The 62,586-nt window shown below is 36.5% G+C and overlaps 4 protein-coding genes and 1 non-coding gene across 6 annotated transcripts; 4 read left to right on the forward strand and 1 right to left on the reverse strand.

Annotated features, from left to right (window-relative positions):
• Positions 1-16,800: 16,800 nt before the first annotated feature.
• On the forward strand, positions 16,801-16,907 carry LOC141694578 (small nucleolar RNA R71). The gene has a single exon (XR_012563868.1). It is a non-coding gene; the product is annotated as a small nucleolar RNA R71 (small nucleolar RNA).
• Positions 16,908-23,946: 7,039 nt separating this feature from the next.
• LOC141693660 (G2/mitotic-specific cyclin S13-7-like) lies at positions 23,947-26,532 on the forward strand. 2 transcript variants are annotated; one of them, XM_074498810.1, is made up of 8 exons: positions 23,947-24,082; positions 24,574-24,733; positions 24,829-24,889; positions 24,972-25,160; positions 25,256-25,384; positions 25,467-25,877; positions 25,974-26,152; positions 26,243-26,532. In XM_074498810.1, exons 1-8 carry the CDS (start codon positions 24,049-24,051, stop codon positions 26,394-26,396), a joined length of 1,317 nt encoding a protein of 438 aa, XP_074354911.1. In that variant the 5' UTR covers positions 23,947-24,048; the 3' UTR covers positions 26,397-26,532. The 2 variants fall into 2 exon arrangements, with proteins under 2 accessions (XP_074354911.1, XP_074354912.1); XM_074498811.1 differs by having other exon boundaries at positions 23,948-24,082; positions 24,577-24,733.
• Positions 26,533-26,674: 142 nt separating this feature from the next.
• LOC141693661 (uncharacterized) lies at positions 26,675-27,242 on the reverse strand. The gene has a single exon (XM_074498812.1). The coding sequence runs from the start codon at positions 26,965-26,967 to the stop codon at positions 26,755-26,757; it is 213 nt and encodes a 70-aa protein (XP_074354913.1). The 5' UTR covers positions 26,968-27,242; the 3' UTR covers positions 26,675-26,754.
• Positions 27,243-47,350: 20,108 nt separating this feature from the next.
• Positions 47,351-50,754, forward strand: LOC141689892 (tubulin beta-4 chain). The gene is made up of 4 exons (XM_074494398.1): positions 47,351-47,507; positions 48,462-48,860; positions 49,290-49,559; positions 49,759-50,754. The coding sequence occupies exons 2-4, from the start codon at positions 48,467-48,469 to the stop codon at positions 50,439-50,441; spliced, it is 1,347 nt and encodes a 448-aa protein (XP_074350499.1). The 5' UTR covers positions 47,351-47,507; positions 48,462-48,466; the 3' UTR covers positions 50,442-50,754.
• Positions 50,755-54,822: 4,068 nt separating this feature from the next.
• On the forward strand, positions 54,823-56,053 carry LOC141691844 (uncharacterized). The gene is made up of 2 exons (XM_074496596.1): positions 54,823-55,396; positions 55,644-56,053. Exons 1-2 carry the CDS (start codon positions 54,823-54,825, stop codon positions 56,051-56,053), a joined length of 984 nt encoding a protein of 327 aa, XP_074352697.1.
• Positions 56,054-62,586: the final 6,533 nt, after the last annotated feature.

The following is a 62,586-nucleotide window of genomic DNA, read 5'->3' on the forward strand; positions in this document are numbered from 1 at the left end:
TGGACAGAGCTTTTGCAGGATATTCTTGGTGGCAGAAATTCCCTCTTTGTAATCTCTCTACTTGGCATGTAACTTATTCAGATCATGACCCGATTATGGTGGACTTATATAATGTGCCTCGTTCTATTAGAAAGTTCAGGTTCAAGTTTGAGAATGTTTGGTTGGAGGAGGCTAGTTTCCGGAAAGAGGTGACTCACTATTGGCTTGATTTACCTCCTATGCATATCCTTCCAAAGTTAATATCGGTGTCTTCGTTTATGGCCAAATGGGGAAAGAACTTTTTTCACAAGTTCCGTGATAAAGTTAGAAAACAGAAAGAGGAGCTTGCAGATCTGGTGGATCGTACTGATGAAATGGGTGTGAGACAGTATTTTTTGGCAAGAGATAGGTTGAATGAGCTTCTGTTGAATGAGGAGGTCTACTGGAAACAACGAGCTAAGTCGTTCTGGCTGGCTGAAGATGACGACAATACAAAATTTTTCCACGCAACTGCTAATGCGCGAAAGAAAACAAACCGTATTACTCATCTGGATACTGAGGATGGGCAAAGAGTTGAAAACCAGGAGGATATGTGTAAGATTGTGCATGAGTATTTTACCAGGATTTTTACTGGTTCTCAAAGTGATGACACGGGTCAGAATATAGTAGAAGAAAGGAGTGTGACAGCAGAGCAAAATAGAAGGCTGGTGGCAGATGTTTCGTTTGCAGAATTCAGTCTTGCTATTAAACAGATGCACCCTGACAAGGCGTCTGGACCAGACGGGCTCAACCCAGCGTTCTTTCAACAATTCTGGGCAATCTTGGGAAGAGAGGTGTACAACTGTTGTAAAGATTGGTTGAACACAAGTTCTTTTCCAGCTTACCTAAATGAGACTAATGTGGTGTTGATACCTAAAAAAGAAAATGCTTGCTGTATGAAGGATTTACGTCTGATTGCTCTTTGTAATGTTATTTATAAGATTCTGGCTAAGGTTCTGGAGAATCGTTTAAAAGCAGTGTTGCCGGGTTTGATTTCGGAGAATCAATCAGCTTTTGTTTTTGGGAGGAGTATATCTGATAATGTTCTAGTGGCGTTTGAAATTATTCATCATATGAATATGAAAAGAAGGGGTAGTGACGGGGAGGTGGCTCTAAAACTAGACATTAGTAAGGCGTACGACAGAGTGGATTGGGCGTTCTTAAAGAGGAGGTTACATCAGTTGGGCTTCTGTCAGAAATGGATTCAATGGATAATGATGTGTGTTACGACAGTTTCTTACAATTTTTGTCTAAATGGGGATGTCATTGGTCCAGTTTTTCCATCTAGAGGGTTACGTCAAGGGGATCCCTTGTCCCCGTATCTATTCATTCTATGTGTGGAAGGTTTGTCTAATTCTCTTAGTAATGCTGCAGCAACTGGTGCTATTCATGGCATAAAAGTCACTCTAACTGCTCCTACTGTTACTCACTTGTTATTCGCGGATGATAGTTTTTTGTTTTTTCGTGTTGATATTGAGGAAGTTTGTATTGTTAAAAGGCTGTTGAATGAATATGCGGAGGTCTCGGGGCAGTCTATTAATTATCAAAAATCTGGGATATTTTTTAGTGCCAATGTTAGCAGTGAAACTCGAGGTGAGATTTCTGAGGTATTGGAGGTGCATAATGACCTCAGAGAAGGGAAGTATCTGGGCTTGCCTTCATTGGTGGGTCGCTCAAAGAAACGTGTGTTTGGTTTTGTAAAGGACAAGGTTTGGAGGAGAATTCAAGGTTGGCAAGCTAAGCCGATTTCGCGTGCTGGAAAGGTGGTGTTGATAAAGAACGTAGCACAATCTACTCCTTCCTACTGTATGTCATGTTTCCTCTTGCCCAAGTCTTTTTGTCAGGAATTGGAGAGGATGTTGAATAAGTATTGGTGGAACTCGGGGTCTGGGGACAGGAAGGGGCTTAATTGGGTGTCTTGGGAAGGTATGAGTATGTCTAAGAGCAAAGGTGGGTTAGGTTTTCGGAGCCTTTATGGTTATAACATTGCTTTGATTGGAAAGTTGTGCTGGAATTTTTTGACTAATCCAAATTCACTGGTTGCTAGAGTCTTTAAGGCTCGGTACTATCCAAATTCAAGTTTGCTCAATGCAGGTGGAGTTTCTGGGGCGAGTTTTATCTGGTCAGGCATTCTGACAGCTAAAGATGAGCTTAAAGAGGGTTTCAGGTGGATTCTGGGGGATGGTAAATCGATTCAAACAAACTCGGATCCTTGGCTTAAGCAAAAACCAAGTTTCTGTGTTGATTCTAATATCGTGAACAATATGGGAAATGCTACAGTTTCGACTCTTTTTGTTCCGGGAACAAAGACTTGGGATAGTTTGAAGATTCGAGCAAGTTTTAGTAATGAAGATGCTGAACATATCCTGGCATTGCAGATTCCTCAATTAGATGTTGGTGACAGGTTGGCATGGTGTAAAACGTCTAATGGTAAATATAATGTCAAAACAGGATATCACCTCTGGCATAGTAAGAATGTTGGTGTGCAACGAGTTACTCAGTCCACAGGGTGGTGTAAGTTATGGAGAATTTCGTTACCACATAAGGTTAAGGTTTTTCCGTGGAGGTTTTGTCGCAATAACGTCCCAGTTCGAAATCGTTTAAGGTTAAAAGGGGTTGCTGTCCCTATTATCTGCCCGATGTGTGATATTGATATAGAGCGCCTGGGTCATGTATTTTTTGATTACGTGTTTGCTCGTCAATGTTGGCATTATACTGGTATGGTGTACGATATGTCTAATGTGGAAGATGTTTCAGATTGGCTGCTTCAAAAAATTAATACTGCTGCTATTGATGAGGTGGTGAGGATTGCTAAAGTCCTGTGGGGTGTGTGGTTTTTCCGTAATAAAAAGGTCTGGGAGCAGAAGGTCGTTGGGCATGCTTTGGCTATGGATTGGAGCAATAATTTTTTTACAGAATGGAGTACCGTTATGAACAATAGGAGGGGTAGACAGGAGATGGGGTCTGCTAGTGACTGTCACTATCCACAGAAGTGGAAACCTCCAGATGTGGGTCACCTGAAACTTAATGTCGATGCTTCTGTTCATGTCAATGCTGCAGATTTTTCGATTGGGCTTATATTACGTGATCATATGGGTCAGTTTGTTGCAGGAAAGGTTAAGTGTATTGCTCGTTCTGGGAATGTCCTGGAGGCAGAGGCAACTGCTATTTTAGAAGGGCTTAAGTGGATTGTGGATATGAATTACAGGAACGTTGAGGTAGAATCTGATTCTCTTGTCTCTGTGAAGGCTATTCAGAATGGTAGCGAGAATTTTCTTGAAGTGGGTCATTTGTTTGAGGATTGTCGAGCTTACTTTAAATCTAGGGGCGATCTTTCAATCTCTTTTGTTAAAAGACAGGCAAATAAAGTAGCGCATTTAGCAGCTAGGTTCCCTTGTTTTCCAGATTGTCAAAACATATTCTTGTCTCCTCCTTCTATCTTGTTGGAGACCTTGATGTATGATGTTTCTTCTTAATGTAAGTTTGTTTCTTTGTTTCAAAAAAAAAAAAACAACATAGTATTTAATAAAAATACGATTTACCTTTTTAAATTTCAAAAAATACGATTCTTAAGGAATTATGTTTAAAAAATATTACATGCGCACCTCCAGTTTCGACTTTTCAACTCGTAATCTAGTTTCAAACTTTTCTTAAATTGATTTTTTTAATTATTTTTTTTTTGCAGAAAAATTGATTTTTAAGTTGACTCTGGTTGTACTTCGAGTTTATTTGCATAACTTAATCAACCCAATACAGACTTAAAAATAATCAAATCAACTAATTGCGATTTCATATTTCTTTGTGATAAAATTTCGAGCAATTTGATACAAAATTCTAAAAGTTTAAAACAATCACAATACAGTAAAACCTCGATAAATTAATATCTTTGGGATCATAAAAAATTATTAATTAATTGAAATATTAATATATCGATAAATTAATAATTTATTAATTTATCGATATATTAATAACTTATTAATTTATCGAGATATATTATTTAAAATATTATAACGTATACAATTCTCGGAATAATAATTTATTTTCATCTATTGAATACTTAAAATAATATTAAGAAATATTTGTGAATTCAAGTAAATTGAAAGGATTCACTTATTTAATTAGATTACGTAATATCCTCAAGTTCTCAAAATGGTTCAAGTCAGGGCCCTATCTTTTTTAGACCAGCCTTGGTCCTATTTACCACAACAATAAAAGGGACCTTATTTAACTAAGTACGGAGACACTCTCACAAAAAGATGTCCTTAAAACAACAATTACATTACATAATTTCCTGTACGCTAGAGCTCCATAATGCATTAAGAAAGATTTAAGATTAAGTACAAGGTGACATCAATTTTAAAAAGAAGTAGGTTATAATTGAGGCTTATTTGCATCTTAGAAATCTATACTTTTAATGTAATATGTAATTATAAATTTATATATTATATGGGACTTATATGTATCAATAAAAAATACTATCTTATAAATTTAGCGAATTATTAATTTAGCATAAAGGACCGGCTCGAGGTTATAAGAAATTTTACCGAGGTTATTAATTTATCGAGGTTTAATTGTTAAAAAAAATTACCATGATCAATAAATTACAACATCGGTCAACTGAAATATGCATGGAGAATTTCATATTTTGACTTTGCATAGATTGCATCAAACCTCTTTATTCTCATTACCATTTTACTCTCTTATATATTATATACACATGTATAATTGGTTTAAGAATAATGATAATTAGAGCATATGACGGAAAGTAGATGCGTAAAAAATTAAGAGGGATCGAAAAAAAGGTCATCATATATACTTAATAAAAAACTGAAAAAACATAAAAGTGAAAATAAAGAGAAACGTGTTTTTCTTTTATAAATGTTACGTATACAGAGGGCCATGACTTACTTAAGGACAAAGTAAATGACATCACAGTGAGTTAGCCAGCTAAGCAGCAACTCAGCAAATTCCGTTACAGCTTGTACATATAGATTAGATGAGTAGATTGAAGAATACAGAAGTATATATTAGAGATCTGTAATTGTCTCATTTACAATAACAAATAATATACTTTCATTTCAGTTTTATCTTCTTTCTCTCTGCACTTTAATGGTAACAATTCTGACATGGTATAAGAGCAAGGTTGCTCTTGATCCATAAGATACACATTAATAGATACTCTACACATTTATGTACACTTACGCCTCCGCGGTTCGTTCATCCTCATCGCAAAGTCAAGCTTCCAGGACGCCATTAATGGCGGCCACGACCTCAACATCTACAATTATTGATATCAATTATCCTTACTACTTAAGCTCTTCTGATCATCCAGGTCTATCTTTAACAAAACTGTTAAACAATCAGAACTATCAACATTGGAGCAGATCTGTAAAAATCACACTTTCTGCGGAGCTTAAACTAGGTTTTATTGATGGAACACAAGTTAAACCTGCTGCTGATTCTCCTCATTTAGCCTTATAGATGCATAGTAATGATCTTGTTATTTCATGGCTACTCGATTCTATTTCGTCAGAGATTCGTAAAAGCATTGTGTATCTGTCCACTGCTAAGCAGATCTTGGATGATCTTTCCACTCGTTACTCTCAGAGCAATGTTCCTCGTTTATTTTATCTCAAAAAGGATCTCTCATCACTTACTCAAGGTACAAACTCTGTAACTACCTACTTTACACTGTTTCGAAGCCTGATAGATGAACTTGAAAATATGTCCCTAATTCCAAAGTGTGTATGTGCTAACAATAGTTGTGCCTGTGGTAATCGTCAAAAATTAGAGCAATATGAAAAGTTAAATATGCTTAGTCAATTTTTGATGGGATTGAATGATCAATGTACTGGTATAAGAGGTCAAATACTGCTCATGAATCATCTTCCTGATGTGAGTCAAGTCAAAAAGAACATCAACGTGATTTTGCTAATCGCAACTCTATAGATCTGAGAACATTGCTATGAATGTTAAATATACACAAACATCTACTGGTAACAAAGCAAATGTTGTTAGAAAAGTAAATGATTCAACTCTGCATTGTGATTACTGCAATTTATCTGGACATATTCGAGACAAATGTTTTGCTCTCCATGGATATCCGGATTGGCATCGACTCCATGGACAACCTAAACCAAAGCCTAAACAGTTTCATAAGAAATCAACAACAAATTCAGTCAGTTCTGCCCCTACTCTTGATACTGCTACTCAGGATATTAAATCTGGAAATTCTACACCTGTATCTCCATTTACTGATGCTCAGTATCAACAACTTATTACACTTCTACAACAAACACACTATGCAACAAACTCAGGATCTTCTTCTGGATTCAATGCTCCATGAATCAATGCATCTATTAACTCTCTGCAGTTCACCATCTCAATGTGCAAGTGTTAGGACAAAAACACGCGCTAATATTTACGCAAGTATACTCGATCGAAAGTAATATAGAATTATTTCTAGTTCGTTCCTACAGAGACTGGTTTAGGTTAATTTCAATAAATGTATTTATGCAACAATGGTATGGTTATTATCCAATGCTAAGATGATTAACAAATTGAGATTGTTTATAACTATGATTAACTAAGAGATTATACTAAAGAACATTAACTAAAAGATTAAAAGGATTGATTACTATATGACACAAACAAGGGATTCTAGTTTCATTACTACTTCATTCAATAGCCTCTTTGTTCTTAACCTTAGCATGCAATGATGATGACACTAATCAGATAACACGAAACTGATAAACGCCAACTTTCGTTGTACGAATACAATACTACCAGACATCCACAAAAAAATAGAAGCTGAATAGATTCCAATTATATTGAGACCCTATATTTCTATAGAATTTGACAACATAACGGTTTAATGCATAAGTTATCTATCATGATTACATAGGGCAAGTAAGATGGTTAAAATTACCTACGAATCATGCATATAAAATACATGAACCTATGCTAGCATGACAAGTTCTAAACCTCTAAGTTCACTTTCGCTTCATTAGAGATTAACATACTATCTTATAAGTTCGCGATACTCATAAGATGAATAAGCACAACCAATACTAGGATATCATACAATCACCACACTCTAAGGTATCGAAACAATTTAACTAAAGAAATCCATAAGTAAATCCGCTAGAACCCCATGATAACGATTAGCCCATAATCGGACTTATCATCAACGTGGGTTCCGATGAAAGCATGGTATAAGAAATGTAGTCATTATACTGAATAAATAATAAAACCAAGTACGTTACACAAGAGTATAGGTTCACAAATAATAAAACTAGCATCCAAGGTTACAACTTAAAACAAAAAAATCACAAGAATAAACTAGATCCTCTTCGCCTTGGTTGAATTGTGTTATACGGTCTTCTTACGCCTTCTCTTTAAGTTCTGGTACGTCTTGTTATGAAAAGTGATCATAAGTTATGTTTATATAGCAGCCCATGAAAATTAGAAGTTCGTTGATCAAAATTAGAGTGGAATCAGGATTCTGTGATCCCGACCTGGCGCGGGCGCGCTGCAAATCTGCATCCCGGCGCGGTCCCGCGCTACTACAGTGTGGGCGCGCTGACCTTTTGGAAAAACTTCTTTTTCTTATTTTCTTGGTTGGTTTGAGTTGACGATCTACGAGTTTTTATTCAAGACACCATCCTAACACCAATTTAGCATCAAAATAATGTCAAATCACATGAATCCCTAATATAAGCCTGAAATGCAAAAACACTATAAAACACATCAAAAATACAAATAACTTAAGTAAAAAACATCAATTCAAGCCTTTATAGAGCATTCCAAGTGGACATAAATGCCACTTAACACACCCCCAAACTTGAACCGATGCTTGTCCTCAAGCATAAACAGACTCAAAGAACAAGAAATAAAAAATGTATGAATGCAAACTATATGAATGCAATGATCCCCTTAGATTAACTAAACCAACTGATGAGCAACATCTCAACAAATACAGTTATTCGCACAAAGATCAATCAAATCCTACAAATTAACTTAGAAGCCAAAAACGTGCGTGTGCGCAAATGCTTACAGATATACTATCGCAACTAGATCAATAATCGTGACTCACTACTCATCAAGGCAATCACAAGTTTATAAATAGAATAAAAAGCTAAACTCAAAATGACTTATAACACTTCAATTCTTATATCAGAGTTATACATGGATTCATGCTTTTATTCACAACACAAATATGCTTATTTGACCATGCAATGAATAAGGTCCATAAAAGACTTATACAATAATACCCATGTAGCGAGCGTTAGGTTAGTGGATCCCATACTATAAAAGCCATTGGTCACTAGGCACAAAGTCTCCTAAGAACTTAATAACTCGAGTATTAAAGATCCCACTCTCGATCAATTATTGAAGGGCATATGGCATAGCCTATTTGTATATTCGAGGATTTAACTCAACTCAAATAAGAATGTAATAAGTAAATAATGGATCTATCGTCAGAGAGATCTCACAAAGTAACATCTGTCAAAGGGTTAAGAAACATTATTCATCTACAGACTTGAAGACTTAATTCACTGGAAGAAGCTCAAGAAATTGATCAAGCCTCAGTGATATAAATCAAGATTGTGGATTTAATCAAGTGACAGAGATCTCGTTAGGGTATCAATTAATTACAAGGATTTAGTCTGAAGAAAATCAAAGTCAAGACATGAAGAAACGTCACGGAAGTTAGTCACTCATGAACCAGACAGTACATCGAGTGTCAACGTTGAAGTGGTGGAATTGATTCATATATTCCAGTGATTTTCAGAAGATATTCAGAAGAATGGATGCTGCTCAAGATTAGTATTAATTCTCTATTAATTAATTAAGTCATATAATTTAATTAAGAAAATAATTTATATCTGCAAAGATTAATTTATTGATTAATTGAATTAATTGATCAATTAATTCAGAATTAATATTAAGGTTTTTCAGGATTTTAATTGATTTAAAATCTGTTATTAATTCTTAAAGACAACCGATTGTATTAGTATGACAATCAGTATGACAATCAATAGTCATACCGAAAGTCATGCTAATTCAAAAGGATTGTCTTATCAGATTTTTTATTACATTAAAATCTATTATTAATTCAGTAAGACAATCTGATTTTGAACTACTATGACAATCGGTATGACAATTGATTGTCATACCGAAAGTCTTGCTAGTTCATTCTGATTGTCTTGCCAGTTCAAAGAGATTGTCATGCCAGTACATTCTACTCGACTGTTGGATTAAAAGAAGCAGCAGAAGACATTCATGCAATCAATCATACAGAACACACAAGTCAAGAGCAAAAGCAGGAAACAAAGGCACAACATTTCATTTTTCATCTGCTTTATTCAAGATCAAAATTCTAGATTGTAAAGTTAAATCCAATCCACTAGAATTATTTATCTTGTTCTTGTGTAACAATCTAGCGGATTAAAATCCCTAGAACTTAATCTCAAATCGCATTTAGCATTTGATCTTTTAATTGCAAAAATAGAAAAAGTTCATGTCGAATTTATTCTAGATTTGTAATAATTGATTTGAGATTAATCCCTTGTAAACGATACCGTTGTTGTAACACCTTTCAAGTTTAATAATAATTTTATTTAACTTGAATTTTGTTTCACATTTTTATTCCGCATTTTATTCGATTAAACGGTATTGTTTGTATTCAACCCCCCTTCTACAAACATATTGACACCTAACAATTATGCATAACACATATTTTTTTCTTTTTTTTCTCTTTTTTTTTTCCTTTTTCACATGATTTTTGAACGAGTGCGTTTCGCTCCATCTCGTTCAACCTTAGACTACTCAAATACAATGAGCCGGCTACTAGCCATTTGACACATATCCACAACAACTAGCAATGAAATCCAATGTTTTTCTCCAATTCTTAAATATCCATGTTATTTTATCAGTAAGAGAATATCCTAAATTCTAAATATAAACAAGTGATTAAACCTCGACAAACAAACAAACCATGACCATGATCTAGCCCTCAAGCAACCTATAAGACTTAGTGAAATTATAATTATCTCTAGCATGCAAATCAACTTTATAAGATTTAACATCACTAAACACGACATCACTACACTAGCATCAATATCACAAATCAACCGGAAAAATTATCTAAGGGATCATGTTATAATGTAAATGCATGAAACTATATGCAACAACCTATAACACAAAAATAAAAAAACTACTACATGACAAATATACAACTATATGAATTAAACTATCATGAATATGCAACTATATGAGACTCACACATAACATATAATCCTTAACTACTACCCCCAAACATAAAATATTCACTGTCCTCGCTGAAGGTAATAGCAAGGAATCAGATATACCTACTCAGAATCAGGGTTATCACCCTCAACGGGTGGTGTGTCAGGAGTGTCTGAAGGCGGATACACGGAATACTCACCGAATACTGGCCACTGGATGTCAACTCGCGTGGCTCTCAATGCAGTCCCCAACGCCTGGGTAAGGTCCTGTGTAAACCGACCATGGATGTCATGCATCGCATCCATCCTCCTCATCAAGTGCCTATACTACGCTTAACTCATACCAGCACTGCCATGTGCTTCTGCCTGCTGCTGCTGCGAACCCGAAGGACCGGCCTCCTCACTCAACTGAGCTCTCCAAGCTGCTCTACGGGCCTGCGAAGAACCACCAGCATACATCTGATCAGCTGGCCTTCCACCTGACAGATGGTCATAAAAATATCTAAGCCCCTTAGGATCGGGCTTCCCACCATACCACTCTTGCATACTTAACAGCGTCGAACTATCAATCGGGGCACTCGGGAGCTACAGTTGCTCGTGTGCGGGCCAATAAACTCCAACCGCCACACACAGCTTCTTCATAATGGATGCATAGGGTATAGAACCCGTAGTACTCCCTCGCAAGAACCTCAGAATACCCTGATGAATCACCATACCAAGATCCACATAATCTCCCTGAAGAATCCCCCACAACAAACGTGCACGCTCCACATTAACATCATGCACGTGAGAAGATGTCATCATGTTAGCAAAAATAAAAGAATTCCATGCACGTGCAAACCTGTTCATGAACGAAGCAGGGAATGTGGCATACTCGTCTGTGCCCTTCTTGAACTTCCAGTGAGTCTCAGGCACACACAGGGTAGCAACGATCAAATCCAAATTAAAATCATCTCCCGTCTTCTCGTTCCAGTTCTCCTGCTCTGGCCTCCTCTCGGGCTGCTCAATTACCCTACGAATCGCCTCAGCACTATAGTCCACCGTCATTCCCCTCACCACAGTGAAACCGTTCTTCTTCGCCCTTGCATTCACGTAGAACTCGCGATCCATACTCATAGGCACCGCAGTAGGTGCCTCACAAAAAGCTATCCACCCCATCTCCACAATCATCTCTAGAAACTTACCATCCCTCCCCGATGGCAGAAAACCTCGCTCCTTAGCTATAGGCTTCGAAAGCAGCCTCGTACACTCCACCTCAGCCTCCGGAGTTGAAATCTCGGGCCTCACACCACCCACACTCGAAGAATCAGTGGTGATGCTGCTAACTTGGGTTCGTTGTCTTTTGGGTGCCATTGAGATTGAATAAGAGAGGATAAGACATGTGTATATAAGAGAGATTTGTGTTTGAGAATTTGAGAAGTGATGGAGAAGTTTATGTATAAGTGTGTGTATATATAGGAATTTGGAGAGAATTAGTTATGAAAAAGAAGTGGGAATTGATTATGGGAATAATAGGAATAATGGGGTGATGGAAATTGATTTGGAGAGGGATATGGGATGTGGGAGAGTACAAATCGGGTTTGAGTTGATATTGTAATGAAGTCCCTGATTTTCTGTTTATTTTGCTGACTTTTTTTTCGACTACAGGGACTCAGCGCGGCCGCCCCGCCTGGCAGCGCGGGCGCGCCGTGCTTTTGGAAATCCAGTACAGTCGGCCCGCATGCCAACACGGGTGCACGCAGTTACTGACTTTTCAGCGCGGCCGCCCCGCTTCTCAGTGCGCGCGCGCCGTGCTTCTGTAGTTGAACTCTATTTTTTTTCTTTTTCTGATTTTTTTTAAGTTTTCTCCTTGTTTTATTGTTCCTCTACCTACTAACCACCTCACGGTTAGCTTGAGTTGCCTCCAAAGAAGCGCTTATTTTACGTCGTTAGCTTGACGTAGAAACTCGAGATTAGTAGGCAATAAAACGGCACTAACCACCTCACAGTTTGTCGTATCCCCATAGTAATGCTTCAACCTCTGTCTATTCACCTTGAACGCTTGGCCTGGATCATTCTCAAAAATCTCCACCACTCCACGTGGAAGCATAATTTTGATAATAAACAGCCCTGACCACCTCGAATTTAACTTTCCAGGAAAAAGACGAAGACGAGAGTTGAACAAAAGAACCTGTTGCCCTGACACAAATGATTTGAGTACCAGACCCCTATCGTGCCACCTCTTAACATTCTCCTTATATATTTTGTTGTTCTCATACGCTTGAAGTCTAAACTCGTGGAGTTCATTCAATTGAAGCATTATTTTCTTACCAGCTGCATCTAAATCAAGGTTCAACTTCTTCAAAGCTCAATACGCTTTATGATCGAGCTCCACATACAAATGACATCCTTTATCATAAACCAACTGAAACGGCGATTTGCCAAGCAGAGTCTTGTAAGATGTTCTATACGCCCAAACAGCTTCATCAAGCTTCAAAGACCAATCCTTCCTTGACGGACACACAACTTTATCTAGAATACATTTGATCTCTCTGTTAGATACCTCGGCTTAACCATTTTTCTGAGGATGGTAGGCTGTAGCAATACGATGATTCACATTATACTGTTGCATCATAGCAGTGAACTTGCGATTGCAGAAATGTGATCCCTAGTCACTGATTATGACTCTTGGAATCCCAAATCGTGTGAATATCTGCCTATGAAGAAAATTAAGCACTACCTTCGCATCATTTGTCGGCAAAGCCTTGACTTCAACCCATTTCGAGATATAATCAACTGCTAACAAGATATACTGATTATTGCAAGACGAGATAAACGGCCCCATGAAGTCAATTCCCAAAATATTGAAAACTTCAACCTCGAGAAGCACATTAAGAGGCATCTCATTCCTCTTAGACATATTACCCACACGCTGGTATCGATCACACTTCAAAATAAATTGATGTGCATCCTTAAATAATGTAGGCCAAAAAAATCCTGCTTGAAGGTTACAAGCTGCTGTCTTTTCTCCACCATAGTGGCCTCCATACGAAGTCGAATGACAATATCGCAAGATCCCCCCCCCCCATTTCGCTGTATGGAATACATCTTCTGATGATTTGGTTAGCTCATGCCTAAACAAATATGGCTCATCCCACATGTACCACTTCACCTCATGAAGAAACTTTTTCCTTTGAGCATAAGATAAATCTTGAGGCATGATATTACTCATTAGGTAGTTCACAATGTCTGCGAACCACGGTTTTTCTTCTTGCACCCCTAACAGCTGCTCATCGGGAAAAGACTCATTTATCAATGTCTTATCCTGTGAAGTTGCACTTGAATCTTCCAAACGAGAGAGATGATCAGCGACTTGATTCTCAGTACCTTTTCCGTCCTTGATCTCTAACTCAAATTCCTTAAGTAAAAGAACCCATCGAATCAATCTAGGCTTCGAGTCCTTCTTCGAGATGAGATAGCTAATAGCAGTGTGATCAGTGAAAACTGTCACCTTCGTCCCAAGCAAATAAGATCGAAATTTCTCAAAACTATAGACGATGGCTAAGAGTTCTTTCTCAGTAGTAGTATAATTCAGTTGAGCACCATTGAGGGTCTTACTAGCATAGTAGACCACATGAAATATGTTGTTCTTTCTTTGCCCAAGAACTGTTCCAACTGCATAGTCACTTGCATCACACATCATCTCCAAAGGTTCATCCCAATTAGGTGCAGTTATGATAAGTGCTGTGATTAAACTCTTCTTCAAGAACTCAAAAGCAGCTAGGCACTCATCATCAAACTTGAACGAGACATCTTTCTCTAGAAGATTGCACAAGGGTTTGGAAATTTTAGAGAAGTCCTTGATAAACCGCCGATAGAAACTCGCATGACCAAGAAAGCTGCGAACATATAAAATGACATTTCTCCCAGTTGAGAACCAGATTGGTCTCAACACACCTTTTAAGAATGACGCCAAAATTCTGCAAGCATTCGTCAAAAGAATCACCAAACAACAGGGAAATAATCCATGAACACCTCCACATTTTGACCAATCATGTCAGAGAAGATAGCCATCATGCATCTCTGAAATATGGTAGGTGCTCCACACAAACCAAAAGAAACTCTTCTGAAGGCAAAAGTTCCAAACATACAAGTGAAAGTAGTCTTCTCCTGATCTTCTGGAGCAATGCAAATCTGATAATAACCTGAATACCCATCCAGAAGACAATAATACTCATGCCCAACCAATCGGTCAAGTATATGATCAATAAAAGGAAGAGGGAAGTGATCCTTTCTTGTGGCCTTGTTCAGCTTTCTGTAATCCATGCATATTCTCCACCCCGTGACTGTTCTCGTAGGAATGAGCTCATTCTTCGGTACACACTGAAATGGACTCACCCAAGAACTGTCAGAAATGGGATAGATGATCCCTGCATCTAGCCATTTGAGAATGAATTCTCAACTTATTTCATGATTGGAATAAGCCTTCTCTGTTGCTCAACAGTAGGCTTGCTACCTTCCTCTAACAGAATTTTATGCATGCAATAAGAAGGGCTGATTCCTTTAATATCTGTTATAGCCCATCCAATTTCCGATTTAAACTCTCTCAGAATTCTTAAGAGCTTTTCCTCATCACTACCTGAAAGGTCAGATGCAATAATAACAGGCAAAGTAGATGCATCACCTAAAAAAGCATACCTTAAGTGTTCAGAAAATGGTTTAAACTCAAGTGTAGGAGCTTCCTCAATAGATGGCTTGAGGTGCTTTGGAGATTTGTTTAACTCCTCCATTCCAAGAGATTCAAAATGCATATCCAGCCTTCGCTTCCGGGGAGAAGCATTCAGATACTGCAATTGCTCATCCCCTTCATCGTCTTCACTATCTGAATTCCCCAACAAGGCCTTCTCTAAGGCATCAGACCTTAGCATTTGATCAAGTTCTGAAGTAACCACAGAATCGACCAACTCCACTTTTAAGCACTCCTTATTTTCAGTAGGGAATTTCATGGCATTAAAAACATTGAACATCACATCATGATCCAGCACTCACATAGTAAGCTCACCCTTCAATACATCAATCAAGGTTCGGCCAATAGCCAAGAATGGTCTTTCCAAGATTATGGGAATCTTCTTATCCTCCTCGAAATCAAGAATTATGAAATCAACAGGAAAGATGAATTTATCCACCTTGACCAAGACATCCTCCACAATGTCTCGTGGATATGTAATAGAACGATCGGCCAACTACAAGGTCTTATAAGTAGGCTTTGGATCATGTAAGTCCAATTTCTTGAAGATTGACAAGGGCATCAGATTGATGCTAGCTCCCAAGTCACATAAGCATTTGTCAAATGACACTTTTCCAATGGTACAAGGAATAGTGAAGCTTCCAGGATCTTTAAGCTTCGGAGGCAACTTTTGTTGCAGCACAGGACTGCATTCCTCCGTTAGAGCAACTGTTTCTAAGTCATCAAGCTTCACTTTCCGAGAGAGAATACCTTTCATAAACTTCGCATAACTAGGTATCTGTTCAAGAGCTTCAATGAAAGGTATGTTGATATGAAGTTTCTTGAACATCTCCAGAAACTTCTCAAATTGCTTATCCAGCTTTTTCTTCTGCAGCCTCTTAGGAAAAGTAGTAGGAGGATAGATCTGTTTCTCCCCTGTATTTACCCTCAGGAGTTGTGTGTTCAACAGTAGTCTTCATTGCTTCCCCTTTTGCTTCCTTCCGTACTTCTTCTTCAGCCACAACATCTTCTTTCGAAACTTGAGAGTGTTCAAGATTTGCAACCTTCCCAGACCTTAATGTAATTGTCTTTACCTGCTCCTTGGATTCCCTCTTTCCTGGCACTTCAGTGCCACTAGGGAGTGTACCGGGTTGATGATTTAGCAAGGCATTGGTAATTTGCCCAATTTGATTCTCCAAGGTCTTAATAGAAACCGTTTGGCTATTGCACATTAGCCTCAACTCCCATAATTCAGATTTTTCATTAGATTATTGCAGCTGGAGTTGTTGTCTTGGTGTATATTGCAAATGCTGAAAACCAGGAGGGTTGTATTGCTTTGATGCATATTGTTGATAAGGCTGCTGTACCGCATTCTGAGTATTGCTACAGCTGAAGTTCGGATATTTGCGGTTGTTAAGATGATAAGTGGCTGGCACCGGTTGCTGTGACCTATGAAAGTTGCTCATGACCTGAGTTGATTCACTAGAAATAACACACTGCTCCGTCTCATGCGCTCCATCACAAAGTTCACAGACACTAGTGATCTGATTAACTCCATAATTAGTCAAAGAATCCACCTTCATCGTCAAAGCCTTAAGCTGAGCAGCTATAGCGGTAGCTGTATCTAACTCCAGAATTCCTGCTACCTTTCCCCGAGGTAGTCTCTGAGTAGGATTCTGGTATTCACTAGCAGCCATCAGTTTGATCAATTTATAAGCTTCATCATAGCTTTTAGCCCACAAGGCTCCTCCTGATGCTGCATCAAGCATGGGTCTAGAAGTAGCATCCAAACCATTATAGAAGCAATTAATGATTATCAAGTCAGGCATCCCATGATGTGGACACTTCCTAAGCATCTCCTTATAACGATCCCAAGCCTCACATAAAGATTCTCCAGGTTGTTGAGCAAATTGAGTAAGTGCGTTTCTGATTGTCGCTGTCTTCGCCATAGGAAAGAATTTAGTTAAGAACATTTGAGCAAGATCCACCCATTTGGTGATAGACCATGGTGGTAGAGAATGTAACCATCACTTAGCTTTATTCCGCAGAGAGAATGGGAAAATCCTCAACTTAATAGCATCTTCAAAAACTCCATTGAACTTGAAAGTGTCGCAGATCTCGATGAAATCTCTGATGTGCATGTTGGAGTCTTCTGTCGGAGAACCCCCAAACTAAACTGAGTTCTGTATCATCTGAATCGTGCTCGACTTGATCTCAAAGGTATTAGCCGAGATGGCTGGTCGGACAATACTAGACTGAATATCATTAATCTTTAGTTGAGAGTAATCCATCAAAGCCTTTAGATTCGCTTCTGGTTCTCCCATTGCAATAAGAGCTTCTTCTTCAACTTTCTCCTCGACAAGAACTTCCTCAAAAACTTCCTTAGCTACTACGACTTCTTCCTTAGCTTGATCCAGTGTTCTCTTATGAGACCGAGAACGCGTATGCATACACGCTCGCTAGAGTACCTGAAAAAAAATAAGGAAATAAGTAAGTAACAATGTCCGAGTCAATGAAATTTAACGACCACTAATGACAAACACATAAAATAAAAATTAACCCCAAGTCCCAGGGAGCAGCGCCAAAAACTTGTTAGAGCGAAAACACGCGTTAATATTCATGCAAGTATAAGCGATCGCAAGTAATATATAATTATTTCTAGTTCGTTCCCACAGGGACTGGTTTAGGTTAATTTCAATCAATGTACTTATGCAATAATGATATGGTTATTATCCAATACTAAGACGATTAACAAATTGAAATTGTTTATAACTACGATTAACTAAGAGATTATACTAAAGAACATTAACTAAAAGATTAAAAGGATTGATTACTATATGACACAAACATGGGATTCTAGTTTCATTACTACTTCATTCAATAACCTCTTTGTTCTTAATCTTAGCATGCAATGGCGATGACACTAATCAGATAACACAAAACTGATAAACGCCAACTTTCGTTGTACAAATATCATACTACCAGACATCTACAAAAGAGATAGAAGCTGAATAGACACCAATTATATTGATACCCTATATTTTTATAGAATTTGACAACATAACGGTTTAATGCACAAGTTATCTATCATGATTACATATGACAAGTAAGATGGTTAAAATTACCTACGAATCATGCATATAAAATACATGAACCTATGCTAGCATGGCAAGTTCTAAACCCCTAAGTTCACTTTCGCTTCATTAGAGATTAACACGCTATCTTATAAGTTCGCGGCGCTCATAAGATGAATAAGCACAGCCAATAATAGGATATCATACAATCACCACACTCTAAGGCATCGAAATAATTTAACTAAAGAAATCTATAAGTAAATCCGCTAGAACCCCACGATAACGATTAGCCCATAATCGGACTCATCATCAACGTGAGTTCTGATGAAAGCATGGTATAATAAATGTAGTATTTATACTGAATAAATAATAAAACCAAGTACGTTACACAAGAGTATAGGTTCACAAATAAGAAAACTAGCATCCAAGGTTACAACTTAAAACAAATAATCACAAGAATAAACTAGATCATCTTCGCCTTAGTTGAATTGTGTTATACGGTCTTCTTACGCCTTCTCCTTAAACTTTGGTACGTCTTGTTATAAAAAACGATCATAAGTTATGTTTATATAGCAGCACATGCAGATTAGAAGTCCAGCTGATCAAAATTAGAGTAGAATCAGAATTCTGTGATCCCGACCTGGCGCGGCCCCGCGCTGGTGCAGCGCGCCGAATCTGCATCCTGGCGTGGCCGCGCTCTACTATAGCACGGGCGCGCTGACCTTCTGGAAAATCTTCTTTTTCTTATTTTCTTGGCTGGTTTGAATTGATGATCCATGAACTTTTATTCAAGACACTATCCCAACACCAATTTAGCATCAAAACAATGCCAAATCACCTGAATCCCTGATATAAGCCTGAAATGCAAAAATACAACAAAACACATCAAAAACACAAATAACTTTTGTACAAAACGTCAATTCAAGCCTTTATAGAGCATCCCAAGTGGACATAAATGCCACTTAACAGCAGGTATGATCTCTGCACAATCAGTTCATTCTGCTGCCTGTTCAAATCATGTTGATTATAAAAATTCCATTAATACCTGGATTATTGATTCTGGAGCTACACATCACATTACACCATATATTGATCTACTTCACAACATTACTGATGTACACTCAGATTTGTTGTTTCCTAATGGTAATACATCTGGTGTCACACATGTAGGAGACATTGTATTACACTCCAGTCTTATACTAAAACATGTACTGTTTGTTCCACACTTTCAGTGCAACTTATTATTAGTTCCCAAACTAACCTCAGATAATTCCTGTTGTATTTCCTTCTCTGCTACTAAATGTCTGATATATGACCATGTTGTGATGAAGCAAACAGAGATTGGTAAACTAGATGCTGGATTGTACAAGCTTCAGACCAATAATGTTATCTTTCAAGCTACATGTCAATTTTCTGCTAATAGATCTTCAAACTGGTATTTGTGGCACAGTAGATTAGGACATCCCTCCTTTTCTTTGTTGAAATCTATTCCTAGTCTTTATGTACACTCGGATACCATAACTCATGTTTGTGATGTATGTCAGTATGCCAAACAGTCAAGAATTCCATTTCCTGTGAAAAAACATAGTACTACTGAGTCTTTTGATTTGATACATTGTGATGTTTGGGGGGGCCTATAGACACTTTACTCATGGTAAATGCATTGCATTTCTTACTATTGTAGATGATTTTTCCAAATGTACTTGGATATATCTATTGTCTGACAAAACTCAAGTAGTTCATCTACTGACTAATTTTTTAGCCTATGTTCATAACAAGTTCCATTAAAATGTTAAAATTCTCATATCTGACAATGGAAAAGAATTTGTCAATTCCACTTTTCTAGCCCATCTTCAAAGTTTAGGTATAATACACCAAACTAGTTGTCCTTATACCCCTCAGCAAAATGGTATTACGGAGAGGAAACACCAACATCTACTCAATGTAGCTAGATCTCTAAAGTTTCAGTCCAATGCCCCCATTTCTATGTGGGGAGATTGTGTTCTTACAGATGTTCATCTTATAAACTTACTACTAGCTGCATCTCTGGGTAACAAATCTCCTTATGAGCTCTTGTTTAAAAAATTACCATCATACACTCATCTTAAAGCTTTTGGCTGTCTTTGTTATATTACAAATTTTTACACTAATGGGGATAAATTTGTTCCTAAATCTCTTAAGTGTGCTTTTGTTGGTTATCCTTTTAATAATAAAGGATATAAGGTTGTTAATTTGCAAACTAAGCAATGCTATGTTACTAGAGATGTCATCTTTAAGGAAGATATTTTTCCATTTCATGATATTCAGTCACACATTCAACCATTTGATCAAAATGCATTTCCTCTTTCTCCTTTGCATTTGTATTCTGTCAATGAGCATACCGAATTCCATCCTTTATCTCAACGACACAATTCCACACCATCTGTACCTAAAACAGTCCCATCTCAACCTATTGCTGTCACAAAACCTGTAAGACTGAAAACCATTCCTTCCAAACTAAGGGATTATACAGGGCTGCCTCCACATATAGTAAAAACATATGTTGCTTCTAATGATGGTCTTGTAGCATGTACTTCTACTTGCTCATATCCTATTTAGGATTATCTTTCTTATGCTGTTTTTACTCCTTCTTATAAAAATATTTAACTGCTATTGTCCAACAATCCATTCCTTATATCTACAAACAAGCAGCAACTGATCACAACTGGTTACAAGCTATGAAGTTAGAACTTAATACTCTTGAAAACAATCACACCCGGGAGATTGTACCAAAACCTTCAAATAAGCACATTATAGATTGTAAATGATTATTCAAGATAAAATATCAACCTGATGGCTCCATAGAAAGATACAAAGCCAGATTAGTGGTTAAAGGATTCACACAAACATATGGCTTAGATTATTTTGAAACCTTTGCTCCGGTGGCAAAGATGACTACTGTAAGGATTCTAATTGCAATTGTTGCTTCTCAAAACTGGCCTTTTTCACAGTTAGTTGTCACTAATGTATTTCTGCATGGTGATTTGAATGAGGAAGTATTCATGAAACTCCCTTCTGGTTACTTGTATTGGTCTACCTGTTCCAGCTTGACTAAGATTACAGACCCTACTGCATTTGTATGCAAGTTAAGAAAATCTCTGTATGGCCTAAAACAGGCTCCTAGATGCTGGTTTTCCAAACTCTCTGCTGCTTTACAAGAATATGGCTTTCTTCAATCACATGCTGATAATAGTCTCTTTAGTCTCAATTCTGGTACCATGTTTGTAGTTGTGCTAGTGTATGTTGATAATATCTTAGTAACAGGCTCTCACAAGTATCTTATACAGACAGTTATATCCTTCTTAGCGACTAAGTTCAAGGTTAAAGATCTTGGTGCACTTAAGTACTTTCTTGGTATAGAGGTTGTTAGATCCTCCTCTGGAATCTATCTTCATCAAAGAAGATACACTCTTGATATCCTGAAAGATACTGGTCTGTTGGGTGCAAAATCATCAAAGATTCCAATTGATCAAAACCATACTATTCATGATAATCTCAGTCCTGTGCTCTCTACTGATAGTGCTTCTCAGTATAGACGAATTGTAGGCAGATTGGTCTATCTCACAGTTACCAGACCTGATATCAACTATGCATTGCAAGTATTATATCAATTTCTTGCAACTCCAAGAAATGATCATCTTGTTGCATCTCACAAAGTTCTTAGATACTTGAAAGATTCCCCTGGTCAGGGTATCTTGATGTCTGCTTGCAGTCCTCTCACCTTGACTGCCTTTTGTGATTCAGATTGGGGTGGGGACAAAGAAACTCGACACTCACTCACAGGATATTGTGTTAAATTTGGTGATTCTCCTATCACATGGAGGTCTAAGAAATAACATACAATTTCCAAGTATTCAGCTGAAGCTGAATATAAGAGTATGGCTGATACTTGCTGCGAAATAACATGGCTCTTACATATTTTTAAGGCATTTGACATTCATCATTTGACTCCTGTTTCCTTCTATTGTGATAACAAATCAGTTTTACATATTGCATCAAATTCTGTGTTTCATGAACGAACAAAACACATAGAATTGGATTACCATGTTGTTCGGGAAAAGATGCAACTTGGCATGATTCAACCTGCTCACATTGCTACCAGTCTTCAACCTGCAGACATGTTTATCAAAGTCTTGCCTTCTGCACAACTTTCTCAATTCTGCTGTAAGCTGGGAGTCTGCCATCTGTTCCACCCTCCCACCTTGAGGGGGGTTGTTACAGATATAGAGGGTCATGACTTATTTAATGACAAAGAAAATGATATTATAGTGAGTTAGCCAGCTAAGCAACATCTCAGCAAATTCTGTTACAGCTTGTACATATAGATTAGATTAGTAGATTGAAGAATACATAAGTATATATTAGAGATCCGTAACTGTCTCATTTGCAATAACAAATAATATACTTCCATTTCAGTTTTATCTTCTTTCTCTCTGCACTTAATTGGTTAAGTATGAACAATTTTGACAGTAAATAAGATAGAAAATAACATTTATGAAATAATGTTCCTATTTTTATTGAAAGTTATTTTAATTCTCTACTTTCATTTCATGTTGAATAAAGAGCGAAAATTTTCACAAAAAGAAAAATGTTCAAATGCTTGAGTTGATGAGCCTAATTTACTAATTTTGTTATTAATTTTAACTAGCTTAAATCCCGTGCGATGCACGAGTTCCCATTAATATTTTTTTTTAATTATCCTATCATATTATAATTTTAAAATAATTATATAAATATATAATAAATTAAAAATTTATAATAAAAATAATAGGATAACATGTGATCGTAGTTTAGTAGGATAAATATACTATTTCTATTAGTTTAACAATTTAGTAATTAACAGATATATAACACTATTTTTTAATAATATAAGCTATGGTTGTAGTTTAGTAAGTTAAGTAGACTGTGTGTAATAATTTAATAATTTAGTAGTTTAAAGAATATATAATATTATTTTTTTAATAACAAAAATTAGGAAATAACTGTTGAACCAAGTTATACCCTATTATAGTATGGATTAGTAGTGTGAAAATAAAATTATCGGCCGGAACTCGTGTGGTTAATGAAAAATTTAAAAATGAAGTACATTTTTTTTAAAAAAAAAATTCATAATGTCTATCATATAGTTGTTGCCATTGCTTTCCGATACAATTGCATCATTGTTGTTGCCCTATTATTTTAAATAAAAATATCTATTATTTTAAGTGAAAAATTGTATCAAACTATTAGTTATATATTTTTTCACAAATAAAATATTTATTTGAAATAATTATAAAATATAATTAATATATATTATTAAATATATATATATATTATTTATACATATAATATTATAAATACACTATTTTTTTCGAACCGAACTTGTTTAAAGAATAGCTCGGTTCGTTTACAGCCCTAATTATCATCTAACTTATTAATACGTATCTATGTACACATATTAAACAAACCGAAATAATATTAGGAGGTTGTTTCGACTTCGCCGATTTAAATATTAATCTAACTAATGAAAATAAATAAATAAATTCTCATTTATCTGTACATATATCTTCTATATAATATAAGCATCTATTAATTCTAATTTGTTAATAAAAATAAAATAACAAAAATAAATTTTCCAAAAAATATAAAGTTGAAACAACTCACACGTATATATTGTGAAAGTTCTTTAAAAAATGAAAAAGAAAAAATTGTGCAATAACCAACGGTAATTTTGAGCAGAGTATAGTTTACGATGAAAAATGATGGTGGGGGAGCCAATAAGGAACCTCAATCAAAGCCGTTGAAATTTGCCGCACATAATCTGACGGCCACAAATCCATAAAACAAAAATAAGACCGTTTGAACTTTGAAGGAAGCCCCATCTTCCTGTTTAAATACAGCCCATTTGGCTTCTGCTTTAGCCTTTGAATTCTCACTATTCACATTTTTATTTGTTAAAGGACCAAATTTGTTTATTTTTTTGATGGCTACAAGACCCGTTGTTCAACAAAGTAGAGGTGTGTTAATCCTTCTTATTCTTTCTTCTATTTTCTCTTTCATCTTGATCTTGATCTTGTTTGTGTTATTCTACTGTATTATTATGATTTATGACCCATGTTTGTGTTTCATTTGTTGTGCGTTCTTGATTCTTCTAGTCTTGTTAATGTTGTCTCGAGTGTGTGTATTGTGTTTGTCCAAATTGTTTGTAAATTCTTGGTTTTTATACCTTGTTAATTTTTCTTAGACAGAAACACACAAGTGCTGTGGTAGAACAGGGCCTTGTTTGTGTTTGATCTATGTCCCGTCCTTAAACTTGGGTTTTGTGTGTTATGTCTGATCTATGTACAAAAAGTTTTATTAAATCTTAGCTATAAATTTGAGTTGTTGGTTGTATTAAAGATTAAATCTTTATTTGATTTTTTAGGACTTCTGTGTGCGTTACACTTTAGTTTTTGGTTTGTTGTTTTGGGGGTTTTATTATCCGGTGCTGATTTGTAATATGTTGCAGCAGATGCATTAGGAGAAGGAGCAGCCATAAGGCAGAAGAACATGGAGGCTGTTGAAGGGAGGAATCGACGTGCGCTTAATGATATCGGAAATCTTGTTACTGTCCATGGAATCGAGGGAAAGCAGCAGCAAATCCCTCAAGTCTCCCGCCCTGTCACAAGGTACAAGAGGCACACACAAACAGACCTGTACATTTTAATATTGCAATGAACTTTTTGAATGATTTATATTGATTGTGGTTCTATTTTTGTTTTAGGGGTTTTTGTGCCCAATTAGTTGCTGCTAATGCACAAGCAGGAGTTGTTGAAAACAACAAGGTACTTACTAATTAGTACAGCTATTCTTGTTAATTCATCTATAAGTCGAATCGTGTGTTCACAATTCTTGTTTAACTTACAGAAACAAAGGGCTGTTGGTCATCAAAAGAAAGTCACTGTCAAGCCGTGGCCTGAAGATATAATTATAATTAGTCCAGACACCGAAGAGGTAGACAGAGAGAACAAACATTTGAACAGGAAGAAGGCCACTGAAGGGTCTTTAAAGAAGAAAGGCCAGACTTTTACATCAACTCTCACAGCAAGGAGCAAGGTGCATATATTTAATTTAACTATTTTCTCTCTTTCTTTATTGTCGATAGTTCTTTTTCTTGCTAGAGGTTTCTAATTGGATCCCAATATGTGTAGGCTGCTGCTTTTGGATTAACTAGAAAACCCAAGCAGCAAATTGTTGATATTGATGCTGCAGATGCCAACAATGAGTTGGCAGCAGTTGAATATGTTGAGGATATGTACAAGTTCTATAAGCTTGCTGAGGTACACTAAGATCTTGACACACACAAACACACCAAGTTATATAATATTGCAAACTGCTGACTCAAAATTTTCTCTGTTGTAGCATGAGAGCCATGTTTTCGACTACATAGATTTCCAGCCGGAGATTAATCAGAAAATGAGAGCCATACTAGTAGACTGGTTGATCGAAGTTCACAATAAATTTGATCTGATGCCTGAGACCCTTTATCTCGCAATTAACATATTGGATCGCTACCTATCGACCGGGTCAGTGGCAAGGAAGGAACTGCAGTTGGTAGGCATCACTTCAATGCTGACAGCCTCCAAATATGAGGAGATTTGGCCACCTGAAGTGAATGATCTCACTAAAATCTCAGACAATGCTTACACTAATCAACAAGTGCTGCTTATGGAGAAGAAAATTCTTGGTCAGCTTGAATGGAATTTGACTGTGCCTACTCCTTATGTATTCCTTGTTCGCTTCATCAAGGCCTCTATTCCGAATGAACCTGCTGTGAGTATTTTGAACAAAACTTCTACCACTTCATTTAACCTTAAAAAATCCCTTTGGTGTTGAATTGATTGAGTATTGAAATTGTGTATGGTGCAGGTGGAGAATATGGCCTATTTCTTGACTGAATTAGGCATGATGAATTATGCGACGGTTACTTACTGTCCATCAATGGTTGCAGCTTCTGCTGTTTACGGGGCACGTTGCACTCTGGACAAGGCTCCTTTCTGGAATGAGACACTCAAATTGCATACTGGCTTTTCAGAGCAACAAATAATGTATGCAAATTTGTATTCATTTCATATTTATCTGTTTTGGATTGTTTTTTTTTTGCCAATGTTTCTAAACGTTACATTTTGTTGAAACAGGGAATGTGCTAGAGCGCTTGTTAGATTCCACTCAGGTGCAGCAGAGAACAAGCAGAGAGTGATTTACAGGAAATACTCTCTTGATGAGCGAGGAGCTGTTGCCACGCTTCCGCCGGCCAAAGTTCTCTTGACTGTCGCCACGCCTCAATCGTAATCAAAAGAACAAGAAGAAAATTATTCTACTTGTGTAATTTTCGGATTGAGTGGTATTTAGGACATGATGAAAATATCATTATTTTTATTTGGATTCATTCTTAAACATATCAATATATATCAGTGTGTTGCTATAATCTGTGTGTTTTTAATGTTGATTCAATGTTTATGACATTTGGACAACGTGTATAAGGGACAAGGAAAAAATGAAACTGTGTATGTAATAGAACAGGGCCTCAAATAAAGAAACATGCTAGAATATATATATATATATATATATATATATATATATATATATATATATATTTGTGTTCCATGGCTAGAAGTTACATGAGGGATGCCAAAAATAAAGAGATGGTCTAAAGGGCTACACCTAATAAAGGGGTGGGAGGTGGCAATAAAAGACGGGGAGGGGGGATTGGTGAAGTAGAAGGAGCAAAGGGAAGATTGGCAAGGATGAGCAAACGGAGGCGCCTGGGAAAGCGGCGTTGATTCACCATATGTTCCACCACTCTAGACACCACTTCTGTGTACTCCTCCAGCAACTCTGCTACTACTGCAACCAGTATCATCCTCTCTCTCTCTCTCTCGTAGATATGTGTAGTAATTGTGTTTGGATGATTAAGACAAGTGTGTGTGTGTGTGTTTGTGTTTCTCTAACTTTATGCAGTAGTATTTATATACAACTTGTGCCTATTATTACAAACAGATATACAATGGACTGAACCTTGTTGTGGTAATAAAACTTTAAAACTTAGTAAAACCACAGCTAGCACACTGCTTTTGATTTAGTAAAGCTTACGCAGAGTATCCCCTCACTGCTCTTGTTTTGTTTGCTGACCGTTTCTTCCCACCCCTTGTTTTGTAAAGTAATAATTGTTGCATATTTTTGCACATAACTTCTGGCCCCACGGCCCCCAAGTTTAAGAATCCGACTCCTTAAAAATACTCCATCTTCATATGTCCCACCAGCTTCATACTTATCCGTTCCCATCCTCCCGCTTACTACTAGTACGACTACTGTACTGTAGTCTGTACAGATTTTTATTTGCAGTTATACGAGTTTAATGACCCGTAGGCCCCATACTCAGGGACGTAGTCAAGGGTCGCTATCCCAAATTCTGGTATAATCACGAAATTAGTATTAAAATTTATTTAAAAAAATTATGTATTTATATATTTAATAGTAAAAAAAAATTATTTTCAATTTTCATCTCCTCAAAAATATATAAATTTTATGAATTTAATATCAATATAAATGATATTTACAGTAGTTATGAATTTAGATACATGAATTCAAGTATATTTTGTACATTGAAATTATTAAAAATAATATTTATTAATTTAATTAATATATAATAAATTAAAAATATATTTTAGTTATTCCAGAAAAAATTTGCCACCCAAGTTACGGTTTCTGGCTCTAAGCGAGCCCATACTCCCCTTGCTTTTTTGTGATTCATGGAACATGCATGGCCCAAAGAGGGCGGATCTGGTAGAACCGGACACCCCCTTTTCAAGTATTGTATCGTTTTATTTTCAGTGTGTTCGGATTTGGGTTCGATATCATATTATCTGGATATAAACTGATCGCGGGTATATGATGATCGGATCCAAACCAATATGAGTCGGTACCGTATTTTCATTTTCATTTTCTAAACAGGTAGTTTATGATCCATCGCATATGAGTTAAATATAATCCACTAATATTAAGTATCATTTTTATTTCAACTATTCAGGTGATTATTGGTATAAAATTAATATAATACTATAAAAATAATAACCATAAAAGTCATACTTTACAGGAAATTAAAACTTATACAAAATATAAAGAATTATAAAATGATTATTTACTTACAAATATAACGAGTTGAAAATATATTCTACATACGGGGTCGAATCTAATATGAGTCATGGATCATATTTGGATATCCGAGTATGATCATTTTATAGAAAATAATATGAGACCTAATATAAGAGGGTATATGAGTGCTCATATCCGAAATCATATTTCATCCGAGTTTAATTTTCTGCCAGATTTAAATTGTTTATAAAACGAATATGAGACATGTATCATATTTTCGGGTCAAATATAAGTCGACATACCGGATATTGCGGATCCCGAGGCCCAAAGTAGCGAGCCCAATTTTGTTAGCGAAAACTGGTCCACTTTTAAAAAATTGTCCACAAAAGGTTTAAATTACCACGAAAAATGAGAAGAATATAAGTTGGGTTGAAAACAAATAGTATTGATTACTCAACACACAACAGTCAATGATGAGATAAAAGGAAAAGCTTCGACATTTATCAAATTACAAATTCTGCTTTGTTCGGGGTATATCAAGTAGTAAATCCAAAAGGACCAAAATATTTCTACCCCCTGCTGTCAATCAAACCATATACCTCCCTTTTTGTAAAAAAAAAAGAAAAAGAAAACCAAATGCATACATTTTGGCTAGCAACCCTTTTTTCTCTGATAACTTCATCAAGAAGATAGATGATAGCTAAATGATTATCACTAGATGCAAATAGAATGAGCACAAAAAAATATATTGATATTGTGTCTCAACAATCATACTAGTAAAAGGTTCTTGACAACACATATATAGCTGCAGTATAGGACAAAAGGTTATAACAAACTGTCTGAACACCTTGACACATTGGTGCTAGAGGATAAATATGACAAATCAGAAAATAGGAAAGACAGGAAATTGGAAATATTTCTTGCTGGTCTTAATACTCCCCCGCAAGCTTGAGAGGGTTACTTCCAAGCTTGGCATTGTGGCTGTTGTGTAGCTTGACAGGTAGTATTTTAGTCATGATATCTGCAACTTGGTCTAAAGATGATACTTGTGAAGTGATGATGGATCCTTCTTTGATTTTATGTCTCTCAAAGTGACAGTCAATGTCGATATGTTTGGTATTCTCGTGTAGGACAGGATTTGCGGCTATAGCTAGAGCAGCTTGGTTATCACATTTCAGAACAACTGGGGATAGATTTTTGATACCAAGATCTTTGAGTAGAGCTGACAACCAGGTAACTTCGCATGAGGTTAGAGCCATTGCTTTGTATTCGGCCTCTGCCGATGATCTAGAAACCACTGACTGCTTCTTAGTTTTCCAGGAAATGGGAGAGTCACCAAGGAATATGCAATAGCCAGTGGTGGATCTCCTGGTAGTGGGGCAACTTGCCCAGTCGCTGTCACAATAGGCAGTCAATTGTGCAGCAGAAGTTGAAGCTAACACGAGTCTTTGAGAAGTAGTGCCAACTAGATACCTTGGTAATCTTTTTGTTGCCTGCATATGCACTGTATTATGGGCTTGCATAAATTGAGACAATAACTGAATTGTAAAAACTATATCAGGTCTAGTTATTGTTAGATATATCAGTTTCCCTAGTAACATTTGATAAGTAGTCGGTGAAGATAGCAAATCTCCTTTTTCTGGAGTAAGTTTTAGATGACAATCCATTGGTAGTTGTAGGGGCTTGACATAACCATACCAAATTCTTGCATAACATCAGTTGTATATTTCTTTTGGGACAAGAAAAAACCATCTTGAGATCTATTAATCTCAAAGCCCAGAAAGTAGCTCACTGGCCCTAGGTTTTTCATATGAAACATCTGTGACAACATTGACTGGAAGTGAGTGATTTGTGTCATATCATTGCCACAAATGAGTAAGTCATCCACATAGATTAGCATCAGAAGTACTGATTGCTCAGATTGCTTAACAAATAAGTTGTAGTCAGCTCTTGATTGAGTGAACTGTAGGTTGAGAAGAGACTGAGATAGTTTATGAAACCAGTTTCTTGGTAATTATTTCAGGCCATAAAGAGACTTTCTAAGTCTGCACACTAGGTTGGAAGATGGTACTGGAATCTTAGTAGGATTAGACATGCAGACAATTCTGGAGCCAACAACAGTGTAACCTTTGGGAAGTTTCATATATATGGTCTCTTGGAGGTCACCATGCAGAAATGCATTGGTGACGTCCATCTGGCAAGCATGCCACTGTTGGATAGCTACTACTGCCAAAATAGCTCTCACAGTGGTCATCTTGGCCATGGGAGCAAATGTTTCAGAATAAGTATCCCCAAATTTCTGATGACAACCAAGAACTACTAGTCTAGACTTGAATCTCTCTATTGACCCATCCGGATTATACTTGGTTTTAAATAACCATTTACATCCAATGACTGATTTTCCTGCAGGTAAAGTGGTTATATCCCAAGTCTTGTTTGACTCTAGAGCTGTTAGTTCATCATTCATAGCTTTGACCTAATGAGGTTGTTTAAGAGCATATTTGAAATGAACTGGATCATGGTTTTTGAACAGTGTTGACAGGAAACAGTGAAATGTAGGGGCAATACTTATGTCAGCTAAATTGGAAATGTGAGGTGTTGGGTTTTGTGTGACATAATCCTGATGCCACACAGGAATTTGGTGAAGTCTTGATGATCTTCTTAGAGGTGCAGGTTCAAGTACAAGAAATGGAGATGTATTATGTGTTTGTGAAGTAGGTGAGGTATGTGGTGTGGGTATAGGAGTATCAGTGTATGAGGTTGAGTACTCAAATAGTAGGTTATCTGTAGGGTTAGGAGGTGAAGATAGATGATGAGGTAAAGGTTTGGGTTCCATATAAATATTAGATGACTTGGAATTGAAAGGGAATATAGATTCATGGAAGGTGACATCCCTTGAAACAAAGGGTTGCATTGTTAATAGGTTAAGAAGTTTATATCCCTTCTTTAGATGAGGATATCCTAACAGGACATAGGGAACCCCTCTTGGTTGAAATTTATCAGTTGGGAAATCAGGATTACAAGCAAATGCCAGACATCCAAAAATTTTCAGGTGATCATAGGTTGGTGGCTCTTCAAATAGTAGTACATAAGGAGTTTTGTGGTTTAGGACAAGGGTCGGGAGCGTGTTAATTACATGAACAGCTGTCAGCACACAATCACCCCAAAACTCAAGAGGTAGCCCTGATTGGAATCTAACTGCCCTTGCTATTTCTAGTATATGTCTATGCTTCCTTTCAACTCTAGCATTTTGTTGTGGTCTTTGCACACAAGAAGTTTGGTGAAACATTCCTTGATTAGCAAAGAACCTTTGACATCTATGAGCATCAAATTCCAAGGCATTATCTGACCTCAAGTACTTAATGGACTTATTAAAGTGAGTTTTGACATACGGCAGAAATTCCTCTAAGGTCTTTAAAGAATCAGATTTGTGTTGCAATAAGTACACCCAAGTATTTCGACTATAATCATCAACTATAGTAAAAAAGAATCTGAATCTACCTTTAGTGCATACTTTATAAGGTCCCTAAATATCTATGTGCACCAATTCAAATAGTTCTTTAGCATGTGACTCACTAATGGAAAAAGGCAATTTAGTAAATTTAGCTAAATGACAAGTTAGACACACCTTATTCTGAGAGTTCAGCTGCTCTTTTACTTCTTTGATTTATCTGAGCTTTGCAATAGGGGCATGACCCAATCTGTGATGCCACACATTAGTGTTGTTCGGTAGGTCTAGGATAGAAGGTGTCATGTCTGAACTTATATTCTCTGTGGTAGCTGTGAGGCATGTTGGAGGGATTTTCTTGTTATCCTTGGTCTGGAGATAGTATAGACCATTCTTGATGTAGCTTATGCCTTTAGTTTGCTGAGTAGGACTATCACTGATCACACAGTGAGGTGAGAAGAACCGGACATGGTAATTGTTGTCTTTGACCAATTTTTGGATTGAAAGTAAACTGTGTTTAAAGTGAGGAACACATAGCACCTTGTCCAGTATCAAGCCATTAGGCAAGTGAGCTTGACCAATATGTGAGATGATAGCTTTATCTCCTGTTGGTAGATTTATATTTGATTGACCTTGCATTAGCACCTGATTGGTGAGAATTTCAACATGAGGGGTCATGTGATCAGAAGCCCCTGAATCTATGATCCAAGTAGTCATTGAGGTATTGAGGTTTTTGGTTGAAATCATCCCTGAAAAGTGTATATCAATTTCTTCATTAGTATCTGATCCTTTAGCTTGAGTCATTAATTGGGGCATAAGTTTGACTAGTTGTTGCAGTTGTTGTGGAGAAAAAAGACTATCTGCAGATACAGGGATTGATGCTTGGACTGCTGTAACAGCCATCTTGTTGTTTGAGTGTTTGGCTCCAGAATTCCATTTTGTGTTTTTGGATTGAGGTCTTGGTCTAGACGTTGTAGCGTTTTGTTGAGGGTTCTTTGGATGCCATCTTCGGTAGTCTATAACAGTCCAACATCTTTTACTTTTGTGGCCTTTAACTCCACAAGTTGTGCAGATATGTTGTAACACCCCCAAATCCAAGGTCGTGAATCCGGGTCGTTACGATCACTTATTAATTAAATAATTCTCTTTTCACAATATTCCTCGACCTTTTATTCAATCTCACACACACACACAGGTTATATGCTTGGAAACAGTATCAAATAAATCATCTCCACTTATCTACCTGACGGGGCTGGTGCACAAAAAGCCTACAACACTTACGAGCGTTCCTTACCCGCCTACGGACAGCAGTCCTGGTCTGATCCATGCTGGTAGTCTGTTGTGATATGATATATAAAAGCAAGGGTGAGCATTATAGCTCAGCAAGGTATATATCCCCATAATTAAGTATGTAAGGATAAATAAAATCAATAATTATACTTTGTATCTCCAAAGCGTTCTGAAAGTTTATATGCTTGTTAAATTTATAATATTCTCAAAATCAACTACAATAGTATATCCATTGGATACTTGTATTCATCTCTTTCTCAAAATTATTTTATACTCGTACTCATTTTATTTCAAAATCTCAAGATGTTACTCGAACCAAGATTCTCAAATGGGTGTGGTATATAGTCATCAACATCCCAATTTAAAACTCAGCCTTATTGGCAGATTTCTCAAATGGATTTGATATATATTCATCAATATCCTTGTTTAAAACTCAGCCTTATCAGCTCTCTGTTGTATATTTCACAACAGTTTTTTCAAAATGGAAGAAAGGGACTATACTGGAATAAACCACGTATCGGTGATCAGTCGAATACGAAATTTTCTCTACTAGTAGAAGGAATACAAACCTAGCCGCCTTTGGGCTCATCAAGACACTACACGGTGGTTGCCCATTGTCGTGCAAGTCCGAAAGTCAATGGTCACATAGACCATATAACCGTACAATACGTCACTCCGCGCTTACATAATGCGCCACTCTGCGCCTGGTCACTGCCCGATACCACTCCGTGCCGGGCATGCCACATTCCAGTCCCAAGACAATTATATCTTGTAACTCCTTAGTTTTGATGATCACAACACAGCAAGCCATCATGTTGTTATTTGAGAATGTTTGCAGGATATAACAGCTTAATGCCAGTGCTGTTTAAGTATCATGACAGCAAACTATCATAAGACAGTAATCAATTTCAGCAAGCTATGATCACGATTGTCAGAATAACAGCAAGCCAAGATGCACAGTCCAGATTCAACAAGAAAGTCGAATTTCATGGAGATTTTATAGGATCTTCATATATATCAGTTGTAAGGACTTCTCTAATATAATATACGTGCATGATATATATAGAGCTCTTTTATAAAATGTTTTTAATCATTCAAATTGATTTCCTAAAGAATAGGAGTTTGTTTCTCTTTCAAACTCTTTCTTCTATCTTCTGATTAAAACGTTTTATCCTCTACAAAATAGAAGAGATATTTTCTGTACGTTGGACATCTTTCTTTCTCTTCTATCTAACGTACACATGAACGTTGGAAACCATCCCAACGATCTTAAACGGTAGAATTGGATTCTAGCCGTTGTAAGTTGTTGAGAATGTTTCAAACGTTAATGTGTGGTTATATATGTGGTTTCTTGCAGTTTTATGACTGACGAATTTGCAAGCAAGAACACATACAACTCCTGATCGTTATTGTTTTCAATATACTCTCGAGCTCTAAATATATACGCGTATTTTATTGAAGAGAGTTTATAGTTTGAGTTGTAAACTTTATCATTGATTTGTATTGTTCAAATTGTATTGATTAGTTGCTGGATAAGTTGTCTAGGGAAACAAGGGTTTAGTGGTACTTGCTAGAGGAGTTTGTACTACGGGGTAGTATAGTACTTAGAGAGCAGGTTCTTAAACAGGGTTTCAGCAAACCATTATCAGCAGCTGGGATAAAGGGAGATATATTGTTGTATCTTGTAGTTGTAACCTTCATTGATCAATAATATATTCTCTTACCAAGTTGGTAAGGGACCAGGACGTAGACCATAGGGGCTTAGGGGTCGAACCTGGCTAAAATTCTTGTGTGTTCTATTTACTTTCCTGCACATTATTTTCTGCATTGCATTTAGTCATCTCAGCTTACTATCATTGTCAGATTATAGTTCAGTTGATAAAATCTCAATAAGCTATTATCGGGTAAAATTTAAAAGTAATCCTAGTTAGCCATAATCACCTATTCACCCCCCTCTAGGTGTAATTTCAGTTGGTATCAGAGCATTGGTATACTAATCTTTCTGTAATAGGAATAGTATTCGATCAAAATGGCTGACAAATATCCCGAAGGAACCTCAGATTACTGAGCACCTCTCTTGCTTGGTACAGAAAACTATAACTGGTGGAAAGGTCGCATGGAAGTGTATCTATCCAGGGAGCCACTAGCTTTGAGAGTTGTTCAGAAGGGTCCTTTTGAGTTTAAGGACAAAGAAGGCAAAGTGAAAGACGTTGATGATCTCACAGAGGCTGAACTAATAAAATACAGCTTCAATGGAAAGGTTAGGAATTCTCTCATGAATGGGTTATGTCCTAGTGAATGTGATAAAGTCTCTTCATGCAAATCAGCTAAAGAGATATGGGATACTTTGGAATTGTATCACGAAGGATCCAAGAGTTTAAGAAAGGTGAAATTGATTAAACTAATGAATGAGTTTGGAAATTTCAAGCTTCAAGACGGAGAAACTATTCGAGAAAGTCAAGCTAGATTCCAGATAAATCTGAATGCCTTAAAGCAGCTTGGCAAACATATCCCACAAGAGGAAATCAACATGAAGATACTTAGTGCTGTGCCATTTATCTATGAACCAAAAGTAACAGCTCTAGAATCCTCTCCAACTATAGATACTATGGATCAATTGGCTGTTTTTGCAGAATTGGAACAATTTGAAAGCAAAATCAAGGAAAGCCAATCAAGTTCGATGCAAGCTCCAGTTGCTCAAATGAAGCAATTAGCTCTTCACACTAATGATAGCTTACTGGAATCTGAAGATGAGTCAGACGAAGAACGAGCTTTAATATCCAGGAAGATCTGAAAGATGATCGAGAAGAAGAACAAGCTGAAAAGAGATAAAGGCAGATTTTCCAACAACAAGAAGCCCAACAAGGATTCTAAAGATCAGACATGCTTTGAATGTGGAAAGCCAGGCCATTATAAGCGGGACTGCTATAAATTGAAGTCAAAACAATAAACTGTCTTCAAGGATAAGAAGAAAGCTAAAGCTCTAATGACTTGGAGTGATGATGACTCGGTTTCCAGTGATGATTCAAGTGGAGACATGGTCAATCTTGCCCTAGTTGGACTTGATGATGATTCTGTTCGAGGAAATTCAGAAAGTGGATACCTAGAAAGTGATTCAGAAGAAGATCAGAGTGAGGTAAACTCTTGTAAATATAATTTATCTTCTGAAAATATTGTTTTGGAACCACTAACCATGCAGGAATGTAAGAATGTATCTATGGGTGAATATTATTCTCTTAAAGCTGAAAATAGCAAGCTAAAAGAGAAGAATAATTATCTCAAGACTATGGTTCAAGATTTGATGAGCAAAGTAGATACTTGGATTGACAAGAAGGTACCTACACAAGCTGACAAAGAGGCTGAAATCAAGGATCTTCAAGCTAAAGTTAGTCATGTGGAAAACTTCAAGAAAATTCTCCTCAAAAGAAACAAGACTCAATTAATGGAGATCACAGAGTTAAAGAAGGAGATTGAAGCAAGGGATGAATGTTTGGAGTTGTTCAAACTCAGAGAATCAATAGATGCAACACCTTCAAATCAAGCAGAAGAACCATCTCAGCAAGCTGAAATCATAAGTCAGCAAGCTGAAAAGATTGATCTGCTCACAAAGGAAGTTGAGGATCTGAAAAAGGGCATGGGATCGTTTGTTCAAGGAGAAGAAAGTCTCAAATCTATGATGAACAACACAAATATTCCATTGGTCAGAGAAGGAATTGGAATGAATGCGAACAAGAAGGACAAAGCTCTAAGATATGAAGGAAAACATGGCATACCCTATGATTATGCTATGCCTTGGAAGATATGCAACAGATGTGGAAAGAAAGGGCATCTTGAAAAACATTGCAAAGTTCAGAATGGACAAAAATCATACCATGGAGGAAACAAACAGAAAACAGCTTACCATGATCAGAATGGCAGAACAAAGACAGCTTACCATCATCAGGCTGGCAGAGTTAAATCACCTAGATTTATCCAAAAATGGATAAAGAAATCTGATTTACATGTTCTATATGTTTTATCTGCTAACCATGTCGGACCCAACAAACTTTGGGTACCAAAAGGTTGAGTTGTTTTATTTGTTTTGTAGATGTGTCTTGCCGCTCGAGTCAAATCAACTCAATGGATTTTAGATAGCGGATGTACTAGACATATGAGTGGAGACAAAGCACAATTCTTGAGTCTTCAGATGAAAAAGGGTGGAAGAGTGACTATTGGTGATAGCAAAACTCTTCAAATTCTTGGAAAAGGTAAAATAGGTAATAAACATATTTCAATTGATAAAGTTCAATATGTTAAAGGCCTTAAATATAATCTGCTTAGCATAAGTCAGTTATATGATGACGGTCATACTGTTAACTTTGGTATTGATAAGTGTATTATTATTATTGGTACTAACAAAGTCCCCCTAGTTGCTAGAAGGGAAGGAAATATATATATTTTGGACTTTGAGTTGCAGAAAACAGCTTGCTGTCTTGCTGCAATAGACACTGATCCTTATGTTTGGCATAAAAGATTGGGTCATGCTCACATGGACTTACTTAACAAGCTTTCAAAGAAGAAGCTAGTCAGAGGTTTACCCAAAATCAAGTATGTCAAGACTGAGGTGTGTTCGGCATGCCAATTAGGCAAGCAAATTAGAAGTACTCACAAAGCAAAGAAAATGGTATCTACTTCTAAACCCTTAGAACTTTAACATTTAGACTTATTTGGTCTAGAAGCTTATAAAAGTATAGGAGGTAAGCAATATGGTTTTGTAATTGTTGATGATTATTCTCGTTTTACATGGGTATTGTTTCTTAGAACTAAAGATGCTGCTTTTAATGAGTTTGAGAAACTAATTAAATTACTTGAGAATAAGCTCAATACAAAGCTTGTAGGAATAAGGAGTGATCGAGGTGGTGAATTCCAAAAAGACTTTGTTACTTATTATGAAGAAAGAGGAATATCACATGAATTCTCGGCTCCAAGGACTCCACAACAAAATGGTGTGGTGGAACGCAAGAATAGGTCACTGAAAGAGACAACAAGGACTTTGTTGCAAGAAAGCAAGTTATCTAGAAGTTTTTGGGCAGAAGCAGTCAACACAGCATGCTATGTTCTGAATAGAGTATTGATAAGACCTATTTTGGACAAGACTCCATATGAATTGCTCAAGAAAAAGAGGCCCAACATCAGTTACTTCAGAATCTTTGGCTCAAAGTGTTTTGTGCTCAAGACAATTGGTAATGATGGTAAATTTGATGCTAAATCTTATGAAGCTGTTTTTCTTGGTTATTCTATGAATAGTAAAACCTATAGAGTTTATAATTTGTCTAAGCATATTGTTGAGAAATCTATAGATGTTACTTTTCAAGAACCTAACAATGATCTTCCAAGAGACGAGGAAGATGATGCAGGTGAAGCTGGACAAAAGCAAGTTGAAACAGAGAAGGCTACTCCAAAACAGGAAGCTGAAACAGAGACTGATTCTGGAAAACAGCAAGCTGAAATTGAAACTGCCTCAGGAAATCAGCAAGCAGAACCTTCTACTCCAGTTGATGATGCAATTATAAAGATGGCAAAGATGACTCTTGATGGTCCTAGAGGAAATAGAGCAAAGGATAAAATGTCAATCTATGATGGTGAAGACTTAGCTCCTCCATCTAAGATAAGGAAGACTTCACATGAAGATATTGCAAAGCATTCATTGCCAAAAGCTACACGGACAGTGAAGAATCACCCTCCAGAACAGGTTATTGGTGATATTTCTGATGGTCTCAAGACAAGAAAAGGCACTGCAAATTTTTGTGCTTATGCTGCATTTTTAGCTCAAGAGGAACCCAAGAATGTCAAAGAAGCACTTGAAGATGAAAATTGGATCACGGCTATGCAAGAAGAACTCAATCAATTCGAACGATGTGATGTTTGGGAACTGGTCAAGCCACCAAATGGTGCTTCAATCATTGGTACAAAATGGATTTTCAAGAATAAAGTGGATGAATTTGGTACTGTTACTCGAAATAAAGCAAGGCTCGTGGCACAAGGGTACAACCAACAAGAAGGCATTGACTTTGATCAAACTTATGCTCCAGTAGCTAGATTGGAATCAATTAGGATGCTTCTTGCTTATGCATGCTACAAGAAGATCAAGCTACATCAAATGGACGTCAAAAGTGCTTTTCTTAATGGATTTCTGGAAGAGGAAGTTTATGTCAAGCAACCCCCTGGTTTTGAACATGGACAATATCCAGATTATGTCTACAAGCTTAAGAAGGCATTATATGGCTTAAAGCAAGCACCAAGGGCTTGGTACAAGAGGCTTAGTAAGTTTTTGATCAAAAATGGCTTCATTCGAGGTAAAATTGATCCTACTTTATTTACTAAACAAAATGGTAATGATATTTTGATTGTCCAGATATATGTAGATGATATAATCTTTGGATCCACTAATGATTCTATGTGTGAGTGGTTTTCTAAGTGTATGAGCAGTGAATTTGACATGAGCATGATGGGTGAGCTCAATTATTTCTTGGGGCTCCAAATTAAACAATCTAAAGATGGAATTTATGTGCATCAATCAAAATATGTCAAGAATTTGCTGACCAGATTTGGTTTTGACAATGTCAAGCCGAAATCTACTCCAATGAATCAAAATAGCAAGCTGACATCGGATGAAAAAGGTAAAGATGTTGATATCAAGAAGTATAGAGGTATGATTGGTAGTCTTTTATATCTTACTGCTTCTCGGCCAGATATTATGTATAGTGTTTGTGTATGTGCTCGTTTTCAAGCTAAACCTAAGGAATCACACTTAAATGCAGTTAAACGAATATTTCAATATTTAAGTGGGACTATTAATCTTGGGTTATTTTATCCTATTACAAGCACATTTGATCTTGTGGGGTATAGTGATGCTGACTATGCAGGTTGTCAGACTAATAGAAAGAGCACAAGTGGTGTTTGTACATATTTAGGACAAAGTCTCGTATCTTGGCAAAGTAAGAAACAAACTTCAGTTGCATTATCCACAGCAGAAGGTGAGTATTTGGCAGCTGGTAGCTGTTGCTCTCAAATTTTGTGGATGATTCAGACTCTACGAGATTTTGGAATCAAGTGTGGCAAAGTTCCAATCTATTGTGACAACACTAGCACCATCAACATATCAAAGAATCCAGTTAATCACTCAAGAACAAAGCATATTGATGTTCGTCATCATTTCTTGAGAGATAATGCTGCCAAAGGTAAGATTGAATTAGTTTTTGTACCTACTGAATATCAATTGGCAGATATCTTTACAAAACTCCTTGGCGAAGCAAGATTTTCAACCATTCGAAGGGAACTTGATATGTGCAGTGTATAATGGCCAGCTATCTTTGGAAATTTGGTAATGTTAGCTTACTATCAATTTTCATGTTAGCTTACTATGATTGTTTATTAAATGTCATAATTTGTGTTTAATTTGATTTATTAATTTTGACATGCCATTATATGTTTATTGCTGCTTACATGTTTGTGTGTTTTGATGCTTTATCTTATAATTTTTATCAGCCCTCAACCTAGATCTTTTTGATGCTTTAAGGGGGAGAAATTTAGGAGATTTATGTTTGTTTAAGGTTGGTTTAAGACTTGTTTCATCTGTTGGATTATGTTTACTTTGTGGTTTGTTACTTGATTTATGTTGGCTGTTAGTTATGTTGGATATGCATTTGTGTTATTTGCAGCTTAATTATTTGCAGTAATATGTTATAAAGTATTGATTAAATTTTGAGATATGCATAGATTTAGGGGGAGTTTTTATAATTCTCCTAAATGTGTGTAATCATCAAAAAGGGGGAGATTGTAACTCCTTAGTTTTGATGATCACAACACAGCAAGCCATCATGTTGTTATTTGAGAATGTTTGCAGGATATAACAGCTTAATGCCAGTGCTGTTTAAGTATCATGACAGCAAACTATCATAAGACAGTAATCAATTTCAGCAAGCTATGATTACGATTGTCAGAATAACAGCAAGCCAAGATGCACAGTCCAGATTCAACAAGGAAGTCGAATTTCATGGAGATTTTATAGGATCTTCATATATATCAGTTGTAAGGACTTCTCTAATATAATATACGTGCATGATATATATAGAGCTCTTTTATAAAATGTTTTTAATCATTCAAATTGATTTCCTAAAGAATAGGAGTTTGTTTCTCTTTCAAACTCTTTCTTCTATCTTCTGATTAAAACGTTTTATCCTCTACAAAATAGAAGAGATATTTTCTGTACGTTGGACATCTTTCTTTCTCTTCTATCTAACGTACACATGAACGTTGGAAACCATCCCAACGATCTTAAACGGTAGAATTGGATTCTAGCCGTTGTAAGTTGTTGAGAATGTTTCAAACGTTAATGTGTGGTTATATATGTGGTTTCTTGCAGTTTTATGACTGACGAATTTGCAAGCAAGAACACATACAACTCCTGATCGTTATTGTTTTCAATATACTCTCAAGCTCTAAATATATACGCGTATTTTATTGAAGAGAGTTTATAGTTTGAGTTGTAAACTTTATCATTGATTTGTATTGTTCAAATTGTATTGATTAGTTGCTGGATAAGTTGGCTAGGGAAACAAGGGTTTAGTGGTACTTGCTAGAGGAGTTTGTACTACGGGGTAGTATAGTACTTAGAGAGCAGGTTCTTAAACAGGGTTTCAGCAAGCCATTATCAGCAGCTGGGATAAAGGGAGATATATTGTTGTATCTTGTAGTTGTAACCTTTATTGATCAATAATATATTCTCTTACCAAGTTGGTAAGGGACCAGGACGTAGACCATAGGGGCTTAGGGGTCGAACCTGGCTAAAATTCTTCTGTGTTCTATTTACTTTCCTGCACATTATTTCTGCATTGTATTTAGTCATCTCAGCTTACTATCATTGTCAGATTATAGTTCAGTTGATAAAATCTCAGTAAGCTATTATCGGGTAAAATTTAAAAGTAATCCTAGTTAGCCATAATCACCTATTCACCCCCCCCCCCTCTATGTGTAATTTCATATCTTTTGCTCAAAATTCTTTTTCGAAGGAATAGGTCGTTAAAAGTTAACCTTTAAATAAGATGATTTATTCATCACTTTTAACTCAATTGATCTTTGGGAGTTGTCGGAGTTTTGAATTTAAAATCATTTTCAAATCCCTATCTGTAGTAGGGTGACACATATATTACTCACTTGTTCTGTATTGAACGAGGAAGCAAAACTCTTATGCTTCTAGACTAAGTTCCCTAAGGTTTTGATATGTTTCAAATGATTAATCTCTTTCAAGAGTTTTGAATAATTTAGAAAGTATCTTTGGGAACTATGTCTATTTTAAATAAGTTTTTAGAAGTCCGAAGATATTAAATATCTAAGGTCTCATAATAATTTAAGAGGGATTCAATGAATTGATAAAATCTTATAAATAAAACATCTCTGTATAAGGTTCAATGAATTGATAAAAACCTTATATATAAAATATCTTTGAATATGGTTCAATGAATTGATAAAATCTTAAGTACAAAGTATTTCTAATTAAGGTTCAATGAATTAATAAAAAAACCTTAAATACAAAATATTTCTGAATAAGGTCCAACGAATGGAGACACCTTAATCAAATAATCAAAACATGATTTGGTATCCTATAATTGCTCTTTGAATAGTTAAATCTTTATTAAATAACGTGAAATGATTTATAAACTATTCAGTATATTTTTAAATACTTTCTGGATATTTAATAATCCATTAAGTATCGCTTTATAAAATAATCAATCAAGTAAGGGTGTCTCTTAAATGAATAAACCAATATTTCTCGAAGTTTAAGTCAAAATCTCAATCGTTCGCTTGATATATATATATATTACGCGAACGTACTCTGTGTATCGAAATAGAAATCTTTCGCGTTCGGCTCTCTCCGGAATTAAATCTTTATTAAAATATCTCCGACTCCCATTATCATATATTATATTTGAAATACGTTTCAATTTCTCATACTCGTGTAAAACGAAATTTGTTTTCGTAAACAATCGCATAATTCGTATGCATTGATATCATAGACAAGCATATATATTTGAACTGTAAATCATGGCATCAATATCACAACAGTATATATATAGCATGGATAGTATGAGATAGGGTTTCGAAAACTTGCCTCGAGTAATCGAAGTGGTATGGTCTCTGGTGTTTGGTTGGCGATTTATAAACAAGAACCAACGGTCTAAGTTAGTACGCGATTAACGTCTCGCTTTTATTAAGCAACTTTCGCAACTACTCAAGTATAACGAATCTCCGATCGTCACATTCTCAACACTTATATTCTCACTTTATAATATGGTCGAGTTTTGAAATCGATCGTTCGCTTTAGAAATTCCATTTCGAGTTTTAAGCTCGAACGTGAGAAAACGCGCGTCAAAACTAGGTTTTTATGCGTTTCTCAATTGTGCTCGCTTTACCAAAACATTTTTATAAAATCGAAAAATTAATATTTTCTCAAAATTCTTTTTGGACAGTCTTCTCTACTATCATATCCATTTTTCATAATTTTCCAGAATCTCGAAATTATTTGAAGTCCTTCAAAATCACCATGCAAGTGGACTTAAGTGCAGTTGGCTAATCGCAAAAATGTTTTACACTAAAATGACCATAACTCCTAAACCGTAAATATTCTCATGATGATCTACACATGTATAGAAACTAAAAAACAAGATCTATCTATTCATGGCCAGTGGTTTTCAAATGTTAACCATTTTCATGGCCGAATGTCCTGCAGAAAACAGATCAAGTGCAAGAATGCCCAAACTCAATTTCTACTACTTGATCTTAACACAATCACTACCTATAACCATCATAAACACAAGTACTTCTTAAAATCCACCCACATACACCTTATATGCTCTATCTAGTACCAAATACATGGATTACAACTCAACATCTCAAGCCTTTAGCAAGAACATAATCAATACAAACTCAAATAAACACAATCCTTTGGATCTTAACACTACAACAAATATAACTCTTAAATCCAACCATAAAACCTTAAAGGGTTGAAAGTTATACCTTCTTGGACACTAGGAAGGTTAGTGCTAGGATTATTGAGGCTTGGTTTGCTTAGAAAATACTTAGAAGGGCTAGATCCTTAAGAAACAAAACCAAGAAACAAGTTAGAATTTCGGAGTTACCTTTCAGCACCTCATTCAAACATTTTCATAAAATTGAAAAAATATAATTTGAGGCTGAAATTTGGTACTAAGCTTACCCATGATATAGAGAAGCTATGGTAAAAATTTCATGATATTTGAATGAGTATATTTTGAGTTATGAATTTTTCTTTCTCCCTTGCTCTGAAAACCCGAACTGCTGAAATGAAAAATGGGAGAGCTTTAAGTGAGGGAAAAGGGGTTGTTTTCTTTTGTGGCTAAAGTGTGGGAGTGTATAATGAATATATGGGATGTATGCAGCAGATTTGACAATAATTTGGCAAAGTTATGGGTTGGTTTGATTGTGTGGTGAAGTGAGAAAAGGGAGAAATATGGCTTGTGTACTTGTTTATCTCCCATCACTATTCAACACTATTCCACTAACTATTCTAGTTAACTTCTAATCATCTAGTTACACTCCTAACTACTAGTTAGGACTTGGTTATGCATGGCCAACTTGCATGGGATTTAATTTCTTATTCATTTATTTATCGTAAACGCAATCGTCGTTCCATTCCGATAGTTTCCACGTAAAACGACTTGTTTCGTAGCGATTTCTTTTATCGCTTACAATCCTATAACCAATTCCATTCCTTCTCTTGATCATAGAAACACCTTGATATATTATTTATTTCACGTAGTATTCCCGGTTCTACGCCATTCTTTACGGATACGAAAACACGTAGTATAATCGTGAATCTTCGAATTCCGTCGGCTTTTACATTCACTTATTTTCCTCGATAAACAAGAATATGATCTCGGATTCTCAAAATTCCACTATTCATTTTATGATGATCCCCATACGTATTACTTAATCATCTCAAGTTACTATTCACAGAAGTTTTAAAATATTACAAAAAAATCAGGATTCTTACATATGTGTTCTTTCCTGGGGAGCTTTGTTATACATGGCAGAGATGTCATGGTCCACCTTAGTGAGATTCAACATTTCTCGTTGGGCTTCTTCTTGTTGAAGTGATGTTGAGGCTGTTTCCACTGATGGTAATGGGACCAATAAGAGCAGCTGACTCCTTTGAGCGTTGTAAATTTCATCTAAACCATTCAAAAATTGAAACAACCTAGATTCTTCTTCATAAACAGTTATGGTATGAAGGAGTTTCTGCACTTCCTCTGTGGGATTAGATACTGTAGGTAGAGTGTTTAAAGCTTCAAGTTCTTCCCAAACACTCTTCATCGCAATATAATAATCATTGATTGACATATTATTCTGCTTAATTTCATACAGATCTTTGTTCAATTTGTACTTTCTAGAGCCATTAGTTAGTGAAAATCGTTTTTCTAGATTTGACCATATATCTTTAGCAGTAGATAAAAATATAATAGATCGCTTTATGGTGGGAGATACATTACCAATGGGTCACGCAATCACAATGTTGTTGGTGTTCTCTTAGAGCTCTGCTAGGTTTTCATCATCTGTTGGCTTGGTGACAGTTCCAGTACAAAATCCAAGCTTTCGTTTTGCTGATAAGCTAATTTCCAAATTTTCCATGGATCTTTTCCATGCTTTAAAGTCTGATGACCCTTGAAGTTTATCGATTTGGATGGAGCTTGGTCCATCTGACGGGTGTAGAAACATAGGGCTGACCATGTCTTGAAAGGTAAATATACCTGCTGTCATTTTAAATGGTAATCTTTAAAGATTGAGGGGTTTTTGGTTTTGAAGATTCAGGGTTTTGAAAAAGTAGATCCGAGAAACTATTTGAAGATGTTGTCAATCTTTTGTAGGTTGACCGATGATGCTGGAGATGTGAAATAAGAATTAGATGTGCAGCAAATCAAATATGCATTTAGTGTTGCTCTAATACCATGATAACTTCATCAAGAAGATAGATGATAACTAAATGATTATCATTAGATGCAAATAGAATGAGCACATAAAAATACTGCAGTAGCTAGTAGAGGACAAAAGGTTATAACAAACTGTTTGGACACCTTGACACATTGGTGCTAGAGGATAAATATGACAAATCAGAAAATAGGAAAAACAGGATATTGGAAATATTTCTTGCTAGTCTTAATCCTCTTTGACTAATTTAATTGACCCTATTTATCAATTAGCGATAAATCGTTAGTTATAATAAACTGAGTTAATTGTTTTAAGTAAGTGATTGAGTAAATTATTTTTATTAGATGATTGAATTTATTTGTACCTATTTCGAACAAAAATGTTTAATACATAAATATTTAATAATTTTTATATAAATTAGTTGAAAAAGCAACTTATATCAATAAAAATTCTTCAAGTAGTTTTTTTATAATTTATTTTTTGTAATCAAGTCGCTATTTTAAAAAATTAATTTCCAAACACCAATATTAAATATTTCATTTAGTAAAACTCTAATTTAATTTAAAAATCTTACGAGCAATCAATGCCTTTTTTTCACTACTTTACATAGGAGGCAGGTCCGGTTGTTACATGTGACAATCCCAGCTAACGTGCACGTGGCATGACTCACATTTTCCGTTCCAAGGGCCAATGGTTGATTTAATTAATCTTGCCGTATTTTGCATATTTGCATGCAGTGTTATAGATTTCGGAAATTAAAATTATTCGGTTGAGATACCGATTTATGATTTATCGGACGATTTTTAAGAAATCGGATGATTAATCGGTGATTTATCGGAAATCAGTCAAATCAGACAAATATTTTTGACCGATTTTTGAGCGATTTATCGACGATTTTTGAAAAATCGACCGATTTCTATAACAGAGTTTGCATGCAGTAAAAATCGTAAACAAACAAATAACTCATCAATAATTGGTTTTAAGAATCTTTCTTCACCAAGATTAATTGTAAGCTAATTTGTTAGACTTCGCTATTGAATGAGAAGATTTAACCCTGAAAAAGATTAAATTTAATAAATTACCGAATTGAGTAAATAATTAAGAAATAAATAGGGAATATATTTCTTAGATATACATTGTATTTAAATAATTTACCTGAAGTCCTGAACACAGACCATACATTTCCCCCAATTTCTTAAAAATCTCCATATTTAACAAATTAATATATTTTGGATAACATGACAAATTAATATATTTTGGATATCATGACGCTTTCACGCTCACGCATGTGTCAAACCAATACCAGTGATTTCAGGACACGTCTTAGCCATTTCGAATAATTCGCACTTTTCGAAATTTAAAATCCTAATGATCAGCCTAATTTGCGCCTTACATTTTAGTTATCGAACGGTATCGATCAATCTGTAGTTAAACTAAAAAATATCAGGCCTTAGATCTTCCCTCTCCCAGATATAAAAACCGTTTCTTAGGGTTGCCACTCTCTTCATACTCCCACTCTCCACTCATTCCATCTCCCTGATAATTTCTCTCTCAGTCAGCACTTACAGGTCTCTCTCTCTCTCTCTCTCTCTCTCTCTCTCTCTCTCTCTCTCTCGCTCTCTCGCTCTCTCGCTCTCGCTCTCTCGCTCTCTCGCTCTCGCTCTCGCTCGCTCGCTCGCTCGCTCTCTCTCTCTTTTTTTTTAATATGATTGAACGCATTGGTTACTTTTGATCGAGCTCTGTCTGTATTAGTGTCTCTAAGATATTCATTTTCTGATGATAAATGATGATTTGTGTATATCATTTCGCTAGTTGACTCTCAATTGTACTGCGTTTTGACAAGTTTGTGATATGCATATGATTTTTAGTTCGGAATGATAGATCTTTATAAATTTAATTCTGTTTTTGATTTTAAGCTGTTTAAAATTGTAGATTTTTTATGATAATTGTGTAATAGGCTTGAAGTTTTTTGATCTGTGATTCTGTTGTAGTTTAGTGTTGCATTGGCAGATCTGTCTGTTAAATACAGTGATCTCTTCAGTTTATTATTTATTTAGCAAAAAAAATAAATAAATAAAAAATACAGTGATCTGAGTTTATGACATGGCTAGATCTGTCAATCTCTGAGATTTTGCGTATATTTGTAAATATGATGATTTATGTATTTGATTTGGTTTTCGTTGAAGTTTATTTGTTTCCAGAGAAGCTAGATCTGATTTTACTAATTGTTACATACTTAATTTGTTACTTGAATTTGTATCTGAGATTTTTCAACACGAAAAACCTACATTATAATAGAATTACTTTTTAAAACCATAACTCTATAGTTATCTGAACTTAAACATCACAGACTCTTCTTAATTAATACACTTGATTAGAAGTAATGTATATAATCTCCAACACTGTCTTTTGATAATTTTTATCAAACATCTTTTCAACATGAGAAATTAAAATCTAGTTGAATTTTAGATTTTGATGACCTAGTTATAGCTGTATAAATTAATGTATTACCCCCTTTTCAGGAAAGATGAGGGAAATTCTACATGTTCAGGGTGGTCAGTGTGGTAACCAGATTGGATCGAAGTTCTGGGAGGTTGTGTGTGAGGAACATGGAATTGATCCAACTGGAAAGTATGTCGGGACGTCAGATTTGCAACTGGAACGCGTGAATGTGTACTACAATGAAGCTTCTTGCGGAAGGTTTGTTCCACGAGCTGTTCTCATGGATCTGGAGCCCGGCACTATGGACAGTGTTAGAACTGGTCCCTATGGGCAGATCTTCCGCCCTGACAACTTTGTATTCGGCCAGTCCGGTGCTGGTAATAATTGGGCCAAAGGACATTACACTGAGGGTGCAGAACTTATCGATTCAGTTCTAGATGTTGTGAGAAAGGAAGCTGAGAACTGTGACTGCCTGCAAGGTAATTGCTTGGTCTAACAATTCTAAAAAAGTTTTGTATATAATTTCTAGGTAGAGTATTCTATGATAATTAATTCCTATAGTTTGATGGAAGAGTGATGTAAATATTACCGTGTGCTATATAATTAATATTTGACTGTATGTCTGTATGATATATTGGGGAACTAAATGACCGCACTATGAAGTTGTAAAATAAGCTTGTTTTTTTTGTTACAATCTGGTTCAGAAAATAGTTATGTAATCTTATAATGCATACATCATTTTCCAAGTTTTGCTGGTGTAGAATTCTCAAGACAATAACTGTTGAGCTTTGCTGTCCATGTTGTTCTAATCTATTTCTTATTGGTGGAAATTGTTTCGAATTTTCTGGGTATGTTTGATGTTTTTCATCGCTTGTTATTCTATAATTCCTCCTTTTTGTTTTTGGTAGGATTTCAAGTCTGCCATTCTCTTGGCGGGGGAACTGGTTCTGGGATGGGTACCTTGTTGATTTCAAAAATCAGAGAAGAATACCCTGACAGGATGATGCTCACATTCTCTGTATTTCCATCACCAAAGGTTTCTGATACTGTGGTAGAACCTTACAATGCCACCCTCTCTGTTCATCAGTTGGTAGAGAATGCAGATGAATGCATGGTTCTGGATAACGAAGCTCTGTATGATATCTGTTTCAGGACTTTAAAGCTTACAACTCCTAGCTGTAAGTACAATACCTTTATATTTTTTTTTGTCGCGTGGTATTTTTTTTATTTTTTGTTGTCATAGGAAGATTTTTATTGTCATAGAATAACATAATTATAAAAAAATTTAATTAGGTTTTAGAATGGTGTTGCATGTTTAATTTTGTTCGATTTTGCATGTTTACTTTAATTTTACTCAGACCGCACTTGCTGTAACAGTTGGTGATCTTAACCACTTGATATCTGCAACAATGAGTGGAGTCACCTGCTGCCTTCGGTTCCCTGGTCAACTTAATTCCGATCTCCGCAAGCTGGCTGTTAACTTGATTCCATTCCCTCGTCTACATTTCTTTATGGTGGGGTTTGCTCCTCTGACTTCACGTGGTTCTCAGCAGTACCGTACCCTTACTGTTCCTGAGCTGACCCAACAAATGTGGGACTCAAAGAATATGATGTGTGCTGCTGACCCGCGACACGGCCGTTACCTTACTGCTTCTGCGATGTTTCGGGGTAAAATGAGTACCAAGGAAGTGGATGAGCAGATGATCAATGTTCAAAATAAGAACTCCTCCTACTTTGTGGAATGGATTCCCAACAATGTGAAATCAAGTGTCTGCGACATTCCTCCCAGGGGCCTTTCAATGGCATCGACTTTCATTGGCAACTCTACCTCTATACAGGAAATGTTCAGAAGAGTGAGTGAGCAATTTACTGCTATGTTTAGGAGGAAGGCTTTCTTGCACTGGTACACTGGTGAAGGTATGGATGAAATGGAGTTCACTGAAGCAGAAAGTAATATGAATGACTTGGTCTCAGAATACCAGCAATATCAAGATGCGACTGCTGACGAGGAGGATGAATACGAGTACGAAGAGGAAGAAGGTGCAGATCAAATGGCATAATCCTATGATTCAACTTCGTCTATCACGTGTGCTTATACGGTCTTTTCAATTGGTTGAGTCTGATATAGACTAAAAATTTGAGTACTTGTTATGTTGTTCTGCTCTCCATGTATCAGGGTAATAATGATGGTAGATATCTCAAGGGGACAGAGTTTAGTGATGTTGTTTTGATATCCAATTCTAGTTCGGTAATGGACCTATGAATTCCTGGTTGTGCTATGATTTTATGACGGCAACAATATTCTTGGTTGTAAATCCGTGCTTGTACCTTCTTATTCTGGTGGTGCTATCGTTTTCTGGTTGTTTTAAGTAATGCATTGCAACGTCTCTAATTTCCAGAATAATGAAACATAACACTTACTCTGTTATGTTTTAGAGCTTTGACAGGCACCCTCTTTGACATGCCCTGTTTCTTGGTCAATCTATTAACTATTTAAAGAACCATTCAATCGAAAAATTTAAAGCTTCAAGTGACCAAATAAAAGCACATATTAGTTGAAAATAGATTTTGTCGAGGCACGAACGGCCTTTGGATGGTTTTTTAAAACTCTAACCTTGTTTTCTCAAGTTGCTTCTGCAGATCTCGCATCCCAATATGAAAGGTTGGAATGGTTTTAATATTAATGTTTGTTTCTTCGTAAATACTCTCTCTATGCCAAATTAGTTGTACAATTTGAATTTTGCACGTAATTAAGGCGTCTTGATCGCATAATATTGTTAATTATTTTTCAATTTTTTTTGTAAATATTAAGATTTAAATTTTTATTCACAATTTTGTTTAAAAATAATCAAATGAGTTATACGGTCAAAATACCTTAAAATACGCGTAAAAGTCAATATTAACAAATACGTGTAAAAGTCAATATTAAGAATTAATTTGAGACGAAGGGAGTACTAATAACTTCACAACATGGTTAACAAGAGAGAACGTGATTAGCAAAAGAGAAAACCAAGTCAGCCTACAAATTAAAACCAGAAATATAATGCTGCAATTTATAACAACCTAAGCACACCCTTTACAAATCTTTATTGATTTATCATAAGCAACCACAAATGACGGCGGAGGTGACGGTAGTCCCGCCTCCTGTCTCTTCGTCAACAACTGAAGGATTCACGAAATCTGGTACGGCGCCTTCTAAGTCACCTTTCTCTTAAAAGACTTTACCACAAACACATGTTTTCAAATAGCCTATTCAAAAATAACATGTTTCAATGAGCAAAACAGGACAAGTGTAGCTTCTGTATTTTAAAGTAAACAATCAAAAGAAAAAAATATGATAAATAACAGAAAGGAAATAATTGTCCAAAATTGCTGAAATCGCTTCAAACTGACTTCAGTTTTAAGATCGATCAAGTTCGAAGACAAAAGGCCTATGGTCAAATGATAAGACGTCCGTACTTAACTAGTGTCCCCTAAACATTTCATATATCCGTTGAAGCATGCTTTCAAGGAACAGTAACTGCCTTCCAATTTAGTAGCCGGGGAAAGCCCGGAATTTTCAATAATCATTAGTATATAATTTGCACTTAACCCTACCCTAAATCAGATGGCAATAACTTCAAAGAGTAGAAAGAGGCATTTAAATTTAAACCTTAAAACTTTTTCGAGTCAAAGACATCAATTTAAGCCTCTGCAATGAATCCTAATAGAAAAAGAATAATAAAGAAAAAAGAACCCCCAAACAAGACTACTCAGTCCTGCAAAAAAAAACAATTTATAAAAATGAAAAACGAGCCAAAACTAAATATCAGCATATGCCATAGAGAGACAATATGTACACACTGAAAAACCTCCACAGGAGGATCTATCATTTTTGGTTGCTTATGATAAATCAAAACTTTTCCACAACATATTTTCAAATAGCAATAATGATAAACTATTTCTGAGAGTTGTCTTACACAGACAGTCCTTTACCATACGTTTCCATAGCCTGCATAAATAAATTGAGAACAAACCGATAGGCCTATCCAGAAAGAACACATTTCAAGGAGAAAAACCAGACAAAAGTAGCTACTGCATTTTAAACTAAACAATCGAAAAAAAATGATAATTAACAAAAAAGAAATAATTGTCCAAATTTACTGAAAAAAGCTTCAAATTGAGTTCAATATCAAGAGCAATCGAGCTCAAAGAGAGAAGCTCTATGATCTGTGAATCACGGGGTGCGAGTGCGTTAGTGCGCGGTGCATGGATACGGGAATTCGTCAAATTCTAAAAATGGGGATTCGGGTGCGGGTGTCGGAGATGGATAGATTAGCAGTAGCAAAATCGTCTTTTAAAATTAGTGTAAAATTACAATTACTACCCCTCCCGCACCCCCACGTATCGGATCGATGAAATGCGCAGATATGCCAGGTGGCGCACCCCGTATGCACCGCGGCGCGTATCGAGTGCGCGACTCACCACCAAAGTGGAGTATCCTGCCTTCCAGTCTATGATCAAATGAAAATATGTCTGTACTCAACAAGTGTCGTGACAACATTTCATATATCCGTTGAAGCATGTTTTCGACAAACATTAACTGACTTTCCAATTTAGTAGCTGGGAAGGCCATCATATTCAGTAATCATTAGTAAATAATTTGCACCTAACTAAACCAGATGGTAAAACCCCAAAGAGTAGAAATAGGCATTAAATTTAAACCTTCAGAATTTCCAGAGTCAAAGAAATCATCTAAATAAGTAAAAGATAGATTGACTAAAACTGATGAAAACCTTCTCTCCATCTATGTGAGAGTTTTTGTCTCTTCGTTCAATCTCTTATTTCTGGAGAGTGAATCGTGAGAGTTTTCTTTTAATATGGCTCGTTATAATGATTTAAATGTTCAGTTTGATAGCTTGGATATTGATGATGAGAAAAATTCTGCATTTATGTTTGATGGAGGTATGGAGATTGAGGTAAATAAGTACAATCTATGCGTGGTGGGTAGGTTCTTGACGGAAAGAAACATTAATGTTAATGCTATGAAAACGAAAATGGCAGACATCTGGAGGCCGGCCATGAGAGTTAATATCAAAGAGCCGGAACCACGAATTTATCTATTTCAGTTTTTTCATAAGGAAGACATGAACTGGGTTCTTAAAGGTGGACCGTGGTCCTTTGATAATGCAATGATCGTCATGGCAGAAGTTCCAAATGGAGAGGAACCACAAAATATTCCGCTGTGGCACGTGAATATGTAGATGCAAATTTTTGATCTTCCGTCCGGGTTTATGTCAGAAATTGTAGGGAAACAGCTGGGTGATTTTTTTGGAGTGTTTCTTGAGTATGACAGTAAAAATAATGCCAGTTTATGGAGGGAATTTATGCGTATTAGAGTCAAGATTGATGTCAGGAAACCGTTAAAGCGCAAGAAGAAGCTGATGAAGGGAAATGGTGAAGAGGTGATGATTTCCTGTAAATATGAACGCCTAGGTGAGTTCTGCTTTACCTGTTGAATGCTGACACACACGGAACGTTATTGTAGAAAGTTTCTCAGTAATGTTAATCAAGAAGTCAATAAGGAATGGGGTAGCTGGCTTAGAGCAAAACCATGAAGCAAAAGAAAAAAGGAGTAGATGGGGAAGTTGCGTTGAAATTAGATGTCAGTAAAGCATACGATAGAGTGGACTGGGGATTCCTTTTGCATCAAATGAAACAGCCAGGCTTTAATGATAAATGGATTTCCTGGACTCAATTATGTGTCACAACAGTTTCTTACTCTATCAATCTTAATGGAACGCAAATTAGCCCTATTGCACCAACTCGAGGTATCTGTCAGGGAGACCCTTTGTCCCCCTACTAATTTTATTTTGTGTAGAGGGATTATCTCGTATGTTGCAGCAGGCAGCTAATGAAGGGAGAGTGCATGGTTGTAAAATCTATTCTCAAGCTCCTGCAATAACACACTTGTTATTTGCAGATGATAGTTTCTTATTCTGCAAAGCTAAAACAGAGGAGGTAATGGAAGTTCGTTCAATCTTACAAAGGCATGAATCCAATCTGGGCAAGCCATTAATATGTAAAAATCCGGTATTTACTTTAGCTCGAATGTTCACCTGGATAAACAAGTAGAGTTGAAGCATATGTTGGGTGTTTATAATGATTTAAGTACAGGAAGATATTTGGAACTTCCTTCTCTGATAGGGAAGTCAAAGAGAATTGCTTTTAACTATCTCAAAGATTAAATTGCAGGGGTGAAGTGCTAAATATCACTCTAAAGCTGGGAAGGCTGTTTTAATTCGTTCTGTGGCCCAAGCAATTCCCTCTTATGCAATGTCTTGTTTCATGTTACCAAAATCTTTGTGTATTGAGCTTGAAAGGATGATGAACAATTTTTGATGGGGAACACAAGAAACTGGAAAAAAGTGTATTAGATGGGCCTCCTGGTTGAATATGAGTATGGAAAGAGAAGCGGGTGGTCTGGCTTTCCGTGACCTACAGGGCTTTAATATGGCACTTCTTGGAAAACAGTATTGGAATTTTATGCATAATCCAGAATCGCTTGCAGCAAGGGTGTTTAAAGCAAGATATTTCCCAGAAACGTCTTTCTTTGAAGCAACAAGAGGGGGTGGTGCAAGTTATACTTGGTCAGGAATTTGGCAAGCAAAGGAGAGTTTGAAACGAGGATATAGATGGGTGGTAGGGGATGGGAAGTCTATTAATGTGGGTACTGACGCGTGGATTCGAGGTAAAAGTGGACATTATATTGAGGAGCAATATGTGAATTCAGTGAGTGGTCTAAAGGTCTGCGATTTGTTTATTTCTGGTACAAAAGACTGGGACGTAACGAAGGTGTACAACTTGTTTTCAAGCAGTGATGCTAGCTGTATTCTAGCCATACCTGTTCCAAAACACCAGTTCCATGATCGTATTATCTGGAACCATTCAGTGAATGGGATATATAGTGCTAAAACGGGTTACAAGTTCTGGCATCAACAGTTCAGTACTTGCAAACAGCTGGAGATCAGCAAAGGTTGGGGTAGATTGTGGAAGATACCAGTTCCACGGAAAATGAATTATTTTTATGGAGGGTGTGTAGAAATAACATTCATGTTCGTAATATTTGAGGAGTAGAGGGGTGAAAATAACAATTTTCTGTCCGATGTGTGGAGTAGATGTGGAACATCTGCGTCATATTTTGGTTGACTGCAAATATTCATAAGGATGTTGGGATGCTGTAGGACTAAGCTTTGATATATTACAAGTTTTTTCTTGTACAGACTGGCTGCTGCAAGTCCTGACAAGTGAATCTTATGAGAAGCTGGCACATATAGCAACAGTTCTTTGGGGCATCTGGACAACGAGGAACTTAAAGGTATGGGAGGACAAACTGTTGACAACACAAATGGCGATGCAAATGAGTGTTCTACACGTAAAGCAATGGAGGGATAGTCAACAGTTGAAACTGGTGAGAGATAATGCTTGCGGACGGATTTCTGAGGTGACTGTCGCTACATGGAAGCCACCTGAAGAAGGCCGTTTGAAGATAAATGTTGATGCTCATATTATTGCAGGGTGTCATTGGTTTTCTTGTGGCCTCATCCTTCGTAACCATGCTGGCAATTTCATCAGAGCACAAGTAGGTAAGCTTGCAGGAAATATCCCTGTAGTCAAAGCTGAAGCTACTTGAGTGTTAGAGGCAATTCATGGATTAATTCGATGGGCTTATATAATGTCGATATCGAAAGTGATTCACTAAGTATAGTCCATGCTATCAATAAGGACATGGAGAATTGGTTGGAAGTAGGAATGATTCTCAAAGATTGTCGTACAATATTGGGTGCGCGTAGTGATATATCAGTTTCTTTTGTTAAAAAGCATGCGAACAAGGTAGCTCATTTGATTGCTAGAGTACCTTGTGACGTAGGTAGCTTTATTGATATCTTGACTCCTCCACGGTCTGTGTTGGAGCCTCTTGTAAGAGAACAGTTGATGAGTTAATATGAATTACTCCCTTTCAAAAAAAAAAGAAGTAAAAGATAGATTTAAATTTATCATTAAATTTAAACCTTCAGAATTTCCATAGTATAAGACCAAGTAAAAAAAAATTCCTCTTTAGCTTATTGGTAGCTTGGTTGCTTATGCATCATTATCTAAATGGCTTGATCCCTGATCAAACTATATAAATAACCATCTAAGCTGAAAATTTAAGCTTTAAGAGTGACCAAGTAAAAAGATCTATTAGTTAGACATACATTTTGTCTGTACCCAAGAAGCCCATGACTTGATATTCTTGGGTACTTTCCGCAAGTTTTTGTCTAAAAGAGCCTAGTTTAGTAAACCTAGTTTTGCAGATCTCCATCCCAAGATGGATGGCTGGATTGATTTTGGCATTTTTGCTTGCTTCTTCAGAGGTAGTTCTTCATTGTCCAAGCCTTCTAATAACTTCACAAAATGATTAACAAGAGAGAAAACCAAGTCGGCTTCCAACCAAAAAACCTGAATTCTTTTTGCTATAATTTGTAAGAAGGATGCAGTTCCAAAGCATATATATTACAAATCTCTAATGATTTATCACAAGCAATTAAAAATGATAGATCGCCTGATGGAGGAGACGTGCACTTTGTCATTAATTCAAGTATTCACAGAATCTCATGTGGCACCTTCCAAGCCACCTTACTCAAGAAAGATGTTCCGGATCTCAATCTCAAATTCTCATAAAAACTTTACCATAAACAAATTCATGGGAATTCTGTAAACTACCTTTAAGAGTTGTTGCCACACTCAGCCAGTCATTTAACATAGGTTTCCATAGCACACATAAATAAGTTCAAAAGAAAGCGATAAGCCTATCTAAAAAGAACACATTTTAATGAGCAGAAACAGAAATAAATTGCTATTGCATATTAAAACTAAATAATTGAACTAAATTCAGTATTAATAGGATTAAATTTCAAAAACAGAAACCCTATGGTCAAATGTAAAGGAATCTGTATTTAAGAAGTTTCCGGGAAATTCTTCAAATATCCATCAAATAATGCTTTGGAAGAGCAATAATTATCTTTCTAATTTCAATTGTCTATTAACATATCAAACTCGAATATGAATTGGTAAATAAGTTGCACCTAACCCTAAACCAGATGGCAACAACCCTCAAAGTAGCAATGTTAAATTTATTTTTTTTAATTTTTTAGGCATATGCATCGATTTTAGCCTCTGCAGTTAATCTAACACTAGAGAACCTCCAAACAATAGACTAAGTCGAGCAAAAAAAAACTAAAATCAATCTATATCAATAAAATAAAAAATTGAGCCAAAACTAAATTAAAGCAGTCTCAGCAAACAATGATTTTAACCCGACTATAAGAGACACATAGTAGACAATGAATAACTAGATAAACACACTAACAATATAAAAACAAAAAAATTATGATAATAAAAAGAGATTAGGCGAAACTAACCTCAATTTTTTAATCTGCAGAACCTCAACAAAAATCTGAGCTCCTTCTTAATTTCAGCAGTTGAAGCTTCAACATCCTTATAATTAATGCTACTCTTAACCTTTTTTGTATTGGCCTTGACTTTTCGGTCATCACTGCCACTATCCACCGTTTTATCTTTTTTCCCACCCCTCACAGATTCCTTTATACTTCTTCAACCTTTTTCCCATCAGCTTCCACACGCAACTTCCCATGATAACACTAAACACTGTTGGAAATATAATCTAAACTTTATTTATATGTTTTATTATTTGTCTTAATAAATGTTAACGTCGGTGTATACACGTTAACACAGGAAAATTAGTAGCTGGTTGCTTGATTCTAGGAAGTAGTCCTCAATAAGTGGCTTAATAATAGGAGCCTTATGCGTAGTAGTCCTGGCTGTTGTTTTCTATATATTGTAATTTGCATATTCAGTTGGTAAGTTGAGTAATACAATAATTTGCATTACTGTGAATCTTCTCTCTGGTATACTACTGCTTACCATAACAAGTTCAGTATATACGCAAAACCTAGTGTCAAAACCCTTTATTTGGTATCAGGGCTTTCAGGTTCGGTGAATGCCAAAGTATATGCCAAAGCCAAACACGATGGACACTCACAAGATCAAGGATGGTTCGATAGGTTTAACATATCCGATGTTGACAAGGAGTAATTATACTGCTTGGTCAGTAAAGATGAGAGTCATGATGTAGGCTCATTCGATTTGGGAGGCTGTGGAACCTAAAGATCTGAATGCTCCGATTGAGGATAAAACAGACAAAGTAGCTTTGGCTGTTATATTTCAAGCGATCCTGGAGGATATGCTACTTTCATTGGCGGACAAGACATCTGCAAAAGAAGCTTGGGAAGCCTTGAAGATGATGTGTCTGGGAGCCAATCGAGTCAAGAAGGCTAGAGCTCAAACTTTAAGGGCAGAATTTGAGAATCTCAGTATGAAAGATGCAGATCTGGTCGATGACTTCACATTGAAATTAAACGGAATCGTAACCAATATTCGAACTCTGTGAGAAACAATCGAGGAATCTATTATAGTGAAGAAACTTTTGAGATCTGTGCCATCTAAGTTCCTGCAAATAACTTCAGCGATCGAGCAATTTTCCAATCTTGAAGAGATGACTATCGAGGAGGCTGTTGGGTCGTTGAAGGCGCATGAAGAACGACTGAGAGGTCAACAATCGGATGACACTAGAGGACAACTCCTCTTGACTGAGGAAGAATGGAAAAGGAGAGAAAGCAACGAGGGGCAACTTTTGTTCACTAAGGATGAGTGGATAAAAAGGAATAAAATCGGGGAAACAGACATGACAAATAACAAAAATCGAAGCACAAGTGGCCGCCAAGAAAGTCGTGGGGGACGGGAAAGGAGTCGACTAAGGTGTTTTAATTGTAGTGCTTTTGGACACTTTGCGTATGAGTGTCGTAAACCCAAACGTGACAGAGAAACGAGAACTGAAGCAAATTTGACACAGGTTCACGATGAAGAACCTGCTCTACTCTTAACGGAGTGCACTAAAAATGGGGGACACACATTACTTCTCAATGAAGGAGCAGTAAAGCCAAGACTGGACAAAGTGAAGACATGTGTTGATTCTAATCTATGGTATTTGGACAACGGCGCGAGCAATCATATGACGGGTCAAAGGTCAACATTTAGAGAGCTAGACGAAGGTGTGACAGGGCTGGTAAAATTCGGGGATGGATCAGAAGTTGAAATCAAAAGGAAAGGGTCTGTGGTGTTCAAGTGCAAAACCGGAGAAGACATTATCTTCAAGGAGGTATATTTTATCCCCACTCTTCATAGTAACATTATAAGCCTAGGGCAATTATCAGAAGGTGGTAATAAAGTGGTATTAAACGGGTCGTATTTGTGGGTCCATGACGTTAATGGAAGGCTACTCATGAAAGTAAAAAGATCAGCTAATAGATTGTATAAAATATTGCTTGAAACAAATAAATCGGCGTGCTTACTTTCAAGGTAGGAAGAAACTACTTTGAAATGGCATTCACGTTTTGGCCACGTAAATTATCAATCTATGATATTAATGTCAAAGAATGGAATGGCACATGGGCTTTCAGAGTTCACGCGACCTAGGGACTTATGTACTGGCTGTTTGGTAAGTAAACAAACTCGCAAACCATTCCCAGAAAAGGCGAGCTTTCAGGCTAAACAGAAACTAGAGTTGGTGCACAGGGACTTATGTGGACCAATATCTCCTACAACTATGGCTGGGAATCGATTCTTCTTACTGTTAGTGGATGACTTTAGCCGTGTAATGTGGGTTTACATGCTTGTCAGCAAGGATCAAGCTTTTGAAGCGTTCAAGAAATTTAGGGTTCAAGTGGAAAAAGAAACTGATAAAAAGATAAAAACCTTCCGGATGGACAGAGGAGGAGAATTTATGTCCAACCAGTTCAAATCATATTGTGAAGACAATGGAATCGTCAGACACTTCACAGCCCCTTACACTCCATAACAGAATGGAGTTATTGAGCGAAGAAACCGTACAATGGTAGCTATGGCTCATGCTTTACTTAAGGAGAAACAGACCCCAGCAGTCATGTGGGGTGAAGCAGTCAGACATGCCGTATTTCTCTTGAACAGGTTACCTACGAGAGCAGTGGTAAGAAAGACGCCATATGAAATCTGGACAGGAAATAAACCCGATATTGGTCATGTTAGAGTTTTTGGAAGTGTGGCGTACATGAAAATACCGGATGTTCATGTGAAAAAATTGGACGATCGTAGCAAGAAGGTAGTATATATGGGACGAGAACCCGGGACCAAAGCATGCAGGCTCTTTGATCCAAGATCTGAGAAAATCTTGATAACTAGGGATGTGGTGATTGACGAAGACAAGGCTTGGGACTGGAGTTCTGGACATGAAAATGGATTTGCACGCAACCTGGAAAGTTTTGTAGTACCAGACATGTTTGAAGTAGAAGACACAAATATTGGGGATCAATTTGGTACTGATGAAAGTATTGGAGAAGCAACAACAAATGAAGAGTCGAGTTCCAGCACCCAAACGGATTCGACAACAAACTCCCAGACTGAAATTTCATCCAGCGATGAAAATGGCAGCGAATTTTCAGATCACTCAAGCAGTAGTGAGCCTGGAAAGTTCAGGTCATTGAGGGAAATATATGAAAATACTGAAGAGGTGGAATTAGATAATGTTGGGGGTCGAAGAACCTATGTGCTATGATCAGGCAGCTACAGAAGAAGTATGGCAGGAAGCCATGAAGGCTTAAATTAGTGCAATCGAGTGAAACAAAACCTGGAAGTTGGTTCAACCGTCACCTAGTCACAAGCCAATAGGTGTAAAGTGGGTGTATAAATTGAAGAGAGATACTAACAGAGATGTCATTAAACACAAGGCAAGACTTGTCGCGAAGGGGTACGTGCAAAAACAGGGGATTGATTTTGAAGAAGTGTTCACCCCAGTCACTCGATTGGAGACAGTAAAGCTTCTACTTGCATTAGAAGCTAAAAATGAGTGGGAAATCCATCACATAGACGTCAAGTCGGCATTTTTAAACGGAGATTTATAAGAAACAGTTTATGTAACGCAATCAGAGGGTTTTGTGCAAAAGGGAAAAGAACATTGGGTTTATAAACTTGTTAAGGCTCTTTACGGGTTAAGGCAAGCCCCAAGGGCGTGGTATGCCAAGCTGAGTAAGTATCTTGAAGAACTTGGGTTTGTAAAGTGTCCTTATGAACACGCGGTGTACACAAAACGTGAAGGGGGAGAAATTCTAGTAGTTGGAATTTATGTTGATGATTTAATAATTACTGGAACCAATGCAACTATGATCAGAAACTTTAAAAAGAAGATGAATGATAAATTTGAGATGAGTGACCTTGGGAGCCTATCATATTATCTGGGTATAGAAGTAAAGCAGGGAAAGGGCTTCACTGAGCTAAAACAGACAGCATATGCCAAAAAACTTCTTGATAAAGCAGGTCTAAGCGATTGCAATGCTGTTAAATATCCGATGGAGCCGAAGACGCAGCTTAGCAAAGATGAACAGGGGAGGGAAGTGGACTATACAGTGTACAAAAGCTACGTGGGAGGATTGAGATACCTAGTTCATACTAGGCCTGATATAGCTTTTAGTGTGGGCCTTGTTAGCCGATATATGGAGCGACCTATGACCCTACACATGAATGCATTGAAAAGAATCCTTCGATATATAAAAGGTACTGGTGATTATGGTCTAGTATACGCCAAAGGGACTGGAAATTATTTATTATCAGGCTATTCAGATAGTGACTTGGCAGGAAATATTGAGGATCGGCAAAGCACTAGTGGAGTGGTCTTCTACTTGAATGAGAGTTTGATCACCTAGGTTAGCCAGAAACAACGTTGCGTGGCTTTGAGTTCGTGTGAGGCGGAGTTTATGGCAGCTACTGTGGCTGCGTGTCAAGGTGTGTGGCTTAGCAACTTACTCAGTCAGATTACTAATCAGAAATATCGCCCGGTTGTGATTTATTTGGATAATAAGTCAGCGATCGACTTAACTAAAAATCCTGTTTTTCATGGAAGGAGTAAACATATTGACATTCGATACCATTTTATTCGTGATTGTGTGGAACGTGGTGAGATCGTTATTAAGCATATATGTTCAGGAGAGCAGCGTGCCGATATACTTATAAAACCCATGTCTACTGTGAAATTTGAAAGGATGCGAGATCTACTGGGCATCACAAACTTGAAGT

The sequence above is a fragment of the Apium graveolens genome, chromosome 10 (genome assembly GCF_009905375.1).
Source record: "Apium graveolens cultivar Ventura chromosome 10, ASM990537v1, whole genome shotgun sequence".
Lineage (NCBI taxonomy): Eukaryota > Viridiplantae > Streptophyta > Magnoliopsida > Apiales > Apiaceae > Apium > Apium graveolens.

Bases quoted from the DNA above. Each gene is read 5' to 3' on its own strand.
- LOC141693660 (XM_074498810.1), top strand. From the start codon at position 24,049: ATGGCTACAAGACCCGTTGTTCAACAAAGTAGAG. The intron at 24,083-24,573 runs GTGTGTTAATCC...AATATGTTGCAG, and splicing joins CGTTGTTCAACAAAGTAGAG to CAGATGCATTAGGAGAAGGA. The intron at 25,385-25,466 runs GTACACTAAGAT...TCTCTGTTGTAG, and splicing joins AGTTCTATAAGCTTGCTGAG to CATGAGAGCCATGTTTTCGA.
- LOC141693661 (XM_074498812.1), bottom strand. From the start codon at position 26,967: ATGATACTGGTTGCAGTAGTAGCAGAGTTGCTGGAGGAGTACACAGAA.
- LOC141689892 (XM_074494398.1), top strand. From the start codon at position 48,467: ATGAGGGAAATTCTACATGTTCAGGGTGGTCAGTGTGGTAACCAGATT. The intron at 48,861-49,289 runs GTAATTGCTTGG...TGTTTTTGGTAG, and splicing joins GAACTGTGACTGCCTGCAAG to GATTTCAAGTCTGCCATTCT. The intron at 49,560-49,758 runs GTAAGTACAATA...TTGCTGTAACAG, and splicing joins AAAGCTTACAACTCCTAGCT to TTGGTGATCTTAACCACTTG.
- LOC141691844 (XM_074496596.1), top strand. From the start codon at position 54,823: ATGGAAAGAGAAGCGGGTGGTCTGGCTTTCCGTGACCTACAGGGCTTT. The intron at 55,397-55,643 runs GTTGGGGTAGAT...TTTCTTGTACAG, and splicing joins ACAGCTGGAGATCAGCAAAG to ACTGGCTGCTGCAAGTCCTG.